Source organism: Vigna unguiculata, chromosome 3 (genome assembly GCF_004118075.2).
Source record: "Vigna unguiculata cultivar IT97K-499-35 chromosome 3, ASM411807v1, whole genome shotgun sequence".
Taxonomy (NCBI): Eukaryota; Viridiplantae; Streptophyta; class Magnoliopsida; order Fabales; family Fabaceae; genus Vigna; species Vigna unguiculata.
In genome coordinates, this window is record NC_040281.1 from 27,641,808 (window position 1) to 27,713,896 (window position 72,089).

Below are 72,089 nucleotides of genomic sequence, written 5' to 3' on the forward strand. Positions count from 1 at the left end.
TTAAAATAAATTATTCCAAAAGCTATATTATGTAAATGATTTTTTTAGTTAATTCAAAATATTAAAAAAACATTTTTTTTTAAAGTAGATAGAAATGATTTCACATCTTTTTCATCTTAATTTTGATAATATAATTTAGAAAAATAAAAGTAGTTATCCATTGCTTATGACGATGCTAGCCCTGTAGTAAGAACATAAACTAAAAAGTTTGGGTTTTGAAAAGGGTTTTTACATTTTTCAGAGTTGTCTGAAAGAGGAAGAGCAGAGAGAGTGTGAGGCGATGGAGGGTGCATCGTATGCGCGCATGCCGAGGGTGAAAATCCGCGAGCTGAAGGATGATTATGCCAAGTTCGAGCTCCGGGATACGGATGCGAGTATCGCGAACGCGCTGCGGCGCGTGATGATCGCGGAGGTGCCGACGATCGCGATTGATCTGGTGGAGATAGAGGTGAATTCGTCGGTACTGAACGACGAGTTCATAGCGCACAGACTCGGACTCATTCCGCTCACGAGTGAGCGAGCCATGTCCATGCGCTTCTCACGTGACTGCGACGCGTGTGACGGCGACGGCCAGTGTGAATTCTGCTCCGTGGAGTTTCACCTTAGGGTTAAGTGTATGACTGACCAAACCCTCGATGTCTCCAGCAAAGACCTTTACAGTTCCGACCCCTCCGTCGTTCCCGTCGATTTCTCTGACCCTGCTTCCTCCGATTCTTCCGAGAGCAGGTGCGTGCTTTTCTTCATTTTATTTTTGGTTTTAAACCCTTGATTTTTAAATAGGTCTTTGTTGATTTCAACTAGGTATTTGGTTTTTTCAAAGTGGCGTTCTTCGTTTTCAACTGGGTATTTGAATTTTTGAAATGTTCTCAATTGATTTCAAATGGGTATTTGGGGTTTTCAAATGGGTGTTCTTCGTTTTCAGCTGGATATTTGGTTTTGCTGTATGGGTTTTCTATTTCTCATGTGTTTATTTCTGAATTGGCATTCTTCGTTTTCAACTGGGTATTTAGTTTTTTCATATGGATATTCTTCGTTTTGAATTGCGTGGATTCAGGGGGGTTATCATTGTGAAGCTGAGGCGAGGACAAGAGCTGAGGCTGAGAGCGATAGCTAGGAAGGGGATTGGCAAAGATCATGCCAAGTGGTCACCTGCTGCAACTGTCACTTTCATGTATGAACCAGAGATTCATATAAATGAGGACTTGATGGAGACACTGACTCTTGAGGAGAAAAGAGAATGGGTTGATAGCAGCCCTACACGTGTGTTTGAAATTGATCCAGTAACACAACAGGTTTGGGTTCTTCTCATTTGTTCTCTTATGAATTTGGTTATGCTCTTTCTACCATTGTTATCGTATCATATTCTGTGCAGAACTACAAAATTACCTCGCATGTCTTATGTGTTTGGTGCTTAAATGCTAGTTTGTTTGATCACTTTAGTGTATTGTTTTTTTGAATTTATCATAACATATGCATGCCGATTATTTCTGATCAAATTCGCAAGTTTATGCAAATCCTTTAACCTGAACATTATGTGCTTTCTCTTCAACCATTTGGGTTAAAGTGGTGAATAAAGTGCAATTAGAGGTAGTTCGTTTGTTTTCTTTGTGTGTTCAACGATAGACACTAGTAATTTGATGCTTTTGAATGCATGATGCTGCTTGTGTATAAAATAAATAATTCGCAAGTTTGTTTTTTAGCTAACATGGATAGGCTTATAGACTGGCATCCAGAAAGCACGTTCAGTACTTAAGACGCAATATGTTTTCCAGAGCATAAGCACTAGAGAACTAATGTTTTTGTGAACTTCATGTTCATCCAATATACATGAACTTACAAATCTTATAGAGAACTAATGTTTTTGTGAACTTCCTGTTTTGTGAACTTTTTTACCCTTAAACACTGTTGTTTTAATAGGTTGGGGGTTGGGTAAGGACCAACACAAATGAGTGGTGCTTCCTTGATTTTTGTTGTTATTTACTACTATGAGTTTGCTTTACACCCTGGACTTTTTATTGTTAATTATGAATATGTATTGAATTTGCACCCTTCGCACTACTTGATCAGAATGTTTAATAAACTCAATCTTGAGTTCCCTCCCATGCTTATCATCTCTTGAGATCCACTTTGTGACCTCCTCGGTGTTCTGTGACTTGATCCACCCATCTCAGATGGTCTTCCAGGACACTGACCTTTCACTCCTTTCTCTGTTCTTCTGAATGCCTAATACAGTTCATATCCTCTGTTCTGTTCTCCATTCTCGCCTGCATGATAGTAGACAACCATGGCAATATCTCAAGCAACAAGACAAAAAAGTGGTGCTTCCGTGACTTTTATTGTTATTTCTACCAGTGTTTTAAGTAGTGCTCTATAGCAGTGGAGCAGCCTCTTTCTGCTACAAGAGCTTCTGTCAGAGAACAGTTTAGTGTAGTAGGTGCTATGTGTTGATTACAAAAATCACTAAAACAGAGCATTAGCATTTTCTTGGAGGGCTTAATTTTTAGATTTTAATTTTCAAATTTAAATCCATAGATGTAATAATAGTGAAAATCATAAAGACGACTTGGATTTAGGAGATGATTGATAGTTCCTATTTAGAAAACTTGTATTTGACTTTCGTGGTATTGCATATATGTTTTTCTAAGGCAACCATGGCTATTGCTACTGTTTTTAGAGCCAGCTGCTACATGCCACAATTTGTGATTTAAAACATTGTTTACTATGTTTTGCGTTACAGGTGTGGCTTTTTATTGCTAAACATGTATATATAATGAATATTGAGTAAGTGATTGACTTTTCAATTTTTCCTCATTATCCTGCTTTCTGCTATTGCTACATGCTAGTCTTTTATGGTTTGGCCATTATCTGAGATTGATAACTATAATCTCAAGTGCCAAGAAAAAGAAAAACAAAACATTGCTAGAATGAATGTGAAGGACTTATACCGATTCAGTTTTAAGCTATCAATTTCATAGAGAATCTTGAGCCGCAAAGCAATTTAGTATCAAGATTTGCTATCCAGCTCATGAGGGGTGGATGTATGGTATTCTGGAGCATTATCTACTGAAGAGTTCTTAAGTGTATGATCTATCTGGCTAATTCTGTCAACCACTATGCTATACATATTTTTGTCTATTTTGAAATGTTGATATGCGGTGCTTAAACTTAATAGTTAATAACCCTTTTTTAGGTTCAATTTGTTTTGTTGTAATGAATATTTCCTTCATATAATTTGTATTATCGAATTAGAAGATTGCATTTTTCCATCTTTGAAAATCAAGTGTGATGTTTTTGCATTTATTAGGTAATGGTGGTTGACGCTGAGGCATACTCATATGATGATGAGGTGCTCAAGAAAGCAGAAGCCATGGGGAAGCCTGGGCTTGTGGAAATCATTGCAAGACAAGATAGCTTCATATTCACAGTTGAATCTACTGGAGCAATTAAAACTTCTCAATTAGTACTAAATGCCATAGAAATTCTCAAGCAGAAGCTGGATGCTGTGCGGCTATCTGAAGATACAGTGGAGGCTGATGATCAGTTTGGTGAGCTAGGTGCACATATGCGAGGAGGATAACTGAGTTGATTGTATTAGAAGGATATCAAATTTGTTTCACTGAACTTGTTTCTTTCTTCTTTTACTTAACTGAATAGCTGCAGCAAGTGTTAACTTGGTGAGTCGAAGATGCTAATTACTATTTTCCCCCTTGAAGAACAACATAGATAGTTGTTATGTTTCACTCTTATCATTAGGTAGATTCATGCACACAAAAGTTCTATCCTCTTCCCATGCTTGCTTCCTTTATTTTGTTTATAATGGTGGAAAGGAAAAACTCGAATCTGCATGGCTTAAGCAGCTCCAAGTCCTTTAAAAGCTTTTGTCCTTTTGTTGTTTGGATCCTGTAAGCTTACCATATACTCGATATTATGGAATTCCTCTTCAATTGAATGTCACTTTTCCCTTCATTCCTTTTATGCTCGGTGCCTTGGAAATCGGAGAAGTTTCATTTTTACATGCTAGAAACCGGTCTCTGAACTCACCCTTGGTTGATTTTTAGTACCTTTTAAATATATTAGAAGTAATTTGAATACATAAAAAAATAACGTAATTTGGACACAATAAAAAGACTTGGTGGAGACAACCTTCCTGTGAGAAGGGTTGAAGCAATGAGTTGTGCAGTTGTGAATTCAATATTCATGGAAAGAAGAAAGACAAACAGGAGTGCAAGTGAAACAAGAAAGAAATCCGTTATTAATGTCTTGAAAATTGTAAAAGATTTTGGGGAATGCATTCTTTTTTAAAATTTAAACAATTTAAAATATATCTAATGATAACATTTAAAAGAATTTTCAAGAATTTAAGGAATTTCACGTTTTTAAAAGAATTAATCTTGAGTGTTATTCATCTTTACGTTTTATTTTAATGTTAAATGCATATTTTAATTGCTATTCAAATTTGTAAATTTACGTGAATCAAAATGCTTTTTTTTTTTGGAACTAGTACCGATATTAGGCCGTTTCTTCCTACCTTCCATAATTTCATCTTACACTCACATAAACTCAAATGCCAATTATACCCTAGTTTTTAAGGTTTTCATTTTGAGTCGTGGAATCTATAATCCAGAGATGTTCCGGAAAGCACAATATGTTCGGGCAATCCCAAATACAAAATTTGTATTTTAGACTACCTTCCAAATATAATCTTTGTATTCTAAAATACAAATTTTGCTATATGTTTTGCAATAAAAACAGCTGGTATAAAAACAGTTGGTTCATTCCAAGCTGCAGAAGACCTCTGCCAACATAATTAAAGAAAGAAAGATATATCAAGATTTTGCAATGAGCATTAAATAGAATGAACAGCTGGTTCTGGCTAAAACAGCAGGGAGGCTACTACAAAAGGACTCTTTAATATGATATACATTTTGCTAAAATTTGTGCGAACCTGCTGGATGATTTACGGATATAGACAAAATGATGACTAGCAGAAGGTGAATAACTTACCATCTTCTGTTGGTATATATCAAACAACTTACTACTTGTATGCTAATGGACCAGATCTAGACACTGCAAACCTAGGAAGAGGACTGGGACCAGTGCTTCCAGAAGTTGAACCTTCAACAGATTTTACCCTACTACGGCTGGCGCTGTAATCCAAAGGCCCAGAACTACGATAGTTCCTTTGCTTGTTCTCCATGTTTCTTAAACTGCCAATATCAGCATCATAGAGGTGTTCCTGACTATGTGACGATGATGATCCTTTGAAGTATCCAGAATCATGGCCATAATACTGTGGTGAGTCCCCACGAGGATGCCTTAAGACAGGAGAAGCATGTGCTAGCAATACAGCAGGTGAATGACGGGGTGACGCGTTCAGTATTGCCAACGGAGTGGATTGAGTATCTGCGTAGTATTGCCCATATACTGAACGGAGAATGGCATATGGAACGTGGCTTTCCAGCGAGCTTCTTGGAAGGTAAGGTGAAATCTCACAAAGCTGGTCTAAGAAGATAAGCTGTGCTACAAGATGAGACCTGTGCAATACCAAAATACAAAACATCTAAGATAACCGCAAAGTACAAAATCAAAGAATACTGTTTCCCAGAGCAGAGAACTGATGCCAAACCGCAGATGAAATTGTGCTTTAGTATATTGCAACATTACCTACCTAATATAAATACACAGTCATTTGTGTTTCAAAAAAATCGCAACACCACACACATTTACCTGTGTGTTTCGCTCCAAGAATCCAGTATGATATCTGCAGAGAGTTTCACAAATAACTGCAATGTGGACTTAATACTAGCTTCGGCTGACATATGACTTGATAATTCAGGATCCATTCCCTCGCTGGCATGTCCATTTCTTAAAGACTGCCGATGCTGATGTTCCCGTTCCAATCTAACAAACTCACTTCCGGCAATCACTGCAGAAATGCACCTGCACGATATCATATGATTAGGGTTAGACAGATACCAAAATTAGTATATTCTAACGGCAATGAGTAGTTTGACTTCTAAAATGTTGCCAAGTAATGGAGTCAAAATACTATGCCAATAATTTCCAGTTACAACCCTATGGAATTATTGTATGGAAGTTAATCTACTGGCATTGGACTTATGTTATAATCGTGCCAACACAAAACACTGAAGTATTAAACACCATACCGACCTTGCCAAGCAATGGATATTGTTACTAAAACCCTCTGTGTCAACATTAAATGCTGTGCTGGACCAAATATTGGACATCATGAATGTGGCAAATAAGTACGGTAACAAGCCCCATGATCCATCACTTGCACCTCCTACTTCCTCCAAAATAGATCTTACCCAAACTGAATCGTGATCATTAACAACACCTACAGTATTTGCCACTGTTCTCATTCTTCTGATTTCTTCCTTTTCTGGTACTCCATCAGGTAGATGCTTAACCACCCCAGCTAGCAATGAATGAATCAAGGGGGCACCTTCTTCAAGTATAGCACCAGAAGCTTCAGCTAGTAGCCGATCAAAAGCCAGCGCAAGGCCAGCCTGAACACAAAATCCAATCACAGTTTCCAGATCAACTATTTGCTTCACAGAGGCTTCTCTTTCAATTCTATCACCAGCGTGAAGACTTGAAGCAACTGCTTCTAGCACATCTCGGTTTGAGCGTAGTGAAGTGTCAATGCAATTTAAAAGAGCAGCTGTGTGTTCTTTTAGCATTCTGTCTAGCCTGTCAACTCCATATCCACCAAAAATACGTACAAAAGCCTGTAATTCCCTGAGGTCGGTTACTGATTCTGCAAAATATCCACCGACAGGCCTTGTACTCCTGAAGCATTTATGAATTGGAACAAACAAAATCCCAGCACCTGAAACATCCTTTATTATGTTTTCGATATACCAGTTGCATACTGTTTCTGTGGCTGATCCCGTATGTTGGTCTGTTGACTTCTCAAACAAGTGCAGAGAAGAAACTGGTCCTGAAAAGGCTTCTGAAAGCAAAACTTCCCGGATACCCTGAGTAATGTCCATGCTGATGTGTTGTTCTGCAAGATGAACAATGCTAATATGTCTCTTAATCAGTGATTCCAAAACAGTAGGCCGTTGAAGATCATTATCAGTTTTCAGAACACCAAGCAATCTTCTTCTGAAGTTGCCAAGAATGCATTCTCTCATGTACTGCACAAACAGATTGATGGGTTAAAATAAGGACAGAATGAACAACGTATGGTTAAGAAACAGTAAAATTCGGTGGAGTGGAAGCGGATGCATATAAGACTTGGGTTTCATGCATCATTGTTACTTGAACAAGTGACTAATGATGCAACTGGACCCTCTAAATGGAGGGGTGCACTTCAAGAGTAAAGTGCAGCATTGATAACCATTGATGAGTAATGAATAACTTACAATTTTATAAATGTTAACACTGGGGTAAGAGATCATGGATATCTACAAATCTAATCCTTTAACTTTCTTATTGCTGAATATACTCACTTTGACCCTTAAAGCAGGCATCTAAGTTGGAACGGTTTCAACCCGTGAACCTGGTTGGCCTAACTCAAATAAGAGCTCAGAGTTTAGTTCATATTGAATAATAGAGATACAGATACCTTCAAATTTAACCTTTTACACATAAGAGCTTCTCCATGAGGATCTAACACAATCTATGCCTACCCAAATTCTACCCCATATTAGATCTAACTCCAACCAATGTTCAATCATTATCATTGTAGTGTGATGCCTACGGACAATTATTTATTTGATAATACTACTACAATCTAGATATATGACTTGGATAGCAGATTTCTAGGGCTCTTGGCTTAAACTTCTATTAACAAGAGTTCCAACAGAACTTTAGTAAGCAGATTTAGCTATCATTTTAACAATACTTTTACATCTAAAACTCTCTGTAGGGTTCTAGACCTAAAGTTGCATTATCCACGGTTCTTGACCTCACTATTCCCCTACTGTTCTTCCTTGATGGCAACCACTGTAGGACAAAATTTCAAAGCTCGATCCCTAGGTGTAAGAGAGGCAGATAAAAGATATTCCTGAACATCATTTACCAAAATCAATATATCAACAAGGAACAACTCACGAAAATTGCACTAGAGTTATGAGATTTCACAAAGAAGAATTTTTAAGTAAATCTAATGAAAATGAGATAAGATTAAATTCAGATACTTAAGCAGGGCTTTTCCATAATTTTATTTTTCAAAAAAGAAATACCTCTTTCTTATGCTTACTTTAAAACATCTTTTACAACCATTATGCATGCTTTCTTATAAACCTCCATTATTCAGAAACCTTGCCATTAAGCAATAAAACTAGCTAGGAAAGCAACTCTTAATAGTTGTATGTTTCCATATCTAATACAATATCCAAAAAAATAATGCGCATTTCCATTTTCCATTAACAAAAGACTCACTTATTCCTATTTCTCTCCATTCTATTACACAAATATCTTTATCATATTTTTACTGTTTTACAGTCCTTTTCCTGGATTTGCATATCAATAATGACATATTTTACTGCTAGTTAATTTACACTTGACCATGCTATACACAGTTTCTTCAAAAGAGCTGAAAGTCGATACCCATTCAAGCATAGATTTATTGGCCAAATTTTGTTGAAATATGGCACTATTGACTCTTCACAATAGATAAATAAATTTCATGAAGAAAAAAGAGGAGGAAAAGAAAAAACCATCCCTAACCTCTCTCAGCACAAAGACATGGTTTAAAACACATATAGGCTCCATATCGTTTAAAACTGAGCACAAATTGGTCAGCCTCTGCATTGCAGCTTCTAACCTGTCATTAAAAACAGTAGACAAATTAAAAGAATATACTTATGTAGTTATTAATACATATTTAGGACAGGATTATTATGACATACATTTTGATAGAACCATTATTTTCAGGAAAACTCTCATGGCCAGGTAAAGGAAAACCAGCTGTTCCTTTCGGAGATTTATATGATGGAATGGAAACTCTTGCCGTCTGATTCAGATATGAAGCTGCTTGTTCTGGAAGAAGCTGATGAAATCCAAAGGTTAGTTCTTAGAAATAGAGGTAACTCGTTAGCTAAAAGTATTTACCTGATTCTCTAAGGCACCAAATCCTCCTTCAGAGTCAAGAATATTTATTAATCCTTCCAATCCTCCCATGATAGATTCAATCAGAGATTCAACATAAAGAACAGCATCCCTTCCAATTTTTGTAACCTGCTTGCAGCAAAATTAAGACACCACATTTGTTCAACATTTCCATTTCTAGCTATCATCACATATAACACCTAATGATCAATCAGGAAGTAGGAAACGGAAGTTCATATGACTATTAAGTCAATATGAGATTTCATTTTTCAAAGGTAATGACATTATTTATACTTTTTGACTAATGATGATATAAGAAAAATACAGATTTCCAGTGAAATCACAATCCACAATGACTATGTAGCTTCGAACAGAACATTAGAATTCCTTATTCAGAAATTGTATGAAGCCTTATATATGTGAATCGTCCACTTTTAACAGATCCATAAGCAACATTAACTCTTTACTTCCGTAATAATAAGTTTTTTCATTCAAAAAAAGTATTAATGAAAATAAAAGATTGCATTCAGTAAATATTTGGAATATTTGAAGATGAATTATTCAACTAACAAAAAGAAAGCAACAAAATACCACATTAAAAGAAGAAAAATGTAACTCCGAGCCTCCATCAAAATGTGTTAGTAACGGCTCACTAATTTTTGGTCATTACTTGACGGTTCAAGTAAAACTGCTGGCAAGGAATTGTTTTTACCTCTTCTGGAACAATCGGAGATGCACACTCGGGAAAACTACTAGCAATCCCAAGCCATGCACAGCAGTGTTGAGGACGCCCTTCTGGACCAAACATGGTGTTTCTAAAAACCTATTATAGGAATACAGTTTGGATTAAAATGGAAAATAAAATCACAACTTAAATCCATACAACGTCTTAGCATACTAACTAGGAATCATTCTATAGAAATTGAAAAAATCAATAAGGTTTGCGTGGAATAAGGGCACTCACAGCTGTCAGGTGTTGGTGGTAGAAATACAACCTCCTAAGACTACCATGCTTTGAAAGTACGGATTCCAATTCATCTACACATCTGCATAAAATAGAACCACAATGCCATAATTATCTCTTCAAGTTTTTTTAATATATTATATATAAAGAAATTGTCATGGAGACATCACAACCCACAATTTTGCACAGCTGCCATGGCAAATCACAATACTTATTGATGTTGTGCTTGCAACACAGCCAACACTCATGATTGTAAAATCATACAATCTTACACAAAAGGTGATGATTTTGACTCTACCATTGTAAATCTCATTTTCTCTCTTTTTTATGTTATTTATAAATGGGGCGGGGAAGGGGGAGAAAGAGGATTTTAAAGATTCAGGCTAATCATTTGATTAATGAATAACTCAAATAAGTATCAGAATGATGTAGTAAGTTGTGGATTCAAACCTGGACCAATTGTAAGCAGCATTCCCTTCTGACAATAATCCTTCTTTGCCAGTGGAAACTGTAGCTTTCTCCAAATGCCTAATGTTTATAGATGAACGTGAAGATGTGACTATCAATAAAATTGATAGCCAATCCTTTCGAAAATCCTGAAAATAGTACTAGTAAGTGTTAAGTGTATGCTCTAAAACATTAGGTTGTGCGTAACTAGAAAATAAAGAAGAAATGACAAAAAAAAAAAAAAAAACTAGAAATTAAGGTTCTATCACTAAAAGGGCTATACAAACTTTACATGCATTGGCACTCTAGCATGAATTTCAACTATTCTTCTCTACGATACCAATGAATTAAGCAAATGATATGCACAAAATATACAGAATGGAATAATTCTACAAAAGTGCCAAGTGGCAACTTGGTTATGATTATTGCTTGGAAATTGGTTACTCTACCAAATGGAACAAAACCAATATTATGCAAATGGGTATATACTAAAATACAAGGCTGATAGTTCTATTGTAAGGTACAAGGCAAGCTTAGCAGCTAAGATGTTGACACTGATTACAAGTTAAAAAGGACATTGAATTGATTGAAACAATCACCATGAGCATCGTTTGAAGATTTACTAGAGTTATCATAGGTTTAGGCTTCACACAAAGTCAAGTAGACCACATCTTTTTGTTAAATATATTGAGTCAGGGGGAGTAATGTTACAACAATGTTCCTGGTGCATGTGGATGATATTACAATGAGAAGTGATGATGAAGAGGAGCAACAACTATTAGGCCAACATCTAGCTAAGGAATTTGAAACTAAAACCTTGAGAAAATTAAAGAATTTTTAGGGGATTGAAGTGGCCTATTTTAAAGAGGATATTTTCATATCCCAACATAAATACATTACTGATTTGCTGAAAGAAATGTAAGATAGCATACAAGCCTGGAAGTACACCACTTAAGACTGAAAATATGATAAAAAGAGCTTAAGAAATTGATTATCTCTCGGCTAATCTTTGTTATTTATTTATAGAAGAAAATTACATCAAGAACACCAAAAGGTACAAGAAAAAGGCTATATCTATGTAATTAATGCTGATAAATAAACAGCTCATAGGTACAGCATAATTAGCAGTTTTCCAACACAACTACTAACTACCTATACTTAATACGTATTCTAACAAGACCAATTGATCCAAATCTGAAGTTGGGAAATGTAGAAGATACAGCAATTGACAAGGAAATGTACCAAAAATTAGTTGGCAAACTCTTATTTGATTCACACTAGACCTAATGTTGCATTTGTTGTGAGTCTAGTCAACTAGTTCATGCACCAACCAGAAGTGATTCACTTGCAGACTGAGCTAAGGACTGTGCAATACTTGAAAGAAACCCTAGTTAAGGAAATTTTGTTCCAATGGAATGGGAACCTAGGACTTGAAGTATATACAAATTTTGGCAGGGTCAATTATGGATAAGAGGTCAACTACGGAATATTGGACTTTCCTTGGTATGAATCTTGTAACTTGGAAGAGCAAAAAACAGTGTGATAGCTAGATCTAGTGCTGAAGCAGAGTTTAGAGCAACAGCACAAAGGATCTATGAGCTGCTATAGTTGAAAACCATCTTGACAGACTTGGAAATAAAGCATGATGAACCAATGAGACTTTCTGATAACTATTAGCATAGCCTATAACCCAATGCAACATGATAGAACCATATACATTGAAGTTGGCAGGCATTTTATCAAAGAAAAAGTAGACAGTGGTTTGATCTTCACTCCATATATCTCCTCACAAGACAAACCTTCCAGATTTTCTAACCAGGGGGCTGAATAGCAACAACTTTGAATGGATTGTTTCCAAGCTAGGAATGGAAAAATACCTAATTCACCGGCATGAGGGAAAGTTTCACCGACCGCATTTACTATTTCTTTATTTAGCATACTACAAGTAAGTAAATGTGGGAAATATCCCTGAATCACAGAGATTGGGCTATATCCCTGAATCATAGGGATCTGATTAAATAAGTCCTGTCATTGGATTTCCTAAATTAGCTTTCCAGCCTTCTATATATGACTGATGTATTCTTTGCATAAATGTATGAAATCAATTTATTCTACCCTAGTTTCTGAGAATTAATAACTAAATGCAAGAATATTTACATCAATAACTGTAAAGCACTGTAATCCAAAAAGCATATACATCGCACAACTAAGATATTGGAAAATGGCCAGTACAGATGTCCCACATACCGACAGATCACAAGTGATAGCAGATATATTTTCACCCTGTGGTTTGGGCAAGTTTTCAAGGTGGTGAACAATCTGCTGAAAAAGTCCTTTCAGGCTAGCATCAATATCAAGAGCCACCATTCCGGGGGTGCCGAGTAAAAACCGGATCCTTCCAGCACAAGATGAAAGATATGATAATGAGTAACCTCGAATTGCTGCACTCAAAATGAAACAACATTTAACAACCAAAATATCCATTAAAAAATAAGTTAAAGAGAAAAGAAATGCTAGTGAAACATCAACTAGTTAACAGGCCAATGAATGCATCTACTGGCATAGGAATACAGGAATGCCTTATTAATAGACTTCATAATAAATTTAGGGTATAAAAGAAAATTAGCAATTAATATACCTCAAAATAGGGCTATATTTTTTAGTTAGGACAAAATGATACACGTACTTGTTTCTTTTATAAAGAATCAGAGATAGTACATATTCCCTAATGCAGGATAAGTTAGTACACATAAAGCTAATCTAACCTGCAATGTATTTGCGTACCAAACAACATAAATGATCCATTCCATCTAACAGAAATCCAATTGTTGGGTCATTTGGATCCTGAAAACAAGATCATGAAATTTCAAGTCAACAACCTTATCAATAGATTCAAACTGTATGGTAATGGAAACTAGAGATAAGATCCCCTTTAATAAACTCACAAATTAAGGCATTTTTCAAACTATTTACCAACACGTCTATGACAAATAGATCACATTTTTCACATGATGAAGTCCCTATATCAAATTTGACTCTTTCCCCTTACTCTCCTTTTCAATCCACACAAGGACGGATAGTCAAAAAGCAGGGACAATTGTCTATGCAACTATGTACAGAAGTAGATTATGTAAAGTTTGATGTTCATTGGAGATTTACCAATAGGTAAGTCTGGGTGGTAATATGGTAACATGCAAGAGTGAGAAGAAAATATGATTGTAAGGACTAGTACAAAGGTAGAATATTGTGCAATGGCTCAGGATTTCAGAACTTTTATAGGTAAAAATTATACTTGATGACAGGACAAAAGATAGTGATAGAATAGCATTTCATCAAGGAAAAATTACATACTATTCTCATATTCTCATAGTTACTACATGAGTCACTTTGGCTTTAGTTGGAAAATGTACTGACCGAAAGACTTCCTATATGGAACTTCCAAGATCTTACATGTAAGTTGGAAATAATTCTTAGAAAGTGTTTTAAGTCTAACTTCACCTCACAAAATCAGCTTATAAGGTAAGGTTTCTACTCACTTATGTACTATAATTTGATCACATTCTTAGTCAAATAAGATCTCCAATACACTCACTCATGTCAAGAATTGGACATCTCTAATGTGGGACAAGATATTTGTAGATAGTTTGGTAGTGACCCGATAATGGGTGTCCCGATATACCCAACAAAATTTGTTAGGATAAACTCCAGCACCATCTTAGGAAGTGAAATTGCAGTGGAACTTAACCTCACAAAATTAACTTGTAAGATGAGATTTACACCCACTTACGTACTATAATTTGGTCACATCTTTAATCAATGCAAATCTCCAATACACCCTCTCATGTCGAGAATTAGACATCTCTAGCATCAAACAAGATATTTCTAGATAGTTTGGTAGTGGCCCCATAGTGAGTGACATAATATGACTACAAGCCTTTTCAGGATAAACTCTAGTACCATCTTAGGAAGTGAACTTTAAGCCCAACTTAACTGTACAAATCAGCTTCTAAAATGAGATTCACATCCACTTATGTACTGGAATTTGGTCATATCTTTAATCTCCCAAACTAATAAATATCCATTCCCCTACTTGAGAGAATGGACTACTATAATTCTATATTTTCCTTATTCTTATAGATTTAATTTCCTTAGTTAATGAAATTAGGTTAATATTTTGATCCCATATTTTCTATAATATGTCTATTTTGTAGTCTAAAATTACTAGTAACAGCATTTATTCTTAAGGTTGTATATATTGTTCCCTAACATTGCAAAATCATCAAAAAATTCATATTTCACTTTACGTCACAATTCAAGTTTTCAAGTGTTGGGTCAATTTGTTTGTAATACGGTATTAGTCTTGATTTTGGTTCATCCACATCTGTTCAAAACAAAAAATTCACCTAGATTTCCATCATCTGATTTTGACAAGAGGGGTGAATCAATATTTAAGGTCTCACAACAGCAACAATTATGGCAAAAATAGTCTTGATAAAGCTAGGGCAACACACCACATGTGTTGGGAACAAAAAAGCCCAAAAAGCCAAAAAGCCCCAAATTGGAAAAGGCCACAAGGCCAAAATACCGACAAAAGCCCTATGGGCCAAGGCCAGTCCATGGGCCTTCTTTTCAACATGTAAAAAATATTAATTTGTTTAAAGTATATTTTTGGACCTTCAACCCAGACTGATCCATCACAACCTTTTGCCTAGATCGACCCATCTCAACCTTCGGCTCGGACCCGCTTGTCTCGACCTTCAGCTCAGAAAGGCCAATCCTAATCCTTATTCTAGGCTAGCACGTCTCAACCTTCAACCTGGGTCGTCCCATCATGACCTTGGCCTGGCCCGACTTGTCTTGATCTTCAGCCTCGACAAGGCAATCTTAAGGTTCAGCCTCGACTGGCCAATTTCAACCTTTCCCCAAGTCGACCTGTCTCGACCTTCAGCCATCTCGACCTTCAGTCTGACCCACCTTTCTTGACTTTTCACTCGGACTGCTCAACGTCTCGACCTTCGCCCCAAACCCAATCGGTCTAGACCTTTGATCCTGACCAACCAATTTTGATCTTCGATACGTGCCAACACACCTCAACCTTCGGCTTGGACCGCCAATCTCAATCTTCGGCATGGGCCGATCCACCTCAACCTTTAGCCTGGCCTAGCCCATCTCGACCTTCAAACCTAGGTGACCCATTTTGACCTTTGGTCCAGGCCGCGTCTCGACCTCCTACCTTTCTCAGCCCGTCTCAAACTTCGAGCTATAACTTTTCCCCGGGCTGAGTTGATTCAACCTTCAGTTCGAGTCGACTCGGCTCAAATTTTGGTTTGGGTGGACTTGGGTCAAGCTTTAAGCCGAGACGACTCACCTCAACCTTTAACCTAGGCTGAAGGTATTGTTTTAAAGAGTTAATTGAAGTCCTGTAGTGGGATCAAACCCACTTTGGGCCTTCACCCTAACCCACTTTATAAGGTTTTGGGGGTGGGGCTTCTTTTGGTCCCCCTTATTCAAGGGTGGGTTAGGGCTGGCCCACGTGCCATGGGTTAAATTGACACCTCTCCCTTATGCTAGCTTTTGAGATTAAGTTAGACTTGATTCCAATTCTAATAATTTTAGACGCCTCGTGTTTTGTAATTTGCATAGAAAAGAGCATTAGTTTGATTAAAAGGAAGGCAATAAAAGAATAAGAAATAAAAGCTTACTATGTCCACTGGTACCACTCGAGTAGTTTTAGATCTTGATGATGCAACTCCTACATGTTGGAAATACCATATCACTTCACATTGAGCTAAAGCCAAGGCAGAAAACACCATCTGCATCAAATATAAAATCATCTCAAACAGATTGGTTTAAGAAGGTTAAGATACATGAAATACTAAATCAAAATTACCTAGCTATTTACAAAGCTAAAGACAAGTACAGTAATATGATTAAATTCCCTGGACATGAATTTAATTTAAATTTAAGATACCAGTCCACCAAATACAAGTCTAGAAATGTATATAAAAAAGCCGGTTAGCCTAACACTAACTTTCAAGTGTCTACATATGCATGCCAACCAGCTAGAAACTACACATAAAAATTACTTGTAGACCATATTAGAAAATATTATCCACTGGGTTGATAAGTAATTAAGTTGTTCCATAATAACCACTCCTTTTAACTGGTTGAGTAACTATAAATATTTTTCTATAGCTACTTTTAGTAATTTTTCTAACGATTTATACTCTTAATGATATGAATCCATAAAATAGATGTAATAATATGCACTTGCTTAAAATCGACTCAAGAAAAATTACAAGCAAAACAATACCAAAAGCTTAAGCAACAAGTGTCAAAGACACCAGATTTTTTCATGCTTCAAAATGCCAAAAGAAAGACACCTGAATGTTGGGGGCCAACAGACTGGGCTGATCAGTAAAAAACAGCACCATTCTCCCAATCTCTTGTTTCAATAAAATTCTCCTTTCACGATGAATAGCATCACAAGAGAATATTGCTTGCTCATGCACTTCACTGGAAAAGTCAAACAGTTTTACAATTTGCACTGTCAGTTGTAATAGTGAGGATGCATCAACCTTAGAAAATGACAGGAAAACACCCAGAAAAGAATAACAAATATCCATATAAAAAAGTAGAGGCAAGAGTGATTTCACATAACAAATAACAACACAGAAAGTTTTCCATAAAAAATAGACAAATATTTTATTCTTTATATGTCTCCTTGAATTTAGAAGACCATCATTTAGTTCGGTCCTTTTAAGTGAACCACTTCTTGCCAAATTTCAAAAATAAAAGCACATCCAAATCTATAGAGGCTACAAAAACCATTGAATCCCGTAAAATGAAACACCCAAGTGCGAAATCTTAAACTTCCCTAATCCTAACAACAAAATAAGCAATCCAAGAACCGAAAAATGGAAATTTTCATCAAATTCTTACGCGAAGCAATTATCAAAATGGCAAAGAATTTAGTGATACCACAAAATATGCTCCCTTCTATTATATTAAATTTCAAGTGCATCAAATAATCAAGGCATGTCCAATAACTGGACAATAATCAGGAACTACCAAGCCTTTAGAATGCATAACTGTTTTCAGACTTATTCTAAAACAACTTAGAATTCAGTCACCAAACACTGAAAAAAGTAACCTGGAATAATCATGGAGTCATGGACAACTCACAAAATTTGACTACCTTGATATCTCATTCCCTCTGACACAATAAATTTAAACAGGAATTTTGTGTGTACCTTATCATTTTTTCAACCTGTTTTGCAACATTATACTCCAAATCTGCCTCCTTTTGCTTTGTGCGCCCAGATTTTGCCATCTTCTTAGACTCCAATATTCGAGGAAGAACGTACAACTGGTAATCCTCATGCAGAAGTATGTACTGCGTATTCATTTACATATATTGTCAACTACTGTAGCTAAGGGCACTATTCCAAAGTGAATGAGAATAAATTACCTCATCTCTGAATAATGTGAGGACTAAATTCTCCTTCAATACAACCTGAAATACCAAAGCCAAACAGAACTAAGGAAGCAAACTTAAAATAACTGAAACCCACACTACTTCAGTATAAAACCTTATTGTAATTGTGACAACATTTGGATGATTATGAGTAAGTGAAGACCCTTTGCATGGCTTACCAAGAAGTTAACTTAACACCAAATAACAGTAAATCGATATTATCTAATAAAAGCACAGATGAAATACTCTATACCATTCTTATCAAATATCCTTCCACAATTGCCTGACCGCAGAAGAGAACACAATGTTTTTCAAGTGTCTTTTAAGGAAGGCTGTTCCAAGAGTTGCATAACCTCAGCCTTTACCAACCAAGCTATCTAAGGACTGGGAATTAGCAGTAACCCCAGGATCTTCAAATACAATAAATGTTGTATGTGCAATGCAATTGCAAGTCAAGAGGAAAAGGTTACCAGACTGTGAGAATGCCTGGAACTTGCTCACTACCTTGCAATCTGCTTTTCCTGATTTTCACCTTGAGGCCAAGGTGAAAGTTTTGGCTTGCAGTATTGTTAGAAGACCTAAAATTAAGCAGGTCTATTTTAAGTAGAGAAGTAATGGACCAGAAGAAAACTAAGGCCAATAGTAAACAAAAGTTAGTTGGAATTAATTAGGAGGGTTTGTTATAGTTAATTGAGAGATTTCCTAAATGTCCCGAGAGGGCAAGAGAATTAAGTCATTTGAGGCTGAGAATTGCTAGACAGTTAGGAGAGACCAGAGTCTCTCTAAAGGATAGACATTCTTATTACCCCTTCAGACTACTCTTACTTTGAGTACAGAACTGAGACTTTGTTCTTCATTCAATATTCCTAACTACCTCCACATTATATTATTCAGACTTCAGTATCAATACTACATGGATAAAGAGATCATAACGGCAACAGAAATAGGACCACAGATGGTTCAGATGGGTCCATTTTGCAAATCATCATCTGCTTAATATTAACGTACATGGTTGGGCACATCTAACATTGCAATAAGGCTTTCTTGTTTACAAGGTCATCCGTTCAAATCTCAATAATTATATAAACATGGAGGTGTTTTGCCCCAGTAAAAGCAAACAATTCAGTACACCGCATGTTGCAAAATCAAATAGAAACTCTGCAATGTAGGTAAAGCATGAAGTATACCAAAGCAATATCAATGCTAGTCACACGACGCAGTTCATCAGGGCAGACTAGATACCCAAATAGAACCCATTCTCGATATGCAGTTACATTTGCTAGATCTTGTGCTCTCTGCAGAGTTGAATGAAAAGAGAGCATTAGTGTAATTAAATTTATCAATTTAGAAGTCGATATCAATATGGTTCACCAACAAAAATTTACATTACCAGAGGATGAGCAGAATTTGTGAGTATGTCTGGATACCGAGGATGATATGGACTTAAAAATCCCTCATTTCTAAGTTTCCTTGTATCTGTTGATAGAAATATAATAGGACCCACAGCTTCCAACACCTGGAAAAAAGATATCAAAATTTTATAATTTGGACCCAAGTCAACCTCACAAAATGCAGCTCCTAAAAAATGTACAAAGGCCGGAGAAAATAAATTAAACTTAATCATGCAAAGACAGAATCACAGAAAATAATTAGTTAGAAGACCAGAAAACATAATCGTCTTGTTTACCATATGCACTTGACAATTATGTGTATAATATTGATTTTAGGAAAGGATGAAATTAACCTCTCCAATACGAGGGCTCACAAAATTTAGGTCTTCCTGTAAGCCTTTCAGGGGTGGATCATAAGAGTCAATGAACTGAACCAAACTGTAAAGTAGAGAAAGAAACATATTACAACTAAAATAATGACCATTTATTTGCTATAAAAAAAATGGGTGAAATGGGAAAGGAAAAAATAAATTAAAGAACTTCATATCAAAACTGGTATAACATTCATTTCATTATTCTTTATCAAGTCCACCCCCAAGGGATTACTTTTGCCAATTTAACCCCTCAATTATTATCAGTTCATGATTTATTTCTTGTATAATGGACTGAGTATAGATAGGAATTGTATTTTCAACTGGGCCTCAAAATGCCAAATGCAGGCTGATGGATGCAAAATTGCTTCAGAGGAATTGGTTTGATTTCCCTTTCTCCTTCATTGAATATAAATTCTATTTTATTTATCACTGATTGTCCTTTCAACCTTATATCCCTTTGAGTAAGTTGACCACGTCTTTAAATTGCTCAATAACATTAATGTAATTCTTTTCTCATTCAGGAACATAGTATGGGTCAGATGATTGGAGAAGAAGACGTGTCTCAAGGTCTCTGCAATTTTGAAATGCAGCCATTTGTATCTAGAGATGTTGTTTTGTCTCAAAAGCACGTTCATGAGCAGTTGGGTTATCCAAATCTGTTGAAATTGAAACTTCCGGTTCCAAGTCTTAAGAAATCAAAGTGTTAGGCTATGAGTCATGTCAATTAAGAAAACATGTTTAGGTCTTTTTTCTCAAGCAAACTAAAGTAACATGAAACTAAGTTTTTACTACCATTCATTCAAATCTTTGATTCCAAACCATGTAACATCTTTTGGTTTTAGATATTTTCTTACAACTTTTATGAATTTTCTAAATGTATTTGGGTATACTTAATGAAAGATCAACCTGAACTTTTATCTATTTTCCTGTCCTTTGTCAAACAAATCAAGAATCAGTTTGGAAAAGTAATTAAAATTTTTAGGAGTGATAATGCCATAGAGTACTTCTCTTCTAAACTTTATTTGTTCTAGTCCTCACATGACATTTTATATCAATCAAAATTTTCTCCTACACGACGGCAATATGAAATAACAGAAAGAAAAAACAGACATTTGGTGCTACACGCACCCTTGGTTACTTACGTTGTATGACAAGATCTCAGTCTAAGCAATGGCCAAATTGATTACCATGGGCTTAATTCTGGTTTAACACAAACCAAAGGGCCTCCACCAACATGACTCCTTTTAAAGAACTCCATGGGTGTGATCCTCCTTTACTTTTGAAGGTAACCACTATCCATCTAGAGGGGAAGTGTGAATTGGTTGCAAATACAAAGAGATTTTATTGAAGGAATTGAAGACAAATAAATCTGTGAAAGGAACAAGATCAGAATCAGGTACAAACTAATAAACACAGGCTTGATGTGGTTTATCAAGTAGGAGATTGGGTTTTCTTGAAATTACAGCCGACTTAGATCCTTAGCTGGAAGGCCTAACAAAAAGCTCAGTCCAAGACTTTACAGACCCTACCAAATTGTGGAACACATTGGCCAAGTTGCGTACAAGTTGTAGCTCCCGAACATATTTGTACTCTCATCCTTTCATGTATCTTTACTTAAGCCAGCAGTACAACCAGCAACATCTTCACAAAAGCTGCCTCCCACGCTTTCTAAAGACTATATTTTTTAAGTGACTCCAGAACAATTGGTGGACACTCAGAGTAGTTCTCAAGGGGAGTTAGAATTCCCCCAAAGTAGAAAGAGTGAGAAAGTTGGGAATTGGCTGCTTATAATTACATAAATCTACAAATAGGGTACCAAATAAACTAAGGGTGTCTAAGGAATTTAAAACCGGACAAGGCAAATATACCCAGTTTATAAGTCAAGTATTACCCATACCTATGTCTGGTCAATCCTAGTATTATCCGTCACCATTGGGATGGGTTCAAACAATATCCACGAGTACAGGTTTATTTGTCATCCCTAACCACAAGCCAACTGTACATAATTGCATATAGCAAATGGCTATAAACATTTTTTAGGCATCTCTATTAATGAAAGAAAAGTGGATAAATTTTCTTAAAAGTTCAATTATAGAATATGATAGGTCCATATGTGCAAGTAAACATCCATCCCTATCTACTATTATTTACAAGAAATATACAATAATTCAAGAAAACTTTTAAAAATTTCCTACCGATGATAAAAGTCACAATCTCGCTCATTTCTTGACATTGCATGTAGAAGGTTATAGGTTTGTAGCAACATTTTCCTTGGCATCTGCTATGAGAGAATTGGTTTAGATAATTACTCTCATATATAGTTGACCAAAAAAACCAGTTCAATAACATAAAAGCTTCTCATAAGTAAAAAAATCAAGAAATTTGAGGGCAAAATAACTTGCCTTCTCAGAGAAAAGGTTAACCCGCACAAAGGAACAGAAAAGATCCATAAATGCATGTAGTATAAGAGAATTCTGATGGGGCTGCAAAACACTGTGAAGTTATTAGAGATATACACAAATTACTAACTTATTATATATTAGTTGATTTCTAACATTACAACATATATTAAAACCATTTGAAGGAAGCAATGATTTTAAATGAATAAGCTAAAAAGGGGCAAAGATAAACTCATGATGCCTCATTTCCTATTCATTTCATAGACGTTGAAAGACTTTTCGAGAAATTTGATGAGACGCCATTCTTTTATCCTACCAACTGATAAGCACACAAGCCCTAGGGATAACTCAACCTCAAAATATAGTTAAGGAAGGGGTGATGAAACACTTAATACTTCACCAATCATCTAAAACTACTTGACGTGAGACCTAGACATTCAAAAATACCTCACGCCTCACCTACTCACTCTACAACACTTCACTCAATGACATTTACTGGTGTCAAAATGGGTTCAAACCTATGAGCCAACATAGCTCACCACAGATTCGAGTCATGTTGGGTTGAAAAGAATTTTTTTTTAAAAGTGGGTCAAAATCAATGGCTAACTTAACTAATGCGTTAAACAAGTTTGAGTTGGTTTAGAGGTGGGTTGATTCGTAACTCATTCCTAGATGAATTTTGAATCCCCTTGCTCAACTCAAACTGAGATAAATAGGTCAGGTGAGTCAACCCATGACAAATCATCTTGATTGTAGATAGGTAAGTTGAGCCAACCCACATTAATTGAACTATAATAAATATATAAATAAGTTGGAGAACAAAACATGCTTAAGTAAATCAACACAGCTAAGCCACTAACCCGTGGTATCGTTGCAATCTCTTTGGCCTACCATAAAGTGAGCCAAATTGAGTTGACCCATATTTAGCTAAACTCATAGTGAGTCAATTCTGTGAACTGAGTTGACTCACTTTGGCATACTTAACTCAACTTCTTTGTTGGTCAAAACCTTCCATGGGTAGTCCTTAAAAGTTTGAAAAAGGGAGAGCGAAACACTTAAATACTCCACCTAACTTTCCATACTACTCAATGTAGAACTTAGACAACCCCACAACATCCAAATCCCTATCATTAGCCCTAGTATTCATCGATGACGAAAGCTTTTGCACTCAAAACTCACATAGAGAGAGGGATAGGCAGATATCATATAATGTTATTTGTAAAAGCCACTTTTGAGATCCTTGCAACAATATTCAGACTCACCAACAAGGTAATTACTGTACTGCTTAGGTCCAATATAAGTCGCAAAGCTTGTTCACGAAACACCATCAAATCAAGAAGTAGCTGCACACACAAAAGAATCATTACTTTATCAGTTCAGGTAACATGAATTGAAAATCTCAAAGATATGGCGTAAACAACCAAGACTAGATGACATAAAAAGCACCATTCAAAAGAATTGTTGAATAAAATCATAAATCACGACGATAGTGAAACGAATAACATCTCATTAAGGCCAGTGATAGCAGGAGAATGCAGAAGCAGCTCCATATTTATATAACTTACATTTTTCCGATGATGTGCATACAAAGGCTAAATGCAAGAGCACATAAAAGATAGAATGATCAAATAAAACAATAAATGCAAAGCACAAAATAAAGACGAAATTGACCTTTTTCTAAACAACTTCTATGTTCTCTTCATCAATGTCAATGTAAATTGTCTTGATGCATAGTGCACCAATGTTGCAAATCCTTGTTTGTGTTAATGAAACCAGAACAGTTAGAATATTAAGACACTAAGTTAAAATTAAATATTTTTTTTATTCCCGTAATAATAGTGTTTTCTGGTTTTAGTGCATATAAACGTTGTTAGAGTCTGTGTCCCCAAAAACAATTCGGGACTGAAAGTAAAACATTATATATTTGCAAAATAAAACTATAATTACAGGGACTAAAAATAAAAAACTGAGATATTTGCAAGGACAAAACTATTACTCTAAACTCCATGAGAAGTAAGGGGTATCAACACCCTATTTTTCTCACTTTCTTTTCCTTATTAATATGCTAGATAAAACTTGGATGCAATAACTTGTGTATTGTTGTGCTAGGCTATTCTCCAATCATAAAGGGGTTTCATCTTGACTAACCGCACAAGTCTAGTATTGTAGTATTATAAGATAAAATTAATCTTAAGTATCTTTTACCATAATCTACATGTCAAATAGAGTGGACCTCAAACTAAAGTTAGGTCTCACTTAATTCAAACACGTTCTTTTCCAATCAATTTGCATTTAACTGAATGGTCCAACTACATGAATCTAAGACATTATTTGTGTCATCATTCACCTAATCTCCCAAATCCAATAGTTAGTGACTTGTGACGTGTGATTTTATATTGTCTTTGCAAATGCCCCACTTTTTCTTGAAGCTTACAGCTGTGATGTTCAAAGTGTTAGAACATGTTGACAAGGAAAGAAGAGAAAGAAGTAAAGATAGGTTTAGAGGTAGAGATAGCATTATGACCATTAGGCCCATTAGTGTTTCTGTAACAAAGACCGACAATAGAGACTAAAACCAACACTTTTAAAACTATAGGGACAAAAACCCATAAAAGTTGTATAAAGGGAAACACATGCTAATAAACAAAAGTATCACAATATTACCTGCACCCACGGTTCCAGGCTCTGTAAATGAAGCTCCGCGTTATCTTGCAATGAGTCCCAAGCAGTCTTATCTATCTGCATCCATTTTCTTCCCAAATGATGAAATTAGCAGAGGCCATCATCAACATTCAAAATATAAAGAATATCAGACATCACTTCTTACACGTTCAAGTTGCAATTTGCTGAAGTGTTCCGGGAATTTCTTAGAGAGCAGGACACAGATTCTAGGATGGTTGGGGAACACACCAGCTTTCCAAAATCCTTCTGAAAATACATGGTTGAGTGGATCTGGATAATCCAAAAGTTGATTTAACCTATACATCTTAGCCATTAAACCTTCGGCAACCTCAGTGAGTTGGACAACCCACTGCATGTTGATACCCTTGTGTGATTGGGATGGAGTTGTGCCCTGAGACTGCCCATCATGATATGTATTCCTAGAGCTACTCGACGACAACGGAGAAGTCATTTCCCTTCCAAGGTAATCCGTCCATCTCGATGGCCCATCCCAGTCCCTTGATCTTCCAGCAGTAGGTGATAATGAAGAATCCTGGTTTGATAACTTTTGCCTCGACTTTGCCATGAACAAATAAGCAGTCTGCATATCAAGTTTTCCACAAATCAAGCTCGTGTATAAATTAACCACCACCAACTAATCTCTCGAGCTTCCCTAACTTTACTATCACAATTCCATTATATTTCAATTTTCGTATTCAAGTAAAACCACTCCAAGTTCAACTTGATTACCACAAAAATAACCTCTAACAAATATTCTCAACTCCAAACCTAAAATCTTCAAAAACAATAACACAGGTATTCAGCTCCCTAACATATATTAAAAAAAACAAAAAAAAAAACGAAAGAATGAGCTAACAATCAACAACACAGTCAATTTCCGCGCGCACACGAGTCCTTGGTCAAGATAAGTAACGAATTGTAAGCGTGAATTTGCAGTTTAAGCGAGCTATTAAAAGAGAGCTAAAACCTAATTCCACTTTTAGCGGTGATGAGCTAAGTGACAGTAACAAAAAAATAAAAAAGCAAATGTAGCACCAAATCTGACATTGAGTAAAACTGCACAACGAAAAACAGAAGAAGCACTTCTTTGCACTGAACGAAATTCAAAGCAAGACAAAGAAAGAAGCTCACAGTCGAAGCAGAGAGAGAAGAAAGAGAAAAGCGTTGAAGAAGGAGATAGTGTCAGATCTGAGAGTGTGTGGTTCGTTCAAATTGGAATAGAATTGAATATGAATTATGAAATGCGAGATGAGAGTGGTGTGGTGGCAATGCAATGCAAGTGCGGGAGCTGGCTGCACTTTCAGCGTGGATATATTAGTGTTACCTTCCTTTCCTTCCTTATTTTCTAATTATAAATAATTGAAGTTTTAGTTTTATTTAAATACCAAAAGCAAGATCCGCCGTTTTTCTTTTCTTTTTCAGATTAGTTCTTATTCCTATTTCTTCGCTTTCACTTCTTCACGACGTGCTTCGACGTATGCTCCGCGTCCTTACTCTCTCCGTATATTCTTCAAAATACATACCTGCATATGTGTCACAGCAAACCTATATAAAGAAAATAAAAATAGAGAGTTAATTTTATTATAAATTAAAACTAGTTTATCTCAAATCACAATAAAATGTTCAAAAATTATATGAGAGAATTTATGAAATTCAATAAAAATTAAGTTTTAGTTTTACCAAAAAGAAACTTCTGAAAATTCTTATCCATCACTGAATAGAGCGAATTCAAACACTAACTCGAGAAGTTAATGGAATTTCCTGTATTTGATTGCTTTCCTTTTTTAGAGGTTACAATGCAAATTGATTAGATATTTTTATTTAAAATCCAGTTAAGTATGGCAAATTAATTAATCGAGAAAGGTTAAATTTAATGTTTTTTAATACATAGTATTTTACACACTGTACTTTTTAATAAGAATTTTTGTCTAGGATTTTTCATTAATCATTTCATTGGGTTATTTCTGTTCACTGTCCTAATTAACAGACTTCACTTTATAACTATTTTGACTTCTCTGTATAACTATTTATAATCGCTTTTTTCAATTTGTATATTATTTTATCAATTTTATCCTCGTCAATATAACCCGGTGTATTAATAAAAAAATATTTATATTTCTTATTTATTATTATCATACAAAAATACACATACCTGTACTTTAACTAGTTGGTCGTAATAATTAGTCCAGAGTGAAATTTCAGTAGTTTTTTATGTCGTCTAGAGTTATGTTTAAGATATCATATTTTTAGATAAAAATTTGTGTTTTTCTATTTTCAATTGTTGGTTTTTAAATTTCGTATGTAATTTAAAAAAATAACTATTAAAGCATAAATTTCATTAAAAATATAATATAGAAACTGTAACACCTAATTTACTTAATAACATAATTAAAGGAAGCATCACGCTGAATAATATAGAAATGCGGTCCATGAGTTTAAACCTTACTCCTTACAATTTTTCAAGGAAGTTCGAACATAAAAGGCACACCAGATGTCAAACAGGTACAAAGATAAAACAACAGTAGTTGATAATACACCAAAAGCTAAAATAAAACATGGGTCGTGGCCCTAGAGGAAGAGCCCAAATAAAAGAAATTCAGCCCAGATAGACTATGCAGTGGAATCATCTCTCTCATGTTGACCACGAGTACCTCTCGCATCTGCTCCCATCAATAAATTGATGATCATCGCAAAGGTAAAAGAACAACATACAAAGCAATCAAACAAGCAAAGGGTAAGCTAGAGCCAAAAGATTTTATCATGCAATCATGTATACTTTCACAATCCAATATACATACATCATCCAAGCATGTTATGACCTTCCAATCAATACACTAAGACTCGACTCAACTCATCCGGATACATATAATCTGGTCGGATTCAGCGGATGCTTGCACTTGTGGTGGATTACCCTGCTCACCCCCGAGCTATGTGTTACAAGTGTTACAATAATTTAATCCCCCACAGACAAGGTTAGCCCTTAATGAGTTTCAGGCCTCCTGTTACTCTCACCACAAGAGTCAGTCTGCTCTAAGTGAGACTAACTGACTCCTTAGAGTGTCAAGATGCAATCCTTACCTTGAATCCTTACCAAATTATATAGATGGGGCACCACCATGAACTCCCACTAACAAGGGCCATTGAATTATGTCCCGACCACTGAAGCACGACCCTGAAATCCCACCTAGAGATTTCAATGAATTACGTACTGACCACACACTATACATATTCAATCAATCGCATAATATTCATCACACACATCAATTTCATATCATCCTTTTGTAACCATCCTTCATTCATATTCCATGTGGAGTCAACAACAACTCCGCCTTCCCAAATCCACAATACAGAATTTTACCTCATGCCAATACCATGTCAAGGTCGTCATTTCTTATCCATGAATCCCTCTATACTTCATATCAACTCCATAACCATCTCATCATTTTAAATCCATGAACCAATCTCATACATACACATCATGCATCTTATGCTTTTAAGCAGACCAAATCACCCAAAATATATAAATCATACAAGAACAGCAGAGGAAGCGGAACCTGATGCACTCTCGCCCAGTCTCTCGCTCATATAGAGGAGTCTCTCTCAGGCGAGAAAGTCTCTCGCTCAAGCGAGCTCCCTTCGCCTAGGCAAGGGCTCGAAAAGAGGAACAGTGGCGTTGTCATGCACTCTCGCTTAGGTGAGACCTCCTCACCTGAGCGAGACGTGCTCTCGCTCAAAGCTGGAGCTCATCGCCTGAGCGACAGCTCGCGCAGGCAAAAAGGGGCGAATGCTGCTAATCTCGCTTAGGCGAGACAGGTTGCTTGGGCGAGAAAGCAGGACCCTCCACTGTTCACGCAAGCACAAATCGAACGTTTCATCAAACCAAGCATACAGTTCACGTTCATAGCAACACAACTACAATCATACATACAACATCACGAAAAATGGCCACAGAACTCATCAATATAACTTAAGGCGCAAACCCTAACTTCCCTTACCTGGAAAAGGGTTAGCAAGGACCTTGACGGCACGACAACGAGCACAATAGCTCTAGAAACGAACTAAAGGGTGGAGCAACGAGTCATCCTAGCTCAACGTAACAGTGGAAGCAAAACCCTAGCAGAGGCTCACAACTGCTCAAGAAGGAGTAGAGAGATCTGTTTTTCTGAAAATGGGATGAAAGAGTGGGGTTAGGTCAGATTAGGGTATTTGGTTCCCTATGGGCCAGCCCTAGGCCCAACTCGCATGGGATGACCCTTTTAATTTAGGGCAAAAAAAAGAATAAAGAATTTAATGGGCTTTACAGAAACTATAAAATTTAGTGTCGAAAATAGTGGCCAGCTTCATATGTGTATTTTCCGGGGGATTACTATGTGTGTCTGTTGTGTTAATGATCAATAATTTGTTGAACTTGAACTACAAATGAATGATCAAGGCTGAATATTGTTAATACAACATAAATCAATGATGTCATGATAAAAAATGCAAATAAATTCAAAGGTAGATCGTAACTCATTCACATATATACAGATGAATCCTCCCTTTTTTAACTCATTTGACTACAATAATAACTTACTTGGACCGCTAATTTACAAAATATGTCAGGAAAGTAAAAATTCTTATGAATGTGTAATAGTCACACTGTATAATTTTAATATTTTATATAGCCCAGTCACTAAAGAGATAAAAGAAAGGAACCATTTTATAAATTATTTAAGGGATTAAATTGAAAATTTTAGAAATTATAAGATTATAATGTACATACAGATAAGGATTAAAAATAGAATTTAGCAAACAATAGAAAAATAGTACTGATAAATATACACGACAAAATGGAAAACCCAATTCTTTTGAAAAAAAAAAAAGCACTTCCCCTCTGAAACCAGCTCCTTCCTTTTCTCCATCTCAATCTTCTTTCCTCCAATTCTCATTCAATCTTCAACCTTTTTCTTAATCAGAGATTGTTGTTAGAAGAATTAAGGACTGTTGGTTAGGGTAAGTTATGTTCATCTCAACTCTAAGAGAGGAAAACCAAATTATTTTATGATTTTCTCTAATTTTTCAGTGTGATGGGAATGTTGTTATTCCTATGAATTTTTTGAATTGTGGTGAACACATCCATGTCTTTGGATCGTTTTTTTAATCTTCTTTTGGTCGTTACTTTTAGGTTGAAGGGGGTTCCTAAACACAAAATGTGTCTTTGAAACTTTTAACAAGTGTAAATCAGTATATTGAAGTAAGGAAAACTAGGTTTTCTGTTTAATTTTAGTGTGAATTGATCATCTTGGTAGTGAATATGATGTTCTATGTTGACTTTGATGAAAATTTATGTTGAGTTATTTGTTATTTGATTATTTGATTATGTTTGGTCTTGATTTGGGGAAAAACTTAAATATGGATTTTGAATAATTGGGTATCATCCTGAATCCTTTAAACCATTTGTAATACAAAACACTAGAGAAAAGGTACCCAATTAGTCAATTACTTAGGTTCAATATTTTTCAAAATTATTGTTTTGATACATCGTCGGGCGCTGTCATAGTGTTGTCGGGTGCCACTGTACTAACTTTGTGTCGTCGAGCGCCACCCTATTTTAGTTTGGGCCATCTTGGAAAAAATGGGAATTTTTGTTTTGTTTATCGTCGGATTGAGCTGAAATTTTAACAACAGGTCCAAGATACATAGTTCTTTATTTTGACCAGTCAGATCTCGAATTAGAGGCCTGTAGTGAGAGAAGTGTTTCTCATAAGGCTTCGATAGATTAGGTTGTTTATAGCTTTGACATTTTTTGCTTATGTTGAATAATGAATGATATAGGCACCATATTATTGTATGTTTTGGTGTGATGAGTTGAGTTGTATAGAATAATTGGTGAAAATGTATATGATAAGGTATGTTGATGTATGATTATGGATATGAGGATCTTGTGAAGATTTTGTTACGATAATTGTAATTGGTTTAGATTGAAGAAATTAGTGATAATGTGAGGGCATTCCCAGGGAGGGAATCTCATTGAATGCTTAAATCTTTAGGGTGTGCATTAAGGATAGGAATGTTACATCTTGGGAAGTTATCATGATCTCTATTAGTCATTCATACTCATATAGAGGAAGATGATTAGGTAGTGAGAGTGACATGAGGTCTTGTCATGAGAACAACCACATGATTCTATAACAGTAAAAAGGATTTATCTTGTGTGTGGTAGCTCGGGTAGGTGAGTTGTTACACCACCACAAATGCATAGCATCTCTAATTCTACTAAAGTTGCACTTATCTGGATAGATCGAGGAGTTCTAGAAAGTTTGATAAAGTACATGTGTGTGATCTTTATCGCTTATGATAATCTTAATAAAATATATTATTTTTAATGTGTGATTGTTTTTTTATAGCTAGCTTACCTTGATTTTTGTGTTTGTTTTTCTTCTTTTGCAATTATCACTATTATAGTGTGAGGAGAGGATGAAGCAATAAGATTGTCTAGTTTTTAGTGGTTATATTTTCTTGCTAAAACTGTTATTTTGAAGAACTTTTGTTTAGCTTTAAATTTATTATTCCAGTTCTTGAATTTTTAGTTTGGCCTCTGTCTAGGTGTTTTTGAGTTATATTATGAAAAATTGTAATAGTGTTATGTAGGAATAATTTGCATCCTTCTGAATTTTACATGTGTAATGTTTTCCTTTAAATTGAAATTGTTCAATTAATGAGATGTTAAAAAAAATTGTTTACACAACTTGATATTATTTATTTGAATTTTTTTTACATATGTTGTGGTATATTAGTTTAAAGATGAATTTAATCAATAATTATATCAATTTAATTAAAATATTGCACTGGTTTAATTAAGATATTGTGATTTAAAAAAATAATAATAGAATGTCATGTGGTTTTATTATGTTCACAAACTTTTCTTTTGGCCTTTGTAACGTGGAGTGATTAATAGTGAAAAAAAAATAAAAAGATAATTATAACTTTTAAATGATAAATACAAAACCTGCAACTATAATATATTTTTTAATATATAAGTATATATAAAGGGATATATTTTGTTGTGTTTATTTTTGTGTTACATTTTATTTTTGTCGTCTATTCTCAGCTTTCTTTCACAATTTTATATACACTTTCTAAAAAACTCATGCGTATATTAATATATTACAAATCAATCATATTTATTTATTATTATTTAATTTTCAAATGTGAAATGCTCGTTCTCATTAATCCGTATTATTACTGTATAAACAGATACTGCTTTTTAACTTTCTTTTTAACTTTCTTTTGTCTCAATTTTTAATTTTCTTATTGTATTCATTATTTAATAAGATATATAATTGAATAATCCATAAATAACGACTTAATTCCTCAACTTAACCATATATATAATTCCTTACTTCAAAAATAACTTTATAACTCTCTATCTTTTCTTAAAAAAAAAAAACTTCTTCACAACAAAAAATACTTTTATAATTTTAAAAGTTATGACATTTTAGTATGAAATGCATACCCACATACCCTTGACCTGTGCTTGGGTTAGTATGTGATAATAATAGGTATAAAAGTATACATGAGGTTGGTGAAAGTAGTAAAATACTTATTTATACACTCATTTTCACTTTTCCTTTACTGGAAAAAAAATTACTCAATAGCTCATAAAGTCAGTGTCATCTAGATCTAATATCATCATAATATATTAAATAAGAATATAGAATACTTATTAAACTTTGGATTTATATTTTAATGCAGTCAAAAAATATATGCACAGACCTACACTTTATTTTCAGGAAATCAAATATCATTTTAAATCTATATTCTATGTATTCTGAGAATAAAACATAATATGATTTTTTAAAAGTATAATCATATTTCAAATTTGTTTGTTAAAAAAAGTTACTAGTCTCTTAGACTTCCTACATAATCAATATGAATAAAATAATAAAGGAATTACATAAAAAAAATTGTAATGATTAAAACAAATAGAAAATCGATTTAAGAAAAATAGAAAGAATAAAAGAAAGTGTATAGTTTATAGGTTTCATAATTATGTTGCATAGACGTCATAAATGCATCACTCAATATCAACAATGGCATGATGTTCTTGAGAAAGAGAGTAATAACCACTCCAATGCATCTCTAGTGGCATCCACTGTACGAGGTATGTGTAACTATTCCGTGGGTCACACAATTGCAGTGCCAGAAATAATTTGGGGTAAACCTAATCACATCTTACGTGTTTTAGTAAGGAAATGTTAGATTAAACTAGTATTAAATATTTTTGGTTTTTTAATTTTAATTTGAAATTTAGATTAGTTTTTTTATTTAATTTTGATCTAATTTAATTTTTTAATTTAAAAAATATGTATTTTAATTCGTTAAATTTAATTGTTATTTCAAACATTATTTCATGACGATAATTGATTTGTTTGTACTATTTAATATATTTTACTTTTATATTAATTAAAAAATGTGTTTAAAACTATAAATAAATTTCATAAATTTTAATTAAAAAAATTAAATTTATGTAATCTTTTAAAAAATTTAAAGATTAAATTAATCTAAAATTTTAAAATAGATCTAGTTCTAATTTTTATTAATATTTAAGAATGAAAAACCTAGTTAACTCTTTAAATTAAAACAAACTCAATCACTTTTTTGTGTTTAATTCGAATTTTTACAAGGTGAAAAACCGATATATACCGATTCATTCTTCCTTATTATATATATATATATATATATATATATATATATATATATATATATATATATATATTAGGATTGAAATTGAATCTTAATTTTTGTGTTGCAATTTTGGTCTGATTTGTTAAATATATATTCGAATTTTATTATATGGATTGAGAAACAAATAAAATTATAATTAAAAGAAAATAGTATTTTCTATGTCAATTATGACCACAATTATTACAGAAAATCACTTTTATCATAAAATATTTTATTCTCTAAGTTGATTTTCAATTATGGATTTTGAAATGACATCGAAATTGGTTTTTATATCGACCATATTTATTACGGTTTCAGAATCAATATAGTATTTTTTATAATCAATATAAAAAGTTTTCACTGAACTAACGTAGAATAAAGTAATAAATTTTATTTGAAAGAGTAATTTGAAGGAGTAAAAAAAATAAAAATAAAGAACAAAGTTATTTGAATTAAAAAGGTAAGTAGATTGAAATAAAAGAAATTGTAATAGATATTATTAATATTATCAATTTATAAAGTAAAAGTATAGAAATAATTCATATAAGCTATCAATTTTTAAAAGTATAAATTAAAATTAAAAATGTGGAAAAGTAAAAGGTTATTATCAAATTTTTAATATATAGGAAAGTTAAATTTTAAAATAACAATATACAGAATTAATCTTTTAAGTTAATTATTTTTATTTATTTATTATTTTAATATTTTTTTTAAATTATTTATAAAATAAAAAATAATAATAAGAAGTATTAAACACACATAATTAATTATACCATCTCTATGATTGATTACATGTCGTTTCCTGGATTTCTTGGCAAAACAAGAAGGAAAGATTATGGGTTGATTTTTCTTTCTGGTGTTGTTTTTTTTTTTTTAGTCTTGGTGTCAATTTTTTTAATTAAGAAATTGCAATCACTGAAGAAGAAATAGACTAAAGGAGTGTCACTTTTCATGCAGTTTGGTTGCAATGTTAATTCAAAATATATTTTAATTGAACATAAAAATAAAATTTATGTATGCTTTGTTTCGTTTAAATATTAAAAAAATAGCAAAACTAAATCAATTAGTAATGGTTTAGGTCATTTTCAATTTTATCATATAAATTTTTTTATTAAAATATGTATTATATTTATTTATTAAGATATAAATACTGTATAACTTATAAGAATTATTTTTTATAAATATGTATAAAATTCAAAATATAAATATTAAAATAATTATCGTGTTTTTGTTTACTTTTAATAATATTTCCTTCTGTTTTATTATTTTATTGTCCAAAACTATAATAATATAATATTTATGTTATTAGGACAGATTTTTAACTCATTTATATATTAAAATATAGTTATTCTTTCATCATATATATTTATTTACACATATCAAATTAAAAATATCATATTTGTCTCCAAATTCTCGGTTATATCCACGTACTCATCAATAATATTATTATTTAACATGCAATTACTTTGGTAAAAACGTCAAATTATGTTTTTTTTGGCATGAATTAAAATATTTTTCTAATAAAAACTGCAAATTATCTCATATAATATTTTTGACAAATATTGTAAATTTTCTCAAACAATCTTTTTAACAAAAATTACAAACATTTTAATTTTTTTTTAATTGTGAGCCTTCTAATGTTACGTAATTACCCGAGTCTTCATATACTAAGAGACTATTAAATTATGATAATCACTCTCAAATCAAATTATTCAATTTTATTATAATTGTCTTCTACTCCCTTATTCATATTACTCGTGAGATTTGATAAAAACGCATTTGAAAACCAACACATATATATCACATATAAATATAATAATAAATAGTATAATAATATTTAAATAATTAAGTATGATTCCATTCATTTAAATTAGTTTCAAATTTCTATACAAATAAATTGGAACAACATTATTCTGAAAAGAAAAAAAAATGTTTAAATTGAGGTAAAAAAATTCTATTTTATAGGGTTGTCAATTTTTTTCTATCAATTTAAATTTAGCTTTGAACACACTTAATCAAACACACTTGTGAAGAGAGATAAAGACAAAGAAAACCCAAGATGAAAAATTTGTGTATAATAGAGTACTCCATTACTATATGAATGTATGAAATTGGCCATGGTAGATCAGAAATACAAATAGAGGTTGTAGACGGCAGTGGCAAAAAGCTAATAATCTTTTGAGTTTCATTATTGACCCAAATAATAAAGGCTATAAGGTGTAGTGGTTGGAAGCATATATGTAAAACAATGATAATGTGTGTATTTTTTATTGAGATAGGGTAGTGCCTAGTGGGGCAATGTGATTAGTGTGATGGGAAATATTTGATACTTTGAAGCCAAGTGCTGTATCTTTACTTGGCTTGCACATCAAGCCAATATCATTTCATTTCTTAATCACAACTTCTTTTCGTTTCTTTAAACAAACTTTTTACTATCTATTACAATTATTTACTGAGAATTATAAACTTCTGTGACCCTCCTTCATTTAATACATGTTTCTTCTTTATTTTATAAGTTTTACGAGATTTTAATTAATTATTAAAAACAAGTGTGTAAAAAATACTTGAAAGAGTATAATTCTGTCACTCCTGTCTAATGTATTGCATTGATACTGATTAAGTAATTAGTATAAAGAGAATAGGTGAAAATCCACAAGGCAAGATAAAAATGGTGGATGTCAAATGATAGAAGATCACAACAAACTTTCATCAATCATTATCAATCCGAAGGCTTCAAAAGACCACATTTATGACAATGTTAACAATCACAAAAAATATTACCATTCTTTAATTATATATATATATATATATATATATATATATATATATATATATATATATATAAAAGTTGAAGTAATTAATCTAATTAATTATTTTTCACTTTTTAATTTCTAAACCGTAAGTCTTTAGCTATCTAAGGATTTTTCAACTTAAATATATGTTTGGAAATGCAATCTAGTAACGAGTAATATATTTATGAAGTTTAGTTTAGAAAAATCTTAATTATTAGGTTTAATGAGTCGATTGATACTCACTTTCGTTCAGAAATTTCAGTTTGGTACCCACTAGGTCCATTTAAAAAAAAAAAACTATTAACACTGTTAACGGCATGTCATGTATCAATCTCTGTTTTTTTTTTCTTTTGAATTTTTTTTGTCATGTGTCAGATCCTTGGTGTAACATGTGGCATTGTCAATGTCACATTGCAAGGTATTGCCACGTGTGTCCCTTCCAAGTGTCATTGTCTTGATATCAATTTAATCCTCAAATATGTTTATTTGTTACAATATAGTTCTGTTTATTTGTTTCAATTTAGTCCCCACTATATTTGTTTCAATTTAGTCTAAATATTTTTTTCAAAATAGATAAATATTGTATCTCTCTTAATACAAAATTTATTATTTATATAAATGTTATATTGGTATTTGTTATTAAAAAATGACTTACAAAGTTAAGTATTGATATTTATATTAAAGCTTAGTGGTAAAAGTCATGAATAACAAAACATGAATTAACAATTAAGAAAAAATGTAATATGTTATGACCTCATTTATGACTTTTACTATTAAATTTTAATATAAATATGAGTAATTAATTTTGTAAGTCATTTTTAATAACAAATATCAATATAACATTTATATAAATAATAAATTTGGTCTTAAGTGAGAGATAAGAATGGCAATGGGGCGGGGCGGAGACGGGTTTCACTATCTCATACACATCCCCGTAAAAAAAATTCATCCCCATCCCCATACCCAAACCCAACGAGTATCATAGTTTTATCCCATCCCCATCCCCACCGGGTAACGGGTATAATCTCGTACCAATACCCGTTTCCTTACTACTTCAATATAAATTTTAATTATTTTTTATAAAATAATAAAAAATTACGGTAAAGGAAACATAATATTATCAAATATTCAATATTAGGAGGATGGTTGTTTATTCAATATCAAATACTTTGAAATAAATTATAATTTTTTACATTTTAGATTGGAATACCAAATAAAATTTCATGAGAACTAAAACATTTATTAAATTTGCAAACTGCAAACATTAATGAAACCTAGTTGATAAAATTTAAATATATTTTTAAAAAAATTTAAAGGAAAAAAATATTCAAATTAAAATATATTTTAAATATCTATTTACTTCAATTTTTTAAATTTTAATGAATCTCTTTTTTTATACACTAATAAAAATGATAATACATCACTTAATCAAAATAACACAAATAACAAATAATAAACATAATAAAAAAATTTAACATGGATATTGTATCTTTTGAATTCCAATATATGTTGGATGGTGATAAAAAATATTCATGGCAATTACATTAAATTTTGATATTGTAGTAAATAAAAGTTATTTATACAATTATAGTGAAAAACTACAATATGATTGATATAATGAGTTAGAAAATAAAAAATAATTAGATAAAATATATTAAAATAGTATTCTACATGATGAAAATAAACAATAAAAATATTAAAAAATTAACAAATGCATGTCTTAGAAACAATTTGAGAAACTATTGAAAGAAATCGCACAAAGGAAAATGAATGTATAATTAAGGATATGATTAGAGATGGCAAATAAACCCGTCCCCGTGGGTATTATCCGAACCCGTCCCCGTTTTGACGGGGAATCCCCGCATTGACTGGGTATGGGTATGGGTATGGGAAATCCCCGATTTTTTCAATTGGGTATGGGGATGGGGATGGGGATATACATATCCCCGCCATAATACCCGTCCCCGCCATATCTCCATCCTCGTTTAAATTATTAAAATATTTACAATTAATTAAGTAACCATATATAAATATATATATATATATATATATATATATATATACACATATATATATACATATTTATATTCTATTTTTTATTTTTTTTAATTATTTAATTAAGTAACCATATATATATATATATATATATTTATATTCTATTTTTTATTTCTTTTAATTATTTAGTTTGTTATGAAACTCATTTGCATCTCCAATATATTTTTTATCTTATCATAACCCTTATGTAATTATGTTAGAATGATGTATATCAATTAAAAAAAAATTATTTCTAACATTTGAATATTTCTATTATTTTTTAATATTTTTATTTATTGCATTTTTCATTCACATGAGAATGTTTAATACTCTCAATTTAAGTGTTTAATAACATAAACATTTTATTTACTAGGTAATATATATAAAAAATCACTTATTATTATTAATTTTTGTTTTATTTGAAGAACTTTTTTGTTTCGCTGAAACAATTTTTGTTATTTCTTAACCATTGAGTATATATGTTGATATTTGAAAAGTTTTCTTAGATCTCTAAGATTTTCATCTTATCATACCCTTAATTATATATTTGTTTTCCTTTGTGCGATTCCTTTCAATAGTCTCCAAATTGTTTATAAGATACACATTTGTTAATTTGTTAATTTTTTAATATTTTTATTTTTTGTTTATTTGCATCATGTAGAATACTATTTCGATATATTTTATCTAATTATTTTTTATTTTCTAACTCATTACAATCATACTTTAATTTTTTCACTGTAATTGTATACATAATTTTTATTTACTACAATATAAAAATTTAATGTAATTGCTATGAATATTTTTTTATCACCATCCAACATATATTGAAGTTCAAAAGATACAAGATCTATGTTAAAATTTTATTATTATGGTTATTGTTTGTTCTTTGCGTCATTTTATTAGTGTATAAAAAAAGATTCATTATAATTTAAAAAATTGAAGTAAATAAACATTTAAAATATATTTTAATTTGAATATTTTTCCTTTTATATTTTTTTAAAATAATTTTAAATTTTATCAACTAGGTTTCATTAATGTTTGCAAATTTAATAAATATTTATGTTCTCATGAAATTTTATTTAGTATTATAATCTAAAATGTAAACAATTATAATTTATTTCAAAGTATTTGATATTGAAGAAACAACCATCCTCCTAATATTAAATATTTGACAATATTATGTTTCCTTTACCGTAATTTTTTTATTATTTTATTAAAATTAATTAAAATTAATATTAAAGTAGTAAGAAAATGGGTATGGGTATGGGTACGAGATTATACCCGTTACTCGGTGGGGATGGGGATGGGACAAAAGTTGAATACCCGTTGGGTTTGGGTTTGGGTATGGGGATGGGGATGAATTTCTTTTACGGGGATGGGTATGGGATAGCGAAACCCATCCCTGTCCCGCCCCGTTGCCATCCCTAGATATGATAAGATGAAAAATACCTTAGACATCTAAGCACACTTTTCAAATATCAACATATATACTCAATGGTTGAGAAATAATTGTTTTAGCAAAACAAAAGAGTTCTTCAAATGAAACAAAAAAAAAAAAATAAGTAAAGAATTTTTTTTATATTACCTAGTAAATGGAAGATTTATGCTATTAAACACTTAAATTGAGAGTATTAAACATACTCATGTGAAAAGAAAATATACAATAAATAAAAATATTAAAAAATAATAAAAATATTCAAATATGAGACATACAAAATTTTTAATTGACATACATCATTTTAACATAATTACATAAATGTTATGATAAGATGAAAAATATATTAGACATGTGAATGAGTTTCATGACAAACCAAATAATTAGAAGAAAAAAAATTGAAAAAAAAATAAAAAATATATATATATAAGGTTACTTAATTAATTGTGAATATTTTAATAATTTAAATGATGACGGAGATATGGCGGGGACGGGTATTATGGCGGAGATATGTACATCCTCATAACCATCCCCATACCCAATTGAAAAAGTCGGGATTCCCCATACCCATACTCATACCCAGTCAATGCGGAGATTCCCCATTAAAATGAGGACGAGTTTGGACAATACCCACGGGGGCGGGTTTATTTGCCAGCTCTAGGGAGAGACAATACTTTTCTATTTTGTAAAAAAGTATTGGGACAAAATTGAAACAAATAGAGTGGGGACTAAATTGAAACAAATAAACATATGTGGGGACTAAATTGAAATAAATAGACATATGTGAAAACTAAATGAAATCAAGACAATGACACTTGGCAGAAATATTGACATGTGGCAGTACCTTGCCACGTGTCACACGAAGGATCTGACACATGGCAAAAAAAATTGAAAATAAAAAAATTGAAAACAAATTAAAAAAAATTAAATGAAAAAAACTAGAGGCTGGCATGTAGCATGTCATTAACAACGTTAATAATTATTATTATTTTTTCTGAAAGGGACCTAATTGAAACAATTTTTCAAAAATTTTGACGAAATTAAAAAATAATTAAAAGCGGGTATCAAACTGAAACTTCCAAATGAAAATGGGTATTATTCAATTAATTAAGCCTAATTTTTATGCCATTGATTAAAGTATCAAATATTATTAAAATGCTAGCTAGATCACTACCAAATGTTAGATTATTGATGGAATTTTACAAATAAAAAACAATATGACGGTAACAAAGAATTCGACAAATTTTAGAATGTTAATTATCAACATAAATATCTATTAAGGTAATGGATATATTTGTAATATATTTCGGTATTGTCGCAACCGAAATCGCGACGGAAAGGCGAACCGAAAAGAAAAACGAGTTTTTTAAAAAAGGATTAGGAGTCGCCACCATAGTTATTCTGGAAAACTATCGAAAACCATAAAGATAAGACAAGTCTGCGAAAAACCATATTTTGGATTCGGGAGTCGGTTACGCGTAGGGAAGGTGTTAGCACCCTACCGCGCCCGCCCGAGGGCAGTATCTTTAATTAAAAATGCAAAGTTGATGAGGTTTTCAAAATATTAATTTTCCCCAAAAATAATAAGACAAAAATATTAAAAAGAAACAAAAAAATATTTTTTAATTTTTTGGGCCCGACAAGGATTGACCTTGGTCCTACGTATTCTCATTAAAAATGAGAAATCAGGGTTACGTAGTTCTTTAAAAAAATGATTTGGAAAACCATTTGAAAAGAACAAAAAGATTTAAATTTTTTGGAGGTGAACCTGACAAGGACTGGCCTTGCTCCTACGTATCTCACGGTGGAGAATCAAGGATCACGTAGTTCTTAAAAAGATATCTTGTTTAAAAACATTGATGTTTTTGTATTTTGAAATTTTATATATTTTTTGGTGTTTTTGAATTATTTAAAAACATATGTCATAAGATGCGAGCGATCAGACAAACACTAAAAGGGAAAAAAAACTATTTTTAGTATTTTTGAAAATGAGTGTCACACGGTGCGAGCGACCGGACAGACACAATAAAGTGAAAGAGAATATTTTTCATTTTTTAGATTTTTTCTATTTTTTTTTGTAATTTTTAATAATTTTTAAATATATTTGTTTTTTTTTAAATAAAATAAATAAAAATAAAAATAAATAAATAGATTTATAAAAGGATGAAAATATTTAAGATGGATAAAAGTGGAAAACAAAAATACAGGGTGTATGAGTAATAGACAAAGGCACGGGGTGCAAGACTATCATATGTGGGAGGTGCACGAAGTAGACATGTGGGGTGTATAAAATGAGAAAGAGGTGTAAGAAATAAAATGACGTGGGGTGTATGCAGTAAATAAAGAGGAGCGCTGTGTAAACCCAAATAGATCCAAAACATAAAACAAGGAGGTGTGCGAAGATTGAAAGCAGGGGTGTATGGAATAAAGAGGGGTCTGCAAGCCCAAACCCAACTTCTTTTTTTTTCAAAACAGAAACCCTAAAGGGATCATCTTTTTCTCTCGCTCAGAAAAGCCTCATGAAGTTATCACAGTCGTCATTCCAGCTGTCGTCTCCGACACCGTTCGACCAGATGCCATTGTCGGCGACCCTAGCCACCGCCGGCGACAACCCAGCCTCCATCATCTTCTTCTGCTAGACCTTCTATCTTCTTCCGCTAGCCTCCATCCTCGATTCACCCCGCCGTCACCGTCGAGGGAATCGCCGACGCCGCTGCGTCGGACATGGGGTGCGTCTTCTCCTCTATTTTGCAAGCGTTGAGGCAGAAGCTGCTGTCGTGAGCACGTCGAGGTTATTGCCACAACTGTGATTCGGTGCCGCCACCCCTAGTGTGCTATTCGAACTCCGACTCCTCGCCATCAATCTTTTCTTCTTTCCTCTCTGCTTTCGGGCTATGAATCACATGACATGGTAAGGAAGAAGGTGGAATGCAAAAATGGCGGTGGTTCTGTGTAGGTACAGTGGCGTGACAGAGGTAAGGATTGCTTGGGTTTGTCTAATGAATTTGCGTATTGGATGGAGAAGAGGTGGTAGGCGAACTGGTTTGGCTATTTTTGTTTGTACAGGTGAAGGGAATAAAGTTCTGCTTTGTTTTTATTTTCGTGTAGGTGGCGGAATGAGGGAATAGGAAGATGATCGAAGATGACAATGAAGATTGATGGGCGGGATACTGGATTGAAATTATGAATGATTTTGCTTTTATGCAACAGGATGATGGAAAGAAAAGAAAATGAGTGAGGGCCGGAAAGGAGATAAAATTCGTGTTATGTGGCAGGAAAGGAGATAATGATTATGGCAGTGAATGGTTGAGGATGAGGTTATTTTTCAGCACTCATTCGGGCAGTAGTAACACCCAAACAATAGCAGAATCGAAACAAGAACATATCGTAACAATGGCAGATAAAATAATAATAATAATAATAAATTGTACTCTATTCTTAACTGTATACAGTAATATCAAAACGTTAACAGAAGCTCCAATTCACACATCCATGAATATCAACGACAATATCAAGTCACGGTAACATAAGTTAAGGAGGAGTTAAGAACACTTACCGCGAAACTTGGGATAAGACTGAGAGCAGATGTCGCTTCCTGCTCCTTCAGCCATCATGAACATGTTACAGGCCCTTCCCAATACAAAACCATGATAGCATAGCATGCATGGGTCTGACCTTACGTTACCTCTTTCTTTCCCTTTTACCTTTTCTTTTTTTTACTCTTTTTTTTGTTTTTTTTTGGTTTTGTTGTTTTGTTGTTTTTTCTTTTTTATTAAACTAGAATGAGAGACGTAAAACAAAAATGGAGCTGTAATAATAGAAAGGAAAATAAAATAAGCCCAAATAAATAAATAAATAAAACAAAATTAAATTAAAAATAATAATAATAATAATAATAATAATAAAATAAACATAGATATTTATTTTTTTTCTCAAACTAAAACATATTTTTTTCTTTTTTTTTATTAATTCTTTATTTATTTATTCTTCTCAATTGAACTTTAATTAATTAATTTTTTTTGTTTATTATTTTTATCATTGTTACCCGGACGAAATTGGATGTTGACAGCTGCCCCTCTTTACTTAGATTTTACTTTATAGTATGAAATTTTAACTTTCATAGGTTATCAAAGTAAAAGATGAGTAAAGATAAAAACACTAATTTCGTTTGGGTTTTAAAGGAAAAGAGGAAAAAAACAAATCAAGCATATACAATGACCAATTCAAAGATAAGGGTAATGATCCAAAGAAGAAAACAGACTCGACCATTCTGAAGGAGAGGATGCTGTTATGACAAAGAAATCAATGACCATTCCATTGGATAGGGCCTTGACGTGAAGAAGGAAAATCAATGACCATTCCATCAGAGAGGGCCTTGATGTAAACATAAGAAAATCAATTACCATTCCATCGGAGAGGGCCTTGATGTAAAGAAAGAAAATCAATGACCATTCCATCGGAGAGGGCCTTGATGTGAACATAAGAAAATCAATGACCATTCCATCGGAGAGGGCCTTGATGTAAAGAAAGAAAATCAATGACCATTCCATCGGAGATGGCCTTGATGTAAACATAAGAAAACTAAGGGGAGAATGTCTATATATGAAAGGAGAACCCGAAGTTTGATTTTGATGTGTCAGTAAACACTGCTTGAATGCTTAGCCAGCAAGATTCAATCTTTAGGCAAATGATGTAATGCAGTGAGGATGCATAAATGCATGGATGCATGGATAAAATGTATAGGCGGCTTTATTTTTTGCCTTTTACTTATTAATTTTTTTTCCACGACACCTTCCAAAAATGAGTCTGCTCTTAGTGAATGTACCCGTGATGCCTCGTTGGTATCCACATACTTTTATTCCCTTCTTTCTGTTTATTATTCTCTTTATGAACTCAGCGTGATATTCATTGCTTTAAATTTATGGAGAGAACTAAATGGTGTTTATTGAATGAAAAACAAAGCAGAATACAACAAAATTTGGAGACAATGTCAATATCCCCTAGTAGCACTTCCTATCAAGGAATCATCATGTAAAAAAAAAAATTTGACCGCATCAGAATTGACCGGTAACGGTAACTCCTCTCCATCCATCCTTGTGAGAATTAGTGCCCCACCAGAAAATGCTTTCTTCACCACATACGGGCCTTCATAATTTGGAGTCCACTTGCCCCTATGATCCTTTTGTATAGGTAAGATCTTTTTCAAGACTAGCTCGCCTTCATGGAACTCTCTAGGGCGCACCCTCTTGTCGAACGCCTTTTTCATCCTTCTTTGGTATAACTGTCCATGACACACTGCTGCTAGCCTTTTTTCCTTGGGTCAAATCGGGCCTGAACCCATTCTGCATCTTCCAATTGGGTTTCCATTAACACTCGTAGGGATAGGATTTCTACTTCGAAGGGTAGTACTGCCTCCATTCCGTACACCAAAGAAAAAGGTGTTGCCCCAGTTGATGTACGTACCGAGGTGCGATACCCATGCAAAGCAAAGGGAAGCATCTCATGCCAGTCTTTATACGTGACCACCATTTTCTGTATAATTTTCTTGATATTCTTATTAGCAGCCTCGACTGCCCCATTCATCTTTGGATGATAAGGAGAAGAATTATGATGTTGAATTTTAAATCCTTCAAACAATTCGGCCATCATTTGATTGTTCATATTGGTGGCATTATCAGTGATTATCTTGCTAGGCAACCCGTACCTACAAATTAACTCTCTTTTTATGAATTTAGTCACAACTTTCCTAGTCACACTAGTGTAGGAAGCAGCTTCCACCCATTTAGTGAAATAATCAATTGCAACTAGAATGAAGCGATGTCTGATGGGGCAGACATTAAGTTTAAAGTAGTGGGTGTCGTATTGATATTATCTGCATACTTCTGACATTTCTCGCACTTTCTCACGTGTGTGCAACAATCATTCTCCATAGTCAACCAAAAGTAACCAGCCCTCAAGATCTTTCTAGCCATCGAGTGTCCATTCATGTGTGTGCCGAAAGTTCCTTCATGAACTTCCTCTAATATTGACTCGGCCTCTTTTGCATTCACGCATCGAAGGAGAACCATATCATGATTTCTCTTCTACAACACATCCCCACTCAGGATAAAATTTGCAGCCAACCTTCTCAGTGTCCTTTTATCATTCTCAGATGCTTCTTCAGGGTATTCTCTAGTTTTTATACAGAGTTTAATATCAAAATACCACGGCTTACCGTATAACTCTTCTTCGATGAAATGGAAATATGCTGGCTCATCGTGTCTCTTCATTTGGATCATCGGCATTGCCCTATCCTGATTAATCTTGAACATCGATGATAAGGTAGCTAAGGCATCTGCCAATTGGTTATCCTCTCACGGAATGTGGTGGAATTCAATGAAATCAAAATACTCCACCAATTCCATGATATAAGTTCTATAGGGAATCAACTTCTGATCCCTGGTCTCCCATTCTCCCCTTAGTTGATGGATAACTAACGCTGAATCTCCATACACATTCAAAAATTTTGCCTTTGACTCAATTGCAGCTTGGATGCCCATAGCGCATGCTTCATATTCAGTGATGTTGTTCGTGCAATTAAAACACAACCTTGTTGTCATCGGAATGTATTGGTTTTCTGGAGATATTAGTACTGCCCCTATATCATGTCCCTTGACGTTAGAAGCCCCGTCGAATAATAACGTCCATTTATTTATGTTCTCATCTTCTTGGTCATCTTCGAACAAGGCCATGATGTCCTCATCAAGAAATTCGGGTTGCATCGACTAGTAATCGTTAACGGGTTGTTGGGCCAGATATTCAGCCAAAACACTACCCTTGATGGACTTCTGGGTGACACACACAATGTCGTATTCTGACAATAGCATTTGCCACCGGGCTATCCTTCCATAAAAAATATACTTGATAGGGTCAGTCTTGGATATCAACCAGGTAGAATGACTCAACATGTATTGTCTTAGACGATGGGTAGCCCTTGCCAATGCACAACAAGTTCGCTCTAAAAACAAGTATCGATGTTCACATTCCGTGAACTTCTTGCTCAGGTAGTATATGGCATGCTCTCTTTTTCCAGTTTCGTCATGTTGACCCAACACACAACCCATTGACTCATCGAGTACCGTCAAATACATAATGAGTGGCTTCCCCAGTTCGGGTGGGCGTAACATAGGAGGATCTTGTAGATATTGTTTAATTTTATCAAAAGCAGCCTGACAGTCTTCATTCCACTCAACAACCTGGTTTTTACGCAATAGCTTGAATATTGGTTCACACGTGGCAGTCAATTGGGAGATGAACCTAGCAATGTAGTTCAGTCTGCCCAAGAAACCCCGCACCTCCTTTTCTGTACTTGGAGCAGGCATTTCGATTATCGCACGCATCTTGTCGGGATCGACCTCTATCCCCTTTTGACTGACAACAAAACCCAACAACTTTCTCGATTTCACATCGAATGTGCATTTAGCCGGGTTTAGTTTAAGTTTAAATTTCCTCAATCTCTCAAACAATTTCCTTAGGTTGAGGATGTATTCTTCTTCTGACTCATACTTGGCGATCATGTCATCTACATAAACTTTGATTTTTTTGTGCATCATATCATGAAAAAGCGCCACCATGGCCCTTTGATAGGTTGCCCCAGCATTCTTAAGCCCGAAAGACATCACCTTATAGCAAAATGTTCCCCACAATGTGAGGATTTCCATATCTTTCGGTGCCATCTTAATCTGATTATATCCTGAGAAGCCATCCATAAACAAAAATAGTGAGAACTTGGCTGTATTATCCACTAATGTATCAATGTGCGGTAATGTGAAGTTGTCTTTTGGACTCGCACGGTTCAAATCTCGATAGTTAACGCACATCCGAACCTTCCCATCTTTCTTGGGCACTGGTACAACATTTGCCACCCATTGAGGGTATTTTGCCACAGCTAAAAATCCAGCATCAAATTGCTTTTGCACTTCTTCTTTAATCTTTAATGACATTTCTGGTTTCATCCTTCTTAGCTTTTGTTTGACTGGAGGACATTCCGGTTTGAGTGGAAGCTTATGTTGTACTATATCAGTATCTAAACCAGGCATATCATTGTACGACCAAGCAAACATATCCTTAAACTCCTTTAGCAACGCACACAATTCTTCTTTCACTTCTTTCTTCATACTCGTGCCAATTTTCACTTCTTTCTTTTCATCCCCCTCGCTCAGGTCAAGCACTTCAACATCTTCCTGATGGGGTTTTATTTCCCTAGATTCTTGTTCCACTAATCTCATTAGTTCGGGGGAGGGTTCCGAATCACCTTCATAATCATCTTCCATGTTATTGACAGGGTGCTCGAAATTAGGGATATCGACATTGTTATTTTCAAAACATTCATTATCATATCTGCATTATTTGAGTTTATAAAAAAAGATAAATAAACAAACAACAGTGAAAAATGCAAACAAAGATAACAAAGGTAGCAAACACAAATTGATTATCACGCTGAGCATAAAGGAAAAGGTGTCATCCCGTTAAGTTATGAATCCTAAAGCTCCGGGTAAAGCAATAGGATGAATTAAAAATATTACATTTTAACCAAATTAAACATCACGGGTAGATCCAAAGTCTCCCAAATGTTGAGTAGTGCATTTGGAGCACAAGGCTGCACAAAAATCGAGCTTTCAAGTTCATCTTCATCTCTGACAGCTGCTATTTGACTAGTGTTGATCCATCCCGCGCTGCGGAAGCTATCTTTGATGTCGCAGATGCGAATCTTTCCTAACCCCAGTTCTTTTCCTTGGATTCGAGCCACACCGCGCTCTCTTCTTTCTTTCGCCAGTCTCCTCTTATCCTCTCTAGTAGGCTTGTATCCAAGGCCGTATTTATTCTTTTTCTCGGTGACTTCTAAAGGATACATCAATGCTTGCTCGTACTTGCCTAGCCCCTTTCCGTACTCATACCCCTCTTTCAACATGACCTTGGCCGTCATAAGGGAAGTACGCGACAAGTGTGGGTTCATTGGAAAGGGCTCCACATAGGTATTACCCACAATTTCCAAAGATTGGAAGGCTGTCTCGAGGGCTTCCTCTGCTGCTTCAATATAGCGAGTATAACAAGGCCCACTTACTAAAATATCTTCCTCCCCTGAAACAATCACTAATTTGTCACCCATGACATATTTTAACTTTTGGTGCAAGGTTGAAGGTACCACGCCCGCTGAGTGAATCCAAGGACAACCCAACAAGCAGTTGTATGCTGGAAGGATGTCCATCACTTGGAAAGTTATTTGAAAGACACATGGCCCTATTTGGATTGGCAATTTTACCTCTCCCATTACTTCTCTTTTACTCTCATCGAAAGCTCTCACTGTCATTGCGCTTGGTTTCATGTGAATACCTTCACACGGTAACTTTCCCAATGTTGTTTTCGGCATTACATTCAGGGAAGATCCATTGTCGATCAATACACGTGCTATGACATGATCCAAGCATTTTATAGAGACATGGAGGGCCTTGTTGTGCCCCCTCCCTTCAGTAGGTATCTCCTCATCGGTAAACGTGAGGTAATTGTTAGCAGTGATATTGTTAACAATTCTGTTAAAACTGTCCAGAGAAATATTTTGCTCCACATGCACTCCATTGAGTATCTTCATTAACAACTTTTTATGAGAGATTGAATGCATGAGTAGTTCTAAAAGTGAGATTCGAGCAGGCAGGCGATTCAACTGTTCGACCACTTTATACTCGCTTTGTTGTATGAACTTCAAGAACTCGCAAGCCTCCTCATCAGATACTTCTTTCCCATCATCTTTTCTTAAATCCTCGTCGGTTTGGATGGTCTTCCCTTTCAAGATTTCCTTAGCCTTTTTTGTATTCACTGATTCACTATTGCCAACTCCATCCTTCACCAAGTTTGGAGGCGTAAAGATTCGACCACTCCTAGTAATTCCACCGATGCTTGGTATATTTTTCATCACTGACTCACCACTGTTAGGTTGACCACCTACCCGTTGTTCCTCACCCAACACGTATGCACCATATTTCCATGGGATAGCTTTCTCACTTTTATAGGGAAATGGGGAGGGTGTTTGGATAATAATAGATTGTCTTTCTTGAATTGTCGGGGTAGAGGTGGATCTAGTGAAATGAATCACCAATGGCTCTGGCAAAGTCACACCGGGTTCCGCACCATCTTGTGCAAATACTTCATCCTCCATATGCCCATGACATACTTGCACAAAGTTTCTGTCTATAAGATTTTGTAGAACATCCTCGAACTCGGTGCATTCATCGATAGAATGTTTAGCACTCGGATGGAATCCACACTTTTCACTCAGGTTATATTCCCCTTTTAACAAACCCAATTTCAATAGTGTCTCAAACATAAACCGCTTGAAGCTTCGAATTTCACTCACATCCCTCACCAGGCGGTGTTTCTTAACCTCAATGGCATTTGTCGAAGGGTTCCCAGGACTAGAAAGGGGATTAGCCTCAACACTAGGCTTGTCTTCGTGGAACTTTATCCATCCTGAGTTGATTAAAGCTTCCATCTTGTGTTTAAGGGACACACAATTCTCAGTAGAGTGACCAACTCCCCCTCCGTGATAATCACATTTGGCATTTGGATCATAATTCTTGGGGAACGGAGGTTGCACAGGCTTCATCGGACAAATGGCCACCAAACGCTTTTGGAGGAGATGAGGCAACAATTTCGTATATGACATAGGAATAAGAGTGAAATGAACGAAGTTCCTCTCTTGATTCCTCCTTAGATTAGCGTTTTGTCCCGCGTTTCTGTTGAAATTCGAGTTAGGTTCGATTTTTCAAGCATTATTTGGAGCATGTTGTGGTTGATAAAGATTTGATGGTTGATAAAACCCTTGCTGCTGAGATCGTGTTTGATGAACAGACACTGCATTGGCCACATAAGGAGGTTGGTTCAAGTGTGGTCGATAATTATGTGTAGGAGCCCGACTTTTCCACACAAGCATCACTGAGGCCGCTTGTACTTCCACTTCTTTCTTCTTTCCGGGAATAAAATTAGGTTTCTTAGGAGTTGCAGCCGCGAATGGGCAATATGCAATCTTTCCACTTTTTAACCCGATTTCTATTCTTTCCCCTATGATAATGATATCAGCAAAATTGGAAGACACATTCCCCAACACATGCTCATAAAATGGTGATTGCAGCGTGTTTACAAACGTCGCCACCATCTCCTTATCAAGTAGAGGTGGCTCAACCTGAGCAGCCAACTCTCTCCACTGTTGTGCATATTCCTTGAAGGACTCAGTATCCTTCTTGGCCATGTTTTGCAATTGCAATCTATCTGGCGCGCTATCTGTGTTGTATTTATACTGTTTCACAAAGGCGTCGGCCAAATCCATCTAGGAATGAATTCGAGATGGCTCCAAGTGTGTATACCAATTCAATGCTACCCCAGCCAGACTATCTTGGAAACAATGTATTAGCAATTTTTCATCATAGGCATAAGTAGCCATCTTTCTACCGTACATTGTCAGATGGCTTTTAGGGCATGTGGTGCCGTGATACTTTTCAAATTCTGGGACCTTAAACTTGTGTGGTATCATCACACCAGGAACCAGGCTTAATCTCGCCACATCACCGAACCCATAACTTCCCTCAATGGCACGAATCCTTTCCTCAAGAATTTCAAGTTTACTTTTAGCCCCATCAACAACAGTGGACATTGCTTGGACTGTAGCGTGTGGTACAACTTTAGTTGCAGCATCTGCATCGATGAATGTTTTTGGAGGCTGGGGCGCCACAGTCATCCTCGGTCCTGTGAATGTGACTGTCTCATTCATCTTCGCTCTTGTCACGGGTGTCGAAGCTAACATCGGCCATTGAGTACCGTTCGATAGTGTGTTGTTAGCTGCAGGAAAAGAAAAAGAAGTTTGTTTTGCATCTGAATATTCTCCAATTGGAGGAGTGTATCCCGGAGGCAGACCATATATTGGAAACGGAACTGACGCGCCCAGAGGCATACCATAAGAATGAGCATTCTCCTCAACCCTAGCGGATGAGGCCTCTCCTGAAGCCTTTAGTGACTTCAAAGCCTCCAGGATTTGGCCCACTTGATCCTTCAGCTCGTTAATGTCAGCCTTCACAGCTTCATGGGCCTCTTCCCAATCTTTCATGCTTCTGTGGTTAACTCGTGTGCGATAAAGGTGTCGTGGAAATTTTGCTGTCATATTTGATTTTGCTCTATTATTTCGTTAAATGAAATGAATTATGAAAAATGAAAAGAAAATGAATGCAAAACAGTTATTCTAGTCAGAAATTTTAAAGCTGTGAGAACCTTAAGGTAAATATATCATATAAATTAACATGAAACTGATACAACCCAACCATTAACAAGTCTCCTACATTCATTAAACGAGAAAAGAAAGAAAACCTATTCCCTAACCCTGACTATCATGCTCTTCATCTCCCTCATCAACTTCTTGCAATGATTAAAGAAGGATTCAATCTCCCTTGGCGGATTGAAGATCGGTAGTGCAGTCTCTGATTCAGCTAATAATCGTGGGATTTCTTCAATTGCCCCATTCGCCAAGGCAGCCAGCTGTGAGAAACATCTCTTCCAATGTTCTATAGTCATTACCTGCTCATCTGTGTACTCATTCATCCGACTAATCACCTCTCGATGTTCCTTTTCCAATTCAGCTCTATGCCAACGCTCCTCGTCCATCTTCACCTCATAGGTCGACACCACCTCTCTCATTTGTCATTCAACCTCACTGATTCTCATTTGAGTATTGTGCAACCGTCTCAGTGCTTCAATTTTCTCTCTCCTGAATTCTTCACACAACTGATCCCCTTTGGCGCTTAGATGTTCCTGCTGCATCTCTCTCGGTCCCTTGATTTTAATGCGGTGCTTGCTGCGGCCAAATCCTGTTTCACTCTGAAAGCATGATCTCGTTCTTCTCTTTGTTGCCTAAGAATCGCTTCATACGCCTTTGTCATTTCCTCATTATCACGCCTTAGATCCACATACTCATGTCGGAGACTTTGAAGCTCGTTAATTAATTTGGCATTTTATAATTTCATCTTCTCGATCTCTTCTTTTAGCCCTTTCACCTTCTCAGACTCAGCAGGTTCCAATCGCTCCGGAGCAGGAGAGTCCGATTTGAAAGGTAACTTGATCATATTAACCCTTTCCAGAATCCATCGTCGGTAAGATATTTTCCCATCCATTACCCATGGCCTTGGGTCTTTTTCTGCACGCAGAACCTCACCCTAGGCACTCCTAACTCGTCGAATTAGATCTTGAGAAATTCCTTCTTCATAATAAGTCCATATGGCGACCAGCGATTCTGGAGTTGGAGAGCTCTTAATTGGACACCCAAACTGCCGTTGAGCTAGAACAGGGTTATAATTCACACAACTTCTGGTGCCTATCAGAAGGACGTTAGGGAAATCCCCATAAGAAATGACATGCGACTTGGGCAGCCCAGGGACACACCATCTAATCTTTCCCCATTCAAACCTGCACAGAATTGGGCCCATTCTTTCGCCCCTCGAATTTCAACGTCGCAATGTGGCAATTCCCCAATCTGACATTCAGCATTTACTGTACCCAACCGGACTCGGGATATAAACCATACATACAATATAGGTACACAACATAACATCTTCTTCCTCTTGAGTGCGTAGCACAAATTCAAACCCCCGTACACATCAGCTAGAATCGCAGTGACTGGGCTTTCTGAATGAATCTTGTAAGCGACAAACACATCGATGACCGCTTGATCAACAAAATTCTCCATGTTGGGGAAGAGCACAACTCCATATAGTGTGAGAGCCAACACATCCATGAACGTCTCCCCTATCTCTTTCTCAGCCAAACGACGCAAGTGCCCTTCTAAATACCCTTAGGGGATCCCCCTCGAGTTGCCCTTGGAGGCCATTTTACTCTCTAGCTCAGCAGGGTGTACCTTCAAGATTCCTGTCAACGTAGAGATAGATGCTCGTTGCTCGGGATATCTGTAAGGGACTCTATCTTCCACTGATAAACCTAGAATTTGCTCGAACTCTTCTACTACTGGTGCCAACTGAAAATCTTGGAAGGTGAAACATCTTAGCGGCGGATCATAATATTGGGCCAAAGCGGTGACTGCCGACGCTTGGACTTCCACATTCAACAACCTCAATAAGTTCCCATACCGCTTCTTGAAAGCATTCTTCTGTATAGTCTTCATTTGTTGCACTATTTCCCTTAGACCATTCAGATTGCTATCTATAACCTTGATAGGTAACTTCTTCTTCAAGGCATCCGACCCTAAATTCCCTCCGACTTGAAATCCCATGTTAATTTCTTTTGTTTCTTTTTTTTCACAAACTCAATCACAGCCTTAAAATTTCTGACCTAGAATCACAAGAAATGTTATGGCATGGCATGACAAAATACATGTTATGCATGAATAAATAATCCAAAAACATGTATGATGATGCCACGAAAGAATGTACGGACGCATGACTTCATTGCTAATTCAAATAAAGTGAGAAAAAATAAGATGAGAATTAAGGTAATGCACATGTCTCCCCTTGTGCCTTATCAGAGGTTCGACGCCTAATGGTCCTAAGGTAAAATACACGCGCTTGCCAGGATGGTTCCCTAGTACTTAAGGATCAAGGTCATTAGAGCTATGGTCCATTTCTTGGCATTTCCCACAACAGTTGGTAGACAACAAGATGTGGGAGTACCAACGAACTAAACAAACTCTAGCTGGGGTTCTCACAATGACCACTTGGGAAGTTCATCCACTGTGGCACTGCTACACAATCCCCTCTAACTCTAAGTTACACAGACCCGGGTATAGTTACACAGACCCGGGTATAGGGCCCCGCTCATGATATGCACAAAGTGTGTGTGTGTGGAGGGCGAATGATGCATACCATAACCCCCACCTGCAAAACAACCAGAAAACTTCCCAAGCAGATATATAGCAAAATATGCAAAACAATCTACACACAATCACTTCAAGAGACAAATATATACACATGCAAATAAAGACAATAATAAACAAAGAAAAAGAAAGAGGAAATAAAACATAAGGAAAAACCACATGAAGTTCGCATATCTAATTAAATGGCTTGACTTTCTAGCTTCCCCAGTGGAGTCGCCAGCTGTCGCAACCGGAATCACGATGGGAAGGCGAATCGAAAAGAAAAACGAGTTTTTTTAAAAAAAGGATTGGGAGTCGCCACCATATTCTGGAAAACTATGGAAAACCATAAAGATAAGACAAGTCTGCGAAAAATCATATTTTGGATTCGGGATTCGGTTACGCGTAGGGAAGGTGTTAGCACCCTACCGCGCCAGCTCGAGGGCGGTACCTTTAATTAAAAATGCAAAGTTGATGTGGTTTTCAAAATATTAATTTTCCCCAAAAATAATAAGACAAAAATATTAAAAAGAAACAAAAAATATATATTTTTTAATTTTTTGGGCCCGACAAGGATTGACCTTGGTCCTACGTATTCTCATTAAAAATGAGAAATCAAGGTTACGTAGTTCTTTAAAAAAACAATTTGAAAAACCATTTGAAAAGAACAAAAAGATTTAAATTTTTTGGAGGTCAACCTGACAAGGACTGGCCTTGCTCCTACGTATCTCACGGTGGAGAATCAAGGATCACGTAGTTCTTAAAAAGATATCTTGTTTAAAAACGTTAGATATTTTTGTATTTTGAAATTTTATATATTTTTTGGTGTTTTTGAATTATTTGAAAACAGATGTCATATGATGCAAGACTATCATATGTGGGAGGTGCACGAAGTAGACAGGTGGGGTGTATAAAATGAGAAAGAGGTGTAAGAAATAAAATGACGTGGGGTGTATGCAGTAAATAAAGAGGTGCGCTGTGTAAACCCAAATAGATCCAAAACATAAAACTAGGAGGTGTGCGAAGATTGAAAGCAGGGGTGTATGGAATAAAGAGGGGTCTGCGATCCAACTTCTTTTTTTTTTCAAAACAGAAACCCTAAAGGGATCATCTTTTTCTCTCACTCAAAAAAGCCTCATGAAGTTATCACAATCGTCATTCCAGCTGCCGTCTCTGTCACCGCTCGACCAGATGCCATTGTCGGCGACCCTAGCCACCGCCGGCGACAACCCAGCCTCCATCATCTTCTTCTGCTAGACCTTCCATCTTCTTCCGCTAGCCTCCATCCTCGATTCACCCCACCACCTCAAGCCGTCACCGTCGAGGGAATCGCCGACGCCGTTGGGTCGGACAGGGGGTGCGTCTTCTCCTCTATTTTGCAAGCGTTGAGGCAGAAGCTGCTGTCGTGAGCACGTCGAGGTTATTGCCACAGCTGTGATTCGGTGCCGCCACCCCTAGTGTGCTATTCGAACTCCGACTCGTCGCCAGTAATCTTTTCTTCTTTCCTCTCTACTTTCGGGCTATGAATCACATGACATGGTAAGGAAGAAGGTGGAATGCGAAAATGGCGATGGTTCTGTGTAGGTACAGTGGCGTGACAAAGGTAAGGATTGCTTGGGTTTGTCTAATGAATTTGCGTATTGGATGGAGAAGAGGTGGTAGGCGAACTGGTTTGGCTATTTTTGTTTGTACAGGTGAAGGGAATAAAGTTCTGCTTTGTTTTTATTTTCGTGTAGGTGGCGGAATGAGGGAATAGGAAGATGATCGAAGATGACAATGAAGATTGATGGGCGGGATACTGGATTGAAATTATGAATGATTTTGCTTTTATGCAACAGGATGATGGAAAGAAAAGAAAATGAGTGAGGGCCGGAAAGGAGATAAAATTCGTGTTATGTGGCAGGAAAGGAGATAATGATTATGGCAGTGAATGGTTGAGGATGAGGTTATTTTTCAGCACTCATTCGGGCAGTAGTAACACCCAAACAATAGCAGAATCGAAACAAGAACATATCGTAACAATGGCAGATAAAATAATAATAATAATAATAAATTGTACTCTATTCTTAACTGTATACAGGTGCGATGGGAATAAACAAAATAAATAACATATGTAACTATGCTCATTTCAAACCATCTTTCATCCATACATTCATGAACATCAATATCAAAACGTTAACAGAAGCTCCAATTCACACATCCATGAATATCAACGACAATATCAAGTCACGGTAACATAAGCTAAGGAGGAGTTAAGAACACTTACCGTGAAAATGAAACTTAATGCCTTAACAGTTTTGCTTCCGTTTTCAATTTTGACTCTTTTTCCCCCTCTGATTTCTAGTGCCTTCCCCCTCTGTATTAATCCAAAAAAAAAAACAGACCCCTCCTCTCATGAATCTTCCCTTTTTTATTATGTAACTCTCTACACCTCCCAATCTCGAAACTTGGGATAAGACTGAGAGCAGATGTTGCTTCCTGCTCCTTCAGCCATCATGAACATGTTACAGGCCCTTCCCAATACAAAACCATGATAGCATAGCATGCATGGGTCTGACCTTACGTTACCTCTTTCTTTCCCTTTTACCTTTTCTTTTTTTTTTACTCTTTTTTTTGTTTTTGTTTTGTTTTGTTGTTTTGTTGTTTTTTCTTTTTTATTAAACTAGAATGAGAGACGTAAAACAAAAATGGAGCTGTAATAATAGAAAGGAAAATAAAATAAACCCAAATAAATAAATAAATAAATAAAACAAAATTAAATTAAAAATAATAATAATAATAATAATAATAATAAAATAAACATAGATATTTATTTTTTTTCTCGAACTAAAACATGTTTTTTCTTTTTTTTATTAATTCTTTATTTATTTATTCTTCTCAATTGAACTTTAATTAATTAATTTTTTTGTTTATTATTTTTATCATTGTTACCCGGACGAAATTGGGTGTTGACAGGTATATTATAATTTTTATTATTAACAAATTTTGTTGTTGATAATCAATTTGTCGATAAAATTTGTGAATAATTTATAATGTTTATTATTGATGTATACTTTTGTCGATAAATTCAATTAGTAAAATGAGCATTAAAGTTTTCGCTTTGGATTTTGACAATGTCATAGTAAAATCTGTTAATAAATTTGTATGTAGTGGATTTTTGTTATATATTCATCCATAAATCCATTGATAATTGAATTTTTTGAATATTTGTCCGTAATTGAATTTTTTAAAAATGTGTTGGTAATTCATCTTTTTTGTAAAAATCTTTGATAAATTCATCAACAATTTTATTTTTAAAAATGTTTGTTATAAATTAATTAGAAGTGGGTGAGAAAAAAAGAGAATAAGAAGAAGAAGTGATTAAGAAAGAGGAAAAGGAGACGAAGGAAGAGGATGGGCAACGATGACGATGACAATCGTGAAGGTGATGACGACATTGTGGAGGCGACATTGTAACAAAGGAGGGGCGACAACCAATGACGAAAGGAAGAGGAGGAAGACGAGGAGGAGGGGGCGAGGAGGATGAAAAAAAGAAGGAAAAAATAGGAGAAAAAGGAACAAGAAAACCAAACCACGATATTTGTCGATGGAATTTATCAATAGATAATTGCTGATGGATTTTGGTCGTTGGTAATTATCGACAGATAGTTACTGCTACATTTTTTGTCATCGATAATTATTAAAAAAAATTCCTATTCGTTAGTAAAATTTATTGACAAGAATTTTACCGACATATTTTTACCTTTGAAAAGTCATCAATAGTTTTGATTTCCAACGAATTTTGATAATTATTGATGGATTTTGGTGATTACCAACGATTCTCGTTCGAGTGTTTTTTTGGTGGATGTTAAATAAGATCTAATATATGTCTCCCTCTATTACTTCTGATGTAGTTTTTGTATCCAAATTTAAGAAAACATACTAGAATAAAATATAAAAATAACAACTCAAATTGGTGACAATTTTAGATCTTTGTCTAAAAAGATGTTGTGGTGGCATTTTTAAAAACAAAATATGTTTTTAAATGACAACTGGTCCAAGACATTCTTCAAAACTCCAAATAGTGATTTTTTTTTGTGCGATTCATTTTCTACCTCTCATGTGCTAAATTATGTTTCGCTCATCGTCTTCAACTAGTGTTACGACTTCGTCTCTGTCTAGAATTGTCGCTTCGTCTCCAACATTATGCTCAAGTCTAAACCACCATTGTTGGTGTATTTCCAATTGGTACCCATTTTTCGTATTGTAGCACACCTCTAACACTATCGTCGTTGATACCACTATCACAACCCTTTTAGTCCAACTATATTATTATTCTTATCCGTCTCACTACTATTGTTCTGCATGTTTCTATTTTTTTTGCAACCCCTATTGTTCTCGCTACCTTAGTATTGTTGCGCTTTGTTTCTACTAGGTTAGTTATTATTTTCAATTCCATTTTTTTTTTACGATTTATAATTAATATTTGTTCATAGTTAGTTATTTATAATTTAAAGTTAATTTATATTATGTTTATTATATTGAATAATGAATAATTACAAATATTGTTAGTTGAACGTGTTAGTAAAGTGTAAGGGTGTTTGCCCTCCGACAAATATGGTGAGACTTTGGAAAGTTAGTATTTTAAGTGTTATGCTATCAAAACTTTGTTTTATGTGTTCATTAACAGATCTTTAGTTTTTATTTATTGAGATTTAATACATTAATTTATGTAATACTTTTCTGAACTTGAAAATGTTTGTCATTTTTAAACTTTATATAACAACTATTAGAGGTTGTAACGACAACAATCATATTGAATTTAGAATTGTTCAGTTGAATAGTTTGGGAAGAGTAATCACTTTTTATTAGTTAATTAGTATATAACTTATAATCTACATTTTGTAAATGTTACTTAATTTTGGTTCATTGCATTTTATGTTGATCTTCGAATACACATTTGATTATGGAGCTTTTGTGTCACCACTTTCCTTTCGTGCCACTTATTGAAAATTTTTAAAATATTACGAATGATGATTACAATGTATGTACTATTGAACTATACTAAAAGTGAATCTTTTTTAATGAGATATAGTTACACCATCAATTAAAAAAAAGAGAGATTGACATGCATAAAAGAAAACATGATTTCAATGACATATGTGCAAAATGTAAATATGGATTAGAATTCAACACGTATAAAGTGATGCATACGAGAGAAAGGTGGGAGAATTTTTACAATTCACATATGTAATGTTGATAGTATATACGAAGAAGTAAGAATGAGGTGTCCTTTATGAATTGTTTGAATGAGAGAACATTGCATGCTTATGAATTTAGAGAACATCTTTTGTGTCATGAATTTATGAGAAGTTATACAGCATGGACATGTCATGCGAATCATTACACTTGTCAATTGTGTGACAAATGGAGGAGTTTTTTGATTTGACAATGGAAGACCTTATTCAAGATGTTGGAGCAAAATATTTTACTGAAACAATGTATAAAATGATTCATTCATGACCTAATGATTATATTTTATATAAATTTTGTAGAGTTAAAAAGATATCCCAAGTATGTCATATTATAAGGTCAACAAGAGAATAAGGATGAGGTCACAAATGACGCTCCTTCTCTGAAGGTGATTTGGTATCTTCCAATAATTTCACGGGTTAAGTGTATGTTTGTGAATCCAAATGATACTAAAAATCTTAAATATCATGCAAATGATAGAAAATGTGATGGACTACTTTGTTATATGGTTGATTCTTTGCAATGGAAGAACATTGTTAAATATCTTTCTAGATTTGGAAATGAATCAAGGTAGTTAAAACTTGGACTAGGTACTAATGGAATGGATGTTTATGAAAATTTAAATAGCAATAATAGTTAATAGTCTATTTTGCTAGTCATTTATAACTTACCCCCAGGTTTATGTACAAAGAAAAAGTACATGACATATATCTATGATGATATTTGTTCCAAGACAACCAGAAAATTTTAAACATTTATATTAGTCCATTGATTGAAGATTAAAGTTATTGATGGATCACGGGGTTGAAGTGTTTGATGTATTTGACAATAAATCTCTTTAAATGCATGCAATGTTATTTTGTACTTTGAACGAATTTTCTGCATATTGAAACTTGTCATGTTATAGTGTGAGGGGTGATAAAGTATGTCTGGTCTGTGAAGAAAACATATTATATGAACACTTGAAACATGGAAGGAAAACAATGTATCTTTAGTATGGTAAATGTTTAAGTCAATCTCACTTGTACCACAAATTAAAAAAGTCTTTAGAGTGTGTTTAGATAGAGTATTTTAATGAAGCAATTCATTTTTTTGAAGAATTTAGATTTCTTTGTAATGAAATGCTTTGTTTGGATAGAGAAATTAAAAAGTATTTTCAAATGCAAGCATTGTTTTGAAGGATTTCAATTAGCTAAATTAGTAGAAATTCAAATACCCTCAAAATAGGTGGAATTTGAAATTCTTCTCACTCAACCTCAGATTCTAGACGATTCGGACGGGCATGACGACTCGGACGTACCCAACGACCCGGACAGGCCCGACAACCCGAATGGGCCCGACGACCCAGACATGCCCGACGAACCGGACGGGCTGACGACCTAAAGGGGCCCGATGACCCAGACAGGTCTGACGACCCAAACGAGCCCGACGATCCAGACGGGCCCGATGACCCGGACAGGCCTGACCTAGACGGGCCAGACAACCCGGATGAGCCTGACGACTTGGATGGACCCAACGACCCAAACGAGCCTAACGACCCAAACTAGCCCTTCCAAATCATTGGGCCCGACAACCCGGACGAGCCCGACGACCTGGAAGTGCAGGACAACGAGAACAGGCTCGACGATTGGAACGAGCCCGACGACCCGAACGGGCCCGATAACTCGGATAGGCCCGACGACCAGGACAAACCCAACGACCTGGATGGGTTCGACGACCCGGACGGGAACGATGACCCGGACGGGCCCGATGACCCGAATGATCCTGACGATCCAAACGGGCCTGACGACTCATACCGGCAAGACTATCCGAACGTTCCCGACGACCTGGACAGACTTGACGGTTTGAATGGGCCCATACGAGTTGTCGGGCCCGTTTAGGTCATCGGGCATGTCCGGGTCGTCGGACGTGTCCAAGTCGTTCGGACCCGTCCAGGTCTTCGGGCCCGTCTGGGTGTACGGGCCCGTCCGGGTCGTCGAATCCATCCAGGTATTTGGCCCCGTCCGGATTTTCAGGCTCGTCCAACTCGTCGGGCCTGTCCATGTCTTCGGGCCCGTTCAGGTCGTCGGGCCCATCTTGATCGTCGGGCCCGTTCGGGTCGTCGAACCCGTCTGGAGCATTGGGCCAATGACCTAGACGTGTTGGACCAGGCCATATTGACAAACTTGACTACAGGATCGTGCAGTATGGGCTGTCAAGCCTCTAGATCATCGGGCCACCCAGCCTGTTTGGGATTCCCAGTCGGTCCAGCTCGGGTGGGTCGTCGGGTCTAACCAATCCGGTTACGTAGTTGGGTCTGCCCGACCCATCTGGGTTGTCGAGGTTTCCAAATTTATCATGAACTCAAAACATAATTAAGCGTAAAATAAATATTGTTAAAATTAAATTTTATCTCACAATAAATTCAATTTTTTTTCCAAACAAAAAATTGAAATGTCAGGTATTTTAATTTCCTTATCCAAACAAGTAATTTAAAAAATAAATGGAATTTAATTACAAGCAATTCAAATACAAAGCATTTCAATTTCTAAGAATTTTTGAAATGCTTCATCCACACACAAGGTTAATGATTACCAAGAACATTTGTCTCATTCCATTAACTAGTATTGAGATTTATTAAAAAAGTAAAAGATGTTAATGTGATTTTTGGAAAAACAAAGAAGACAAATATGACTTACATATGGAAGAAGAGCTAAATTAAAATTTATTTTCGCATTGGCGTAAGTTAAAAGTGAGACATTATATATATGTAATGCATAAAAAATAATGTATATAATGACTTGATTGGAACACTTCCTAATATTAAAGACAAAACAAAGAATGTTGTCAATTGTGATCTGAATTTAATCAAGATGAATACACTAGAGGAATTAGCACCAAAACAAATTGCTAAATGTACATATTTGCTTGCAACATGTTACATTTTGTCCAAAAATGATAAAATAACTTTTGTAAAATATGTCATTTAAGTAAATATAAATAAAAATAACTTAGCCATATTAAATTATAAGTATACCTTTTAGATTGATATTATATTAACTACAACTATTAAAGTATTCGTATTTTCATTAAAAAAATGTAATATGAATTTTAAAATACATATAACATGTTAAAGCTTTTCATATTTGCATTAATCTTTATTTATCCATTTTTTATATCCATCGCTTATTGTATTCATTAGGAATGTTTGAATGTTAACCATATATCCTATTAAGGAATGCAAAATAGAATGCTTTCAATGAAAATTGATAATAACCAAATATCCAATTGATTTCCAATGCATTTTAATATAAATTCTAATAAAAAAAATCTACTTATTTTGAATTCTTTAGGACACTACTTAACAAAACCATTATCCTAACTTATTTTTAATAATTCAAAGGAGTACTTACTAGTAGTTACTAACACAACGAAAGGGTAGTAGTTGATCAATCATAAGCAAGGAACACAATATTCTAATATATTCACTATCATGGCTAAGTAATAATTTGGCTAAAATTAGAAGTGCAGTTAACAGAAGTTGTTGAATGTTGAAACAAAAGGCTTTTGTCATATATAGATTGTCACTATTTTAAAATTAAGAAAATACCAAATTTCAACAAAAAAAAAAATACAAGTAAGTCAGTATGATGGAGTAGTGTTTTAGTTTGGTTAAGACAAATTTGGTCAAATAGAAGATTGAATAATAAGTTAGGTTTGGAAAAGTAAAGCATGTGTTAACGTAAAAGAAAAACGGGTACTAGAAGAATCCAGTTATTTCCAAAATATAGTGTTTTGTTAATTAAAGCAATTAATTCCATAAAGTTGTAATTATACTTTAATTGTATAGTGAAAGCCATCAAAGCTAATTTTGTATGCAATAAAAGTCATTTGAATTTAAGTCCTTTACCGTAAAGTCAACTGTGTTTGAGTTAAGGATCGAATCATTTTCTACTTTGTTTATGAAGTATAGGAAGGAGGAGAAAAAAATATAAAAGAAATAATTTGTCTTTTCTATAACGTAAAATTAACTCATGTATAACTTAAAAATAAAAATTTTGAAGTATAATTATATGATAGCATTTTTTGCAAATTAACTTATTCACAAATTACTTTTAAGCTTATTTTTTTCATTTTATGTTTTGTTTGGTAAGAGTGATTTAATATTTGTAGGATTGATTTGAGATAATTTGTGAAGATTGTGTGTATTTCGTTTAGGTGATAATGATGTGTAGGTAAGGTTTTGAAAGACAGATGGAGACGAGAAAGTAGTTGATTTTATGAAAATTATTTTGTAAATTACTAATTTACTCCTACACTTAGTATTTAATTTTTAAAAATAACTTTATTCATTGAATTTCCTTTAACTTTTTATAAATATAAATTGAAAACAAATAACCTATATTTTTAAATGATTAATATTATAAAAAATGATTTATTTTCATTTTCTCAACTAAATTTTTATAACAAAAGTGCTCATATTTTAAAAAAATATATTTAAAGAGACATTCTATCAACTTTCATTAATTCAATCAAATAAATCACATATATCAAACACCTTTCTACTTAAATACAGTATCTTTTCATTAAACTAAATCGCATCACTTTTTCTTCAAATCACTCCAAATCAATCATAAACCAAATCATAAAAGCCTTTACTGAAAACAGTGACGTAAATAAGTCCAAAATATCAATTACGGGAACAAGAAAGAGACATGTCAACTTCTACAAAGCAGCAAAACCATAAACACACACCAAAAAAAGCGAAAACTTGAAAAAGCTTCTTCATATGAGTGAGTTCGAAACTTTGCATTGACATTCTGGTAACTAAACAACAAAATCGTGAGTCCACGCATTACGGAAAGCTTCAATGTCTGATCTATTGGTGGGTGTACCTACCTACTCCTCCAATAAAATTGAAAATATAATTTACTAACACATCAAGATTTGTCCAAATAAATTTTGTGCGATTTTGACAACTAAAATTGAAACTCATTTGATTTATGTTTGTCTCATCAATTATGGTGTTACAATATCTTGATAAAATCGTATCACCGGTTTTCTAGTATCAAGTATGGTGTCACCAAAAACTAATAGGTAAATGGAGAAAAAAACCTAACTGAACTCTAATCAATTCCTTGTGAAATGTACTTGAACTTCACCAGTTGTACAATTGTTCCAATTGCTTCATCATACATGGGGTTCATTCATCAAGTCATGACTCAAGCAATATCTGATTTTCCTATTCTTGAAAGCATTATTCTTACTGCAGCTGGAGTATTAACCAACACAAGGGGCATTCACAAGCTTGGACTCCACCAATGGTATGGAAAAGACTTAACTCTGTCTGCAAAATTGTAATTGTTTACTCCGTTTTAGGGAGTTATGCCAGGGATATAGGGCACTGCTGGTTTGGGTTTCTTTATTTTATCCACCAATATAGCTTGAGTAGTTAGAACCACACCAGCAACAGAAACTGCACTTTGAAGAGCGCATCTTGCAACACGACTAGGATCTGCTACTCCAGCGTTCAAAAGATCTTCATACATGCCCGTCATCGCATTATATCCGGTTCTCCAATCATGTGTTCTAGTCTTTTGGACAACAATGTCTCCATCAATTCCTGCATTAGTTGCAATTGATTTTGCAGGTTCAATAAGTGCCTGCAATGTGTAACCACATACATTAAAGCCTAAGGATGTTGCCTGTTTTTGAAAAGCCAAATAGTAAAAAAGAAAACAACATGTTTTATGTATGTGCTGGAATAGGACGTATGGGTTGGGCAGTTATAATGTGTAAAAACATTACAACTACATATTTTTAGCAGTTGAGACCTATAAATATAATATAATTAGTACCCTGCTCAAGAGTTAAATATTTGCTTTTTATGTTACGTTAACCTTCCAAATCAATATGCTACGTATAATTCAAGAGCATGTTCCTTGAAGTAGCTAAGACTCATCTGAGAAAGTGTAGCCAAAATGTCAGAAACTATGGTGGAAATGCTAATATACACTGTCTAGCTAGTGCCTTTTTTCAGAAAAGTGGACGTTCCTCCCAAAATAATGAGGTGCAATTGTTTAAGTGAAAAGCTTTTCTTCAATTACAGTCCAAACAAGAATTTAAGAAAATAAAGCTCACAAATCTCCCGGATTTCAAAAGATGAAAATCTGATAAGTCAACTAAGTTGAAGTTGACCTCTTTTTACTGGTAAGAAACATTTTACATGAAAATAATCATAGATGGAGCATTCACTACAAAGTAAAGTCAATAAAGAGAAATATAGGACGATAAGATAGAGAACTGGTTGAGTAAATAAAGGTAACCATACCTTTGCTACGATATCAGCACCAATTTGCTCATCTAGATCTTTCATAGAGTTCCTTATTGTTGGTATCATGTCCAACAGGTGGACATATGTGGCACCACCTCCAGGAACAATGCCCTCACTTATGGCAGCAAATGTTGCATTCTTTGCATCCTCAATTCTCAGTTTTCTATCTTCAAGTTCAAGCTCAGTATGTGCACCTACCTACACATTTGGCTATTGCATTATGTAATGAACACTTGAAAATGAAAAAAATGCCAATGTAAAATATTGTTGGCAAAATTTAGGTGACAGCTGCTTCTTTTTGTGCAACAAATTGCAATCTAGAATTGTGTATGAAAAACATATGAAGTAGAACCCATGTAATTAACAGAATGGCCTACTTGGTCTCATACATGCTTAACATGTACAAGGACTACGCGATAATATGTCTATTATAGGATCCAAGCTAATTGTTAAATTTCATTTAAAAACAATTGGCATTAAGTGAAGTTGCCATCAAATATAAAAGTTGCATCCCAACAATACAGAGTCGGTTTCGAAGATAAATATGTTCCAAGTAACAAGTCACAGACTTTATTGATGTGTCAAGGCTCGCCCTTAAACAAAAGTATTGCGAAAGTTATGACTCTTTGTGATATGAGAGTTCTTGGTTAATTGAATTGAAATAATATAAATATTATTGCAATATTTTATTTGACTTGGAAAAAATAAATATAGTGAAGTTGAAAAAAAAAACTTAGTTGCAGAGAAGACAAGTATTAAATAGATTATATACTAGTTAAGATAAATATAACATGAATGACGTATAAGTAAAAAATTATATAGGATCCCTCTTCTGAAGAAAACATATCAAGAAGGCTAATAGTAATAGGTGACAAACTGACATTGTTCTATTTTTCAAGTTACAAGCACAAAGTAAGTTGAAATTCAAGGTGAATAATGCAATGACTCGATAAAATCCAATAATACATAAAATAAGATAGAGAAAGAGAACTAAAGAAACATTACCAAAGTAAAGAACAGGGGCGAGCAGAATACAGATAGCCATGATAAGTTTATTGAATTAAGTACCTTTATAACAGCTACACCACCCAACAGTTTCGCAATTCTCTCTGAGAGCTTTCTTGACAAGTTTGCATTATCTGTTTCACTAAGATCTTTCTTTATCTGTGAAATTCTGGCCTGAACTTCAGCCTTAGTACTAGGATCAGCAATGATAGTTGTCGCATTACTGGTTATTGTCACTTTCAGTGCAGTACCAAGCTGGTCTGATGTTGCACCATCAAGTGTGAGACCCAAGTCTCCAGAAAGAAAATCAGCACCTGTGGTGTTAATAACATGCGATCAAACAACCAGAGCAGGAAAAGTGTTGTTGATTAAATGAGGCTGGACAGGAAACTCTTTTAAGATATGGGAACAAAAAAAATACACCCTGGGTATACAGAAGAAAAACATAAAAAAACAAAATATCAAAGTAGCCTTGTACAGATAGTCACATGCGACACACAAAACAGTACTCCAAAATATAACATCATCTCCCAAAATATAAGTAACTCAAGTCTTTAAGAATAATAATGTGTTGGAGATCTCGCATTGGCTAAAGATAAAACCAAATTATAGTACACAAATGGATACAAACTTTACCTTAAAAGTTGGTATTGTGAGGAAATTTGGCGACATGGAGAGGCAAGAATTGTCACAAAGGTCAAGTGCAGAAGTTGAATATAGATTTATGGCCCAAGTTATATGTGAATTGATGAGGATAAGGACCATTTTTAATGATCTCAAGATACAATAGAGAACTCTTATGAAACTGCTTTTTGATAACAAATATGCTATGAGCATTACTCATAATCCTACCCAGCATGATTGAACGAAGCATGTAGGGATGGACTGAAACTTCATTATGAAGTTAGATAGCGGGCTTGTCAAGACAACATATGTACCATCAAGAAGTCAGTTGGCAGATGTTCTTACTAAGGGACAACCTACAAAACAATTTCAAGATCTTACCAACATGCTGAGAATGATAGATACCCATTCATCAACTTGAAGGGAAGTGTTGTAAATATTATAAAAATATTATGTTCCCTTATTTATTCCCTATTATTGGCAATTAGTATAATTAGCATAGGGAAGATTGAAATCCATAATTGAAGGGATTGAATCCCATGATTCTAGGAAGGAATTTATTGTCATGGTTGTATAAATAGAAACCTTGTATATTGAGATTATCCCAACAAAATAATGAGATTATTCCTCTCCTTTTCAAATCATTTAACACTAACACAAATTGCATAGGCTTTTCAAGAGAAAAACTAAAAAATAGGAAGCATGACCCTAACATAGAGGAAGTTGGCAAGCATATCAACCAAGCTTATCAAAGCCTGTAGGAACTCACCAGTCATAAGTGCAATATCTTGTAACAAAGCTTTCTTTCCACCTGCAAATCCTGGACATTTTACAACTGCAACTCGTAGTAATCCTTGCATTTTGTTCACTACTAATGTTTCCAGCACTTGCCTTGTGATATCCTCAGCAATAATTAAGAGTGGAGCACTCAACTGCATTGCCTTCTCTAGCAATGGGACTATTTCTTTGACACTCGAAATCTTTTGATCAGTTACCAAAACTTTAGCCCAATCAAACTCTACAATGGACTTCTCCTGGTTTGTAATGAAGTGAGGAGACATGTAACCCTTATCAATCTGTACAGAAAGGACAAACAACAACTGTATTAGGGTAGAAACAAAAGGATTGTGCAGATCCGAGCAGAAAGAAGAACTGACACTGGTTATTGTGTAATATTATTTGTTAGAATATGTAAAAATATCTTATTTTTAGAGTATATTAGACTATCCTTTAATATTGGTTTCCCTTTTTCCCATTATCTCTGAAGATTGATTGCCATATTTCACTATCTCTGATTTGCTTCCCTAATTAGTTAGGAGAAAAATTAGTGTTCTAGGCTTTAAGAACATATTATGATGTTGTAAGACATTACAGTAAATATATTATTTATTCGAAGTTGTTTTTCTCTTAATCTCCTTCCTCTACGCCTAAAACCCCACAATTTCAACACTGTCCATACCTTCATCCCTTCTTCAATTATCACAGAGGTTTCAGATGTTGAGGAGGACTCAATAGAGATCACCCCATCCGGACCAATCTTCCCCATAGCATCAGCAATCAAGTTGCCAACATACTCATCATTTCCGGCAGAAATTGATGCTACAGCTGAAAAAGAGAAGTAAGAAATATCTTCAATATTTTCGTGTGAAGATAACCCTTAATTTGTCAGAACTCAAACAAGCAGAAGCAAAGACCTTTAATATGCTCCCTCCCTTCAACAGGAACACTTCTCTCCTTCAATAACTTGACCAACTCCTTTACAGTCTTGTCCATCCCCTTCTTCAAAGAAATAGGATTAGCTCCAAAAGAAACTGCTAATAGTCCAGATTTAATCATGGCACGAGCCAAAATAATTGCAGTGCTAGTACCATCACCAGCCAACTCGTTCATTCTACTTGCAACCTACAAGCAGGAAAACTAAAAACATAAATACATCTCTGGTTACTTTCAATTCAAATTTTATCCATTTAACATGTGGCAAAATCCTAGCAACCATGATCAACCTCTTGAATTAGGATGGCACCTGCATTCTCAATTGCATCTGAAAGCTCAATGGATCGAGCAATTGTAACGCCATCATTAATCACTTTAAGGTTTCCAGATTCAGAAAGAATAACATTTCGTCCTACATGTTTAGGAATGAAAGATAAGCAAGAACAGTCAACGATCACTGGAAGCAAGAAATTTTCAGCTAAAAGATAATTAAAAGTAATTGTGAGCCTTGTTAGTGTTTCCCCATATTAACTTATTATGTTTACGAAACAACTTATAATCAAACAAAAACCGATCAAAAGAAATCATGCAGTTAGTGCTTGCTTGAATTCACGTTGCAAACTGATGTAATTTATGTTTGGATTCTGTATTCTGAATTTAGAAGCAGTAGTAAACTCAGTACAAATTTGTTTATCCGACGCAAAAATCATTTAAAGTTTTTTCACCTTAATCGATTTTGAACCAAACATATGAACGAACAAACGTAAAATTACATTAACCCGTATTTGAACATAATTTTGGATAAGCGAAAATCAGTTCAAACATTGAAGTCCCTAGTTGGGAAATTAATTTCTTGGGTCTAAAGTAGATTATGGGTAGGTCTTGCGTTGGATAAAAAATGTATACCTAGTTCTACTACTAACTTGATTCCAAAACAAAATCATCCAAACATAAATCTCTTCACTTAAAATCAATTCTAACAAAAATCAACTTCATTAAAAACCAGATTCACAAATGCTTAACCAAACATCCCTAAGCAGTTGCCAGCATAGATTCTAGGTATCGGCTATTGTTCAGGCAGAAAAGTAGCTAAATAAGATAGTAATTAAGCAGTGCAACAAATTAAAAACGCAATAACAGTCATGTAACCGACCCAATTGGTAACTGCAGTCAATACCTTTGGGTCCAACGGTAAGAGAAACAGCATCGGCGAGTTTATCAATCCCGGCTTGCATGGCCTCTCTGCACTCCTTACCGAATAATATCTTCTTAGGGCCTGCCCTCACCACAAAGCGCGAGGCTTTACGAACCCCAAATGCTATTTGGTTCCAACGAAAAGGCTGCACCAGCATAGAGTCAGAAAAATACGTAAAAATAGATGAAAGTGAGCATAGCATAGCAGAGTAAATATACTTACTGGGAACGAAGAAGAAGGGTTTCCATTGGGAGGGAAGAAATGTGAGGAGAGAAAGACGTGAGAATGTATATAGCTACTCATCTCGGAGACCCACACAGTTTGAATTGAAGAGTGGAATCTCACCTCTTCAACGAGGTTTTCTTTTTCTGAATTCAAAGATTATGAGAGAAGTTTCGAAAATGTATTTGCTACACATAGGCATGTCAACGGGAACGGCACGAGTCTCGCTATCCTATATTCATTTGTAAAAAATATTCATCCTTATCTCCATATCTATACCCAAATCCAACGGTCCTCATATCTAAACCCAACGGGTATTAACTTTTGACATATTCCCATTCCCACCAGGTAACGGGTATAATCTCGTACCCATACCCATACCCATTTTCTTACTACTTCAATATTAATTTTTATAAAATAATAAAAAAATTATGATAAATGAAACATAATATTATCAAATATTAGAATGATGGTTGTTTCTTCAATATCAAATATTTTAAAATAAATTATAATTGTTTACATTTTAGATTATAATACAAAATAAAATTTCATGAGAACTAAAACAATTATTAAATTTGCAAATATTATGAACATAATTGATAAAATTTAAAAATATTTTTTAAAAAATACAAAAGAAAAATAAATATTCAAATTAAAATATATTTTAAATATTTGTTTACTTCAATCTTTTAAATTTTAATAAATCTCTTCTTTGTACACTAATAAAAGTTATAATACATCATTTTATCAAAATGATACGAAGAACAAATAATAATCATAATAAAATTTTAAAATAAATTATAATTGTTTACATTTTAGATTATAATACCAAATAAAATTTTATGAGAACCAACACATTTATTAAATTTACAAACATTAATGAAACCTAGTTGATAATATTTAAAAATATTTTTAAAAAAATATAAACGAAAAACAAATATTCAAATTAAAATATATTTTAAATGTTTGTTTACTTCAATCTTTTAAATTCTAATGAATCTTTTTTTATACACTAATAAAAGTTATAATACATCATTGGATCAAAAAGAAACAAATAACAATCATAATAAAAGTTTAAAATAAATTATAATGTTTTACATTTTATATTGTAATACCAAATAA

At 34.4% G+C, this 72,089-nt stretch overlaps 3 protein-coding genes and 1 long non-coding RNA gene across 6 annotated transcripts; 1 reads left to right on the forward strand and 3 right to left on the reverse strand.

Annotated features, from left to right (window-relative positions):
- The first annotated feature begins 124 nt into the window (after positions 1-124).
- Positions 125-3,966, forward strand: LOC114179231 (DNA-directed RNA polymerases II, IV and V subunit 3-like). Its single transcript, XM_028065494.1, has 3 exons — positions 125-726; positions 1,055-1,292; positions 3,305-3,966. The coding sequence occupies exons 1-3, from the start codon at positions 281-283 to the stop codon at positions 3,575-3,577; spliced, it is 957 nt and encodes a 318-aa protein (XP_027921295.1). The 5' UTR covers positions 125-280; the 3' UTR covers positions 3,578-3,966.
- Positions 3,967-5,035: 1,069 nt separating this feature from the next.
- On the reverse strand, positions 5,036-26,144 carry LOC114177234 (protein NAP1). The gene is made up of 24 exons (XM_028062504.1): positions 25,947-26,144; positions 24,961-25,395; positions 24,798-24,872; positions 23,396-23,476; positions 22,137-22,217; positions 21,930-22,012; positions 19,714-19,798; positions 19,360-19,485; positions 19,157-19,264; positions 17,964-18,008; positions 17,746-17,888; positions 16,876-17,008; positions 16,195-16,305; positions 13,258-13,336; positions 12,740-12,933; positions 10,496-10,641; positions 10,046-10,127; positions 9,794-9,904; positions 9,085-9,210; positions 8,883-9,022; positions 8,701-8,797; positions 6,172-7,163; positions 5,728-5,940; positions 5,036-5,534 (listed from the first exon to the last, which is right to left on the reverse strand). Exons 2-24 carry the CDS (start codon positions 25,378-25,380, stop codon positions 5,036-5,038), a joined length of 4,170 nt encoding a protein of 1,389 aa, XP_027918305.1. The 5' UTR covers positions 25,381-25,395; positions 25,947-26,144.
- Positions 26,145-42,113: 15,969 nt separating this feature from the next.
- On the reverse strand, positions 42,114-55,989 carry LOC114176951. The gene is made up of 2 exons (XR_003603089.1): positions 55,923-55,989; positions 42,114-42,423 (listed from the first exon to the last, which is right to left on the reverse strand). It is a non-coding gene; the product is annotated as an uncharacterized LOC114176951 (long non-coding RNA).
- Positions 55,990-64,854: 8,865 nt separating this feature from the next.
- On the reverse strand, positions 64,855-71,156 carry LOC114175791 (chaperonin 60 subunit alpha 2, chloroplastic). 3 transcript variants are annotated; one of them, XM_028060593.1, is made up of 9 exons: positions 70,968-71,156; positions 70,728-70,890; positions 69,841-69,962; positions 69,532-69,739; positions 69,297-69,442; positions 68,607-68,913; positions 67,277-67,527; positions 66,206-66,406; positions 64,855-65,537 (listed from the first exon to the last, which is right to left on the reverse strand). In XM_028060593.1, exons 1-9 carry the CDS (start codon positions 71,046-71,048, stop codon positions 65,250-65,252), a joined length of 1,767 nt encoding a protein of 588 aa, XP_027916394.1. In that variant the 5' UTR covers positions 71,049-71,156; the 3' UTR covers positions 64,855-65,249. The 3 variants fall into 3 exon arrangements, with proteins under 3 accessions (XP_027916394.1, XP_027916396.1, XP_027916395.1); XM_028060595.1 differs by lacking the exon at positions 69,841-69,962; XM_028060594.1 differs by lacking the exon at positions 70,968-71,156 and having other exon boundaries at positions 69,861-69,962.
- Between the last annotated feature and the right edge of the window lie 933 nt (positions 71,157-72,089).

Bases quoted from the DNA above. Each gene is read 5' to 3' on its own strand.
- LOC114179231 (XM_028065494.1), top strand. From the start codon at position 281: ATGGAGGGTGCATCGTATGCGCGCATGCCGAGGGTGAAAATCCGCGAG. The intron at 727-1,054 runs GTGCGTGCTTTT...GCGTGGATTCAG, and splicing joins TCCGATTCTTCCGAGAGCAG to GGGGGTTATCATTGTGAAGC. The intron at 1,293-3,304 runs GTTTGGGTTCTT...TGCATTTATTAG, and splicing joins TTGATCCAGTAACACAACAG to GTAATGGTGGTTGACGCTGA.
- LOC114177234 (XM_028062504.1), bottom strand. From the start codon at position 25,380: ATGGCAAAGTCGAGGCAAAAGTTATCAAACCAGGATTCTTCATTATCA. The intron at 23,477-24,797 runs GTAATATTGTGA...TTGTGTGTGCAG, and splicing joins GCCTGGAACCGTGGGTGCAG to CTACTTCTTGATTTGATGGT. The intron at 22,218-23,395 runs GTGAGTCTGAAT...AGTGTTTTGCAG, and splicing joins GTACAGTAATTACCTTGTTG to CCCCATCAGAATTCTCTTAT.
- LOC114175791 (XM_028060593.1), bottom strand. From the start codon at position 71,048: ATGAGTAGCTATATACATTCTCACGTCTTTCTCTCCTCACATTTCTTC. The intron at 70,891-70,967 runs GTAAGTATATTT...ATGCTGGTGCAG, and splicing joins ACCCTTCTTCTTCGTTCCCA to CCTTTTCGTTGGAACCAAAT. The intron at 65,538-66,205 runs GTATGGTTACCT...TACACATTGCAG, and splicing joins GTGCTGATATCGTAGCAAAG to GCACTTATTGAACCTGCAAA.